Below are 72,089 nucleotides of genomic sequence, written 5' to 3'. Positions count from 1 at the left end.
CGCAATTTTCGTCGATATGGCATGATGAAGTGGGAAGCCCATGGACGTCAATCCCATAGTAAAGTACCGAGTACTCTACATTGTTAACCACTTTTTCTGAACAACAAACACCTGCCTCGTGCGTCTCAGATGTGTTGGCTCCACTGAGACAATGCCTTGTAGGTTTTGAGTGCCGGTTGACATTGGTTTTAGTCAGTTGTCAACCCCAGGGATTTATCCCCTGAGCAATTTTTGTCGACATGTTTTCATGAAATGTGAGGCCCACCAGACGACTTTTTGCTCTCCCATAATGGAGTACCAAGTGCTCTAAATCATAAAAAAAAATTTATAAACACACAGTATTCGTTGACTGATGTCAGGGCCTCAATCTGCGTGGAGTCTCCATAGGGTTATCAATCCATGCCGACGAGTATTCATAAGCCCGGCCCGAGCGTAATTTTCGTCGTTGTGGCCACATCTACCACATAATGTAGACCTGCCCGTGCAACCCCGCTGTAACCCCTATCCCCAACCCTACCCGAGAGAAGAGGTAGGTGGCCCTGCTTGGCTGCTCTAACTTTCGGGTCCAAGAGTCCTTGGTTGAACGAGCCCAGGCAGCAGCCGAAGCCAATGGGGTCCCCTACTATGGATCCCCACCTACTCGTTGTGGGTGCCGTCCTCTTATCACGTGGTCACTGCATACCTGTCTAGTTTTTGTTTTTGTTAAATAAATGTTTTTTCCACCACCACCTCCAGCTGCGCCACCTGCGCGGTAAATGAACATACGTCTGGCGCGGCGTAGCCAACCTGGCGTGACGTACCGCAACCACCGCACGCACGCGCGACGGATCACGTCAAAGTGTATTGGTTGGATGTAAATTTTAAGGAATGTAGGTCGACGAACATATAGAGCGACAATGTTGTTACTGTTTTTTCTCAGATAAGAGCTGCGAGCGTAAACTTTAAGGTAAATCTCAGTCGGTAAGGTTTGATTCACTGCCACAGAGGCGCTACTAAGCCGCTAGCTTCACGCGCACATTTTAAAGCAACAACGTCAAAAAGCTCGTTTTGCAGAATTTCCGGCGTCGGTGTCGTTAGTTGCGAGCGGAAAATCATCACCTTGTGCTTGACTGAAAAGTCGAGGAACATGCAAATAATAATAAACAATGCTTGGCGCAAGTGGAGATTGAACTCCGATCGTTTGCATAGTAAGCGGGTGTTTTACCTCACAGCCGCGCGTCTGCTTATGAAACAGTGAAAAAAACTAACTTCCTCTGCTTGAAAATTCAGGGAAAGGCTCTTCCATGCTTGATAAAAATACGCGTCCGCTATACATGCTTTACAATACAACATGAAATATTGCAGTAAGAAGAATAAAAAGGTGTTTAATGAGAAGGAGGAGGAGAGGTCGGCCTGGAAAGCGGGTTCCTAGCCTGCTACACCTCACGGGGGTAAGAGGAAACGGGAAAGAAAGAGGAGAGTATGCTGAGGGGTGATTGTGGTATATGACAATGAGTCGCTGCACACAATGTCTCGGTCGGTGTAGGACACGCACATGAGTCTCTACATTATTTGATGCTCTAAAGACGGGAATATAAACCTGTCTTCCTTAAAAATGGGAGAAGGCCCTTTAAGCTGCGTTGTGGGTGGTCCGCACGTTCACAAGCACCCAAAAACTTCTCTTCCGAAAAGGGTCGGCCGTCTAGGTCATCTGTGAGGCGCTTAAGAGATTGTCTTTCAACTGCGTATGAAGGGCACACACACAGGATGTGTACAATAGTCTCTGGCGTGTTACACAAGTGGCAGTTAGGATTTTGCTCTTGTCCAATTTTGCATTAGTATCGTCGCGTGTATGCAACACCCAGCCGCAGTCTATGTAGTAGCGTTTCCTGGTGTATTCTCAGTCAGAATGGAAGGCAAAAATCACGACAAGAGTCAAGCCTATAAATGCGCTCGTGGCGATAACTCGGATCATTTCATAGTCGTTGCATAAATGTCTTCATACCTTTGAACTGGCTAACCTCCCTGTCTTGCTGGCTTGCTTGCTTGCTTGCTTGCTTGCTTGTTCGCTTGCTTGCTTGCGTGTTTGCTTGCTTGTTCCTTTCTTTTGTGGCTCTCACCGACTAAGGGGGATCGGGCAAGAAGCCGGTGGTTAATGCAAGTAAATACCTTTAGGTTTTCTAGACTAGGGGAATATGATTACTGTGTTTTGACTGTGAAATTAATTTGGCGCGATGTAAAAAAAGAAAAAAGGGGGGAGAGAAATGATAGAACTTGTTTAATATCTGAGGTGGAACCGTTATATGAAATTCTCCTGAAAGTTGAATCATTGCAGTGTATCACTTAAATATTAAGTGGTAGTATGGCTAGTAAAATTCGAGAGCTGATCGCTGACTCAGCAAGGTATAATACAAGAAGATTAACCTTCCTTTCCTTCCTCTTTTAATCCTCCTTCTCCTCCTCTTCATACATTTAGACAGCAAGGCGTTGATGTCATAACGGTAAAAGTGAATTGATATCAATTCCCCACTATAGTGTTCGCCATTTTCGCTTCTGCATGAGCTTGTTCGTTCCCAGCTATTGCAGTAATATTGCGTGGTACAAGCATACCTTTCCATCGGGCGTCAAAACAGGTGATTATGAGTGACATCATGGTTTAAAGCCGGTCACCCACTACAAATTCCACATGCGTTACTGTACCTATTTCCTTAAGGGCACAAACTGGGTGCATAGCAAGTTCTAAAAAATGTTATGCACTAAGTGTTTGGAGTGCTCACTATGAACAGGACGTCGCTATCACGTTCAACTCTTAATGGTGAAGCTTAAGAATCCCTCAATTTCAGCAGTGTGCAGAATACCACCTTGTATAGGAAGCTGTTATATAAGCTGAAAAGTAAGAACGAAATAATCTCATAAAAAACATATAGCGTGGCAAACACAAGAAAGGCGAGAAAGCTCAGCCTATGTGCAAGTAGGAGGGCTGAATCAACATGAGCTGCAGCCCGGCGCCCTTTGCCGTTTCACTCTATCACAGCACTCCTATCAACCCGGTTCAGACTACGCACTTGGACAAATAAGCGAAGTAGATGCTTTGGAGTGAGTCGATTCGATCACTTGGCCCTCTGATTCCTAGGGAGCGAACAGCTTGGCGGTTGTATATGTAGGCGACCGGAAGAAGGCCACGAATAGAGCGTCGTATCCTCTCGAACGAGAATACAAAACGAGACGCTTTGAGTAAGAATAAGTAATGGAGGGGTACTCTCTCAATACGCAGTATCATCATCTTCTCTCCTTTTTCCCGTCCTAGTGAGTGTCAGCATTCGCAATACATTTCATGTATCAACAAGCAAGAAGCGCAAAGAAAGGTCTATGGTTGAAATGATGAGAAATTTTTCAACCGGGTATGTCGCAATGTATCGACGAGGGGACTTGTTTACGGCAATGCCACCTGGTTGTTTATGCAGTTTGTAGGTCCTAAGTCGCAGATTTCGTTCTCTTTTTCTTGCTTGCAGCTTTTATTGCCTCATGTCAGAGATGACATTTATACTTATAGCACATAAGGTGAACGTAGAGACTCAATCAAAAGGTCCGAATACAAAAAAATAAAAGGAATGCAAATGCCAAAAAATAGCAGCTGCTTTTTACGCGCTCTGCGTTAGAGCTAGCGACATTCACCGAGCATCACGACAAAATAAACCTTGTAATGTTGAGTGAGTGTGCCTCTGGGCCGAATGCGGCAAACGATTCCTTTACCCTTCGCGTTTCATATTCGCGCTACGTTTATGCTGAACTTCACAGTCATTCCTATTAAATTTTAATATAATAGGAATGTACGAAAAAAAAGTACGAAAAAACATTTCGGAAATGCCATGCGTATTGTGTATGGGGAAATCTCTTAAGGAAGATTATGGAACGAACAACAAGAAATACTTCGCATTTCTACACGCGGTTGATGTCCTATTATACATAATAAATGTATATTAGGACATCAGCCGCGTTTTCTAGTTTAAAAGCGTCCTGAATGAACTATATGAGTTCCGGTATTAAATGAAATTCAGCCTTCAAGCACGAGTGATGTGCCTATAATTTCACATAACTTGCATATATTAAGTTATCGGCGGAAACTATGGCACTAATCTAATCAAACGCTTTAGCAGAACAGGACTTTGGGACGTATGATCTTCTCACGTTTTTTTATTTTTTCATATTTTGGAGAAATCAAAAGGAATTTAAAGTTCTGGAAACTGAATAAGGATAGGACAAAAGTAACATCACCGAGAATCCATAATTGATGAGGCTGATGCTCTCGCCCTTCGTATGTAGGTCATTCGTGGTTCCTAGATTTCTTCGCGGTAATGGTACACTTTCCAAGTTCTTATGTATACGTTATTTCAATTTAAAGACTCTTTGTTCTTTTGAATTGAGCTGTTTTTTTTTTGCTTTAGTTAAACTGAAATATATTTCAAACGTTCATTCGTCATTAACAGGAAGCGCCTAGTCTTTCTCGTTCCCCCTCCCTTCCCCCCCCACCCTCTTAAAAAAATAATGCACTTTTGATTAAAACTCACGTGTTCGTCTATTCGCTTTTCATATGCGTTCCGTAAATGCATCGAATAAGTGAGAGATGTAAGCAGTAAAGTGCAGTTCACTTTTCTCACGTCACGCGTACATTTTCGTTAGTTTTCTTTTGTCGCCAAAAAGATTTTGGCTCATACCCACAAGGAGGAAAGCCACACTGTACCTTGTAAGGGAAATTTAAATACAATGCTTGTTAGAAGAGAGAAAAATCTGATAAGTACGAGATGATTATTAACGTATACTAAAAATAAAACAAGAAACTGAAAAGGGCCATAGGTGTTGACAAACCAGATTTTAAAACTAGCAAAAAAGAGCGAGGACAAATAATATGGATTCATCTGGCGGTACCACTAGCAACGTATTCTTCCGGTTGCCTGAATGGATTTATGTAGCGCGCACAGAATAGCACAGCGGCCTGCACCCAACTGACTGCCTCCGAACGATAAAAGGGTGGTTGTATGAAATTTTAATCGCAGCATAGCAATCGACCCCCCGAGAATTATTCGGCGGAGCGAGGCAAAGCGGCGGCATGTGAGAAAGAAATGATCTATTATTCCCAATTGATTGCAAACTGCACCTAGGTTAGTTAACAAAAATCTTCATTTGTGAAGATGGTAACGTAACCGAGGAACTCTACAGCGGAAGCTTGTGGGGGTCTCCTCACATTTACGGGAAAGGCATTTTGTGGTGTTCCATGTGAACTGCAAGTGGCAAAGCTTTTCAGATTGTAGGAGTGATGTTTTGTTGTTTTTTCTAAGACTAACATGCGTTTGAATCGTTCTGCAGTAATAAAAGAAAAGTGTGGAGCTAGTAGTGAAATTTAAAGTGAAATTTACAGCAAAATTTAAAGACGCTGAAATGAGTGAGTCAGCTGTTTGATTTAGTACAATCCCAGCATGCTCAGATACCCAAAGAAACCGAACTTTTGACAAGTTACGCGGTACGAGAGACCAAAATATCCTGATAAGACGAGACTGCTTGGCGAACGTTAAGTGCGTACAAACATAAAAGACATCCAAAATATTAATAAATTTTCATTGCTCAGAACTTAGTTTTCTAAGATTCAATGTAATTGTTTGGAATTCTGCGAGAAAAGTTGGCGTGAAAGGGGGAGGGGGGGGTCGGGCAATTGGAGCGCAATAGACCAATTTAGCTGACCAGAAAAAATGCCTAATCTAGCCTTCTAAAGATTTTGTGCTGCATCCGTAAAAAATACCACGCGAGTAGAGAAATGACCGAGTTGGTATTGAAGGAGGCCCTTAAGAACATGCTTTGGAAGTAACTTGGCATTTTTTGAAAAAAATAATGACAGTGAAAACCAAGTCAGTTTGCAACGAGCACGGGGTTTGGGGAGTGAAACTGTGAAGAGAAATGGGAAGGTTCGATAACAGAGACTAGGCGAAAATGACTTAGAGTCTTTAATAACGACGCCATGGCTCCTAAAAGAAAGCATCAGGAGATTCGAGGAACACTTTCTGAGAACAGGAGAGGGGTGCATCGTAGAGCTTTTTGAATGGTCGCATGATAAGCAGTCTAAATCTTGCATCAAGTGTAATGATTCGAGCTTCAATATAAAGCACGCTATTAGCAACACACCTAGGCAGCCGGAGACACAGCTTCAGAGGTTGTCTCTCTAGCAATATTAAAGGTCCTAATTTGTATTCAGCACTTCCAAAAAAACTAACGAAAACCAATTCTAGATTAGGACGTCGGTAAACTTTCTATATCATAGGTAACGTACCCTACACATCCCTGAATTCTTATTGCAAAACTGGCGTAACAATCCTAAAGTGCTGTTTGCTTTATGAGTGTTCGATTCTATTTGTTGCTGTCAATATAAATTGTCCACGTCTACTACGCCTTCATATTTTAGGGCCGTTACTTGTGGGATGAGATCGTTTTGATAATGCAGCGAAGTAAATATGGTAACGGATGCAGGGAATACACGTAAAGAACAATTGCTAACATTAAGCGAAAAAGATAGTTCATGAAGCCATACCTCAAGCTCACTGAAGTAAGACTGTGAGTTTTGATACAATGTATCGATATCTCGGGGTGAAAATAAGCTATATCATCAGCGTAGACTGAAAGAGGAACATTTTCGAGAACTGGGATAGATTATAATAAAATAATGAATAAAAGAGCCGACAAAACTGATCCTTGTGGAACGCCTCTTATTTGCTATTTGCCTCTTATTTGCCTCTTATTTGCGGGTTCCAATCCCGGCTGCGGCGGCTGCATTTCCGATGGAGGCGGAAATGTTGTAGGCCCGTGTGCTCAGATTTGGGTGCACGTTAAAGAACCCCAGGTGGTCGAAATTTCCGGAGCCCTCCACTACCGAGTCTCTCATAATCATATGGTGGTTTTGGGACGTTAAACTCTACATATCATTATTTGCTAATATGAGGCAGAAGTAATTCTCTCGTGGCAACAAAAAATTCTCTCGTAGAGAAACTCTTGAGCCCAAGATATATTGTAATTGGGCACATCACAGCTCTCCAATCTAGAAATGAATAAACTGTGTTTAACGCTATCATAAGCTTTTGTAATATGTAATGTGACTAACGCAGAAAGCTCACCACATTCTTTTGCAAGTCAAATTCGACTTTCCAAATCATCATGAGCCGATCATATAGAGCAACCCTGTCTATATCCTATTTGCCTTGACGAAAGGATGCCCTGAGGAGAAATAAATTCACTAAGCCCGCTATCGAGAGTTTTTTTCAAAACTTTTAACTAAGCTTAAAGTAAGCGAGATCGGCCGAATGTTATCCAGGGCATAACTGAGGGTTTGATTTTTTTGCAGCAACACAATTTTAGCGGTTTTCTACGCGCTTAGGATCCATTCGTGCTGTAAGGAGCAATTAGGAATATTGAAGAGATTATCAGGATAGGAATTAAACATGAATTTATTCATAGAGTTGTAATCCGATCTGGACCGGAAGCCGCTTGATTTACAGTTAGTATGACATCTGCCAGTTCTGCCAAGCGACTTTCCAAAAGTCCGATGCTGAGCTTTTGAATGTCATTGGTCATTTTCATACAGAACTTGATTTTTCATAAGCACAAGGTGACGCAATGTTGCTCGATCCTTCGTTTCCTCTGCAAGTACTCTCCTTAAACACATCCTGCAGCTTTTTCTATGCCGAGTCATAACATGAAACTGCATATACAGCAGTTTCTTAACTCGACATTCTCCTCAAATAGAGGGTCGCACCACGATTCAAAACTGTTTTTGATGTTGACGTCTTCTTGAGCAACGTGAGCGCTACATCTTCAACAAATAAAATTTAAGCCATCAAGTATGCAGAATTGAAGCTGGTGACACTTCACTATCTTTTATTATATTATTTATATAAGCAACTTCTTCGCATTCATCTACATATCTTACTAAGGTAACTCAGGCAATGGACAAAAACATGTTCTCAATGCGTTCGCAATAAACATTGAGGTGGCTGCACACGGGCACCTTCACTAACCCCTACCAGCTGCAGCGCCTGTGGCCCGCGCTGTATCCGTCGCCCCGTGGTGCGATCACGAACGGGCTGGAATGGCTATGTGCAATGTGTTTTGCGATTGAGCAAGGAACAACGAGAGGCCACGAGAAGGGACGCCGCCAACTGAAGCACTCTCCGAAGCGGCGTGCCTTGCTGAGTGATGGGAAGCCGTCTTGCTCAGCGGTGATCCTAAAGACCAGAAGTGGGCCGTCAGAGAGCCAGGGATATCTCCGAGGACCTCGAGAGATGTTTCTTCAGCGTTGGATCTGTAGCAGCCTATCCCTGGGCACAACCATCTGGCCAATAAAGTTTATTCAACTCCACTCGTTCGTATGTATTTGTTTCTTTTTTCCTTGAAGATACTAAGAACCAGTTTTGTTTAAAATGAACCACTTCCAGAAGCCCTGAAAGTATTATGAGGCCTAATCTATATACTACATTTTCATGTATGCGTAATACACTATGAAAATTCATTTGATCGAGTGATTAGTTGGTTGATCACTTCATTCCGATGGAGGTGGAAATGTTGTAGGCCCGTGTATTCAGATTTGGGTGCACGATAAAGAACCCCAGGTGGTCGAAATTTCCGGAGCCCTCCCCTACGGCGTCTGTCATAATCATATGGTGGTTTTGGGACCTTAAACCCCACAAATCAATCGAGTGATCACTTCATTCATTCATTCACTCATTCATTCTTTCATTCGATAATGAAATGATAGCTGCGCATATTGTTTATGTAGAAGTGCCAGTGTACAAAACTGATACATTGCTAATAATACCGCTTGAGCACTACCGTCAAGACACGCCATCGGCGAGCTGTCGACACTAATGCGATATTAATAAAACGTAGAAGCATGAACAACCTAAGTATATAGTCAATGGTCTTCCGTAATACGCAGGGCCGTTGCTTTATTGGCTTGCGCTCTATTCCGCCCAATACTTAATCCATACGAAGACAGCCTAACAATGGAATCAATAAGATTCCCGCGCTTCCACTAAAGTGAGCTGTGAAGATTACTGTCTAAAGCAAATCACAATTCATCGAGAGAAAAAAAAAAGACTGCGGGAAACTATCTCATGGTGGACTTGAACGTGGAAGAAAATGTCGCGAACCGAGGTACACCGAAGGCAACTTATGAGGACGTGTGAACGCAAGAAGGGGGCTTCAGATCGATATTAGTCTTACCGAGAGCACCTGTGCCAATCAATTAAATAACCTCGATTCAAGAGAACATGGCCACCACTGTTTTTACACAGTTAGGTATACTTGGGCATTCTGAAAAGACAGAGCCTGCAAATAGAGACCTAGGAAGGAGGTCAGGTCATCAGTTGTGTCATTGTATGCACGTTTCGTCCTTTAGAGAGAATGCGTATCAAATAGCGCAGCTCTCTCTCTCTCTCTCTTTCAGATACGCTTAGACTCCTACAGAGCAAATAAATATTTCAAAACAAGGAGTTATGCCGCACTGCTTTCACATACAAGCATTTGCTTCGTTTGACGCACGCCTACTAACTATCAAGTTGAAGAACAAGCAGCAACAATACCACTTCTTTTTCATTTTTTTTGTGCATAGAGCGATGTTCATATGATGGAGTATATACATATCGCGATGGTGAATGTGAACGAATGTAGCCCTCTCACATAAAAGTAATTGACTAATAGCTTTGTGCAACGCTTCGGTTGTGTCTACGTAACACGCTGTAGTTAGCTGCTGTGTTTGCATGTAACTCATCTGCTTTGTTCCACAAGCACAACGTGTGCGTCAGGCAGAACAGATGAGCGCGTCATGCCACTTCATCTGCCAGACCCATTTACACAAGAAATAGCGCGCAGCATGGTAGAAAAAACAATATGCGCTTAATCAGTTTTGTTTAGTCCGAACTTCCGTTTACAAAATTTATTTGTCTATGTCACGTGCGCTAAATAAACGCTCTTGTCTAGACAGTGAATGGGGCAGAAAGTTGAAGCTTGTACCTACAGTATTGCGAATGCTCTTTTTGAAGGCTGTTACACCATATTGTCACGGGTAATGACGTCGACAAAGAAGAAGAGAGTACGTTGGAGAATAAACTGTTTATTTGGGCGAATCTGTGCCCAGTAAAATGAAAGTCGGATCACAGTAGCAGACATGCCCTGATGGCGGCGAACGGAGCGTCGGCCATCAATCAACTGACTAGTGGCGAAGCATGTCGGCATTGATACACTTGCCATCGAATATTCTAGCGTTATCGCTGGCGGCGACGTAGGTTCCAGAATAATCTGTAATCTTCACGGAGTTGGTGTGATCTTATCGAAATGATCCACTACAGTCCTGAAGCTTCTCGAACGGTGCACTGTAGGCATACTTTGCCCTGAGGATTACTGACAGTGAAACGGCGCGATAACAAAACTTGAGGACGGAGCGTGGCATTATGGCAGTTCAACGCCTCCTAGATATCCCTTGCCTGCCGGATTATCGGTGGTCACTTGGGAAGCGGCGGTCGTCGGAACCACGGTGGTGGCGCCACTCAAGTAGGAGCTGCCTTCGAATAGGCTTTTACGTTTTTGGAACTTATAGGCAACAAAAATAACGTAAAAAGTTTTAGAAAGGCGTAAACGTAATCACAATTAACACTACGTAAGTGACGCCGTCATTCAGCAAGCAACTTTTTCAATACAAGGCATCCTCTGAAATTATTAGCAAACGCCGAAATCGCCGATCTCAAAGGCCAAGTACAAAAACCCTTACCCCTACGTAGGCAGAGTTGCCATAGATGACCAGCGTTTTGCGCTCATCCGGCAGGCAAGGAAAATCCAGGAGGCTATGGTCAGTTTCATCCCGCTGAGCCTGGTACAAACAGGAACCGCAGGTAACGTGACACATTAGCGTCCACTCGTAAATTGAAGGCCGAAAAATTGGCAGATCCCACGTACAGTGGGAATCGATGACATGCGAAGCACGGGAGAGAAATGTTGATATGTAACTTTAAAATCAGCACAATGTTACGAGGTGGAGGTAAATGATGCCGTACGTGACATATGTGTCATGATCATGTTTGGATGTGTCGTTTACCTTCGACATCTCATCACGTCACGTGATACCAAATTATAAAATATGTGGAGCTAGCGAAACAATCGCGAGCATGCTATGACTGTGATATGTTGTCATTTTCTTGAATGGCACGCTTATGAGCATTATCATGTTTGCACCAGTCATATACTTTCATCATCCATTGACGTCACGTGACAGTGAATTCGGTATATGTGGAATTAGCAAAACCGCCATGAGCGCATCATGAAGGGCCCAATATACTCCAACGTAACGTTGAAGCGCGCGCGCGCTGGGCACAGCGACGCTACGTTAGCAAAACGCGAGCACTCTGACGGAAGGCGCGACCAGTGCGACCAGCGTCCGTTGGCGCGGCCCGACGGCAACCGGTGCGAAATGCGACGTGCTGCATTTCGCACCAATGCTTTACCCAGACAGCACTGCGTCTCACTCTTTACGTGACGGAGCGACGCTGGACGTGCTGAAACGCGCATGCGTCAAAGCAACGCTGCGCGGCGTGCGCCTGCGAGTATATTGCAAGACCGGCGCCTGGCGTAGCAACGCCGGCGTGACGCGACGAAATGAACGCCGGTGAGCACGCGCACCGCGTCACGTCTAAATGTATTGGCGCCTTGCATGTGGTATGTAGTCATGTTCTCACATGACACGCATCTCATGATTATCATGTTTGCACCAGTCACATACCTTCGTCATCCATTGACCTCACATAGTACAAAATTTGGCATATGTGCAGCTAGCGAAACGGCCGCCAGCGCATCATGAGCATGGCATGTAATCATGTTGTTACATGACACGCATCTCATGATTATCATGTTTGTATCAGTCACATACCTTCGTCATTCATTCACGTACCGTAATACCAAATTTGGTATATGTGATGCTAGCGAAACGGCCGCGAGTGCATCATGAGCATGGCATGTAGTCATGTTGTTACATGACACGCATGTCATGATTTTCATGTTAGAGTGGGTCGCTTGGGTTCAGCATACAATGATTTCGTACCACAGCAGTTTTGCAACAAGCCATGTGAACGAAACCACTGCATGAGCTGCAGGACTATGAAATGTAAATCATGACATTCATGATATACATGTCATGATTTTCATATTATTAGTCACACATGTCCCCCATACAGTCATGTTATGCCATACCAAGTTTGGAATTGATACCATTATCTAAACGGCCAGGAGAGCTAAAAGTCGTAGGCGGATAGATAGATAGATAGATAGATAGATAGATAGATAGATAGATAGATAGATAGATAGATAGATAGATAGATAGACAGACAGACAGACAGACAGACAGACAGACAGACAGACAGACAGACAGACAGACAGACAGACAGACAGACAGACAGACAGACAGACAGACAGACAGACAGACAGATAGATAGATAGATAGACAGATAGATAGATAGATAGATAGATAGATAGATAGATAGATAGATAGACAGATAGATAGATAGATAGATAGATAGATAGATAGATAGATAGATAGATAGATAGATAGATAGATAGATAGATAGATAGATAGATAGATAGATAGATAGATACGCTCAAAGTCACCACCGAAGTTCGCTAAGAAATACTTCGCATTTAATATATGAAGCACGTGCGTTTTTGAGCCAGCGACACATTGAAAAAAAATAGGCTTTTCTCATAACACCAGCGCGTTATAAAGTGCACAAAACTGTTGTACTTTATTGTATGGGCACGCGATGAAACTGGAGGCTCGCCATGAATAAAAAACTTTTGTTTGAAGACAGCAGTCTGAAGAGTGTCCTAGAGCGAAACATGAAATGCGTTTGACAATAAAACACGTGACATCCGTCACTTATGACACCATGATGTGACGGCACCATGAGACGTCATAGTGGCACAGAAGATTTAGAAACTTCTGACATCGGGATGACTTCGCGGGGTGACGTCATCACATGACATCGTCGCTTAGTCAAAGGGGGCCCTATGCTGGAGATCGTGCAAAGCCACGTCAGGTGCAGAAACCTTCAGCGAGGGAAGGGGGGGAAACAACGCCATCAACTGAGATCGTCGACGTATTCTATTGCTTGTCGCTCGCACTAAAGTTCGTTACAACTCGCAAGCAGTGGGGTCTTATATTTCACAACTTAATTCGAACGAACGAGGTTCGTGTAGATTGTTACACGCAATTCGTAGAGAGCGATGATAGCAACCATTTTTGCTCTCTCGAAGTATTGCCATTAGCTTCAACCTGTCAACTAAAATTTGATATGTTGTTTTTCAGAAGTAGAAGCAGTGGACATTTTAACTGACATACTTCACCCAACACACCTTTACAATCTTAATAACGCACTGTATTCTGCGATGTCCACCACACTAACACACACACACACACACACACACACATATATATATATATATATATATATATATATATATATATTTATATATATACATATTTATATATATACATATATATATATATTCTCCTGCTCACGGCTGGTTATTTTTTCATCCACTTTTCTTTCTTCCTATTTACATTCCATTGGTTCTAATAACTTCCCCTGTACAATCCTTGGCATTACTGTCTGTTAGATCTCATTATTATTGTGCTAAAACACGGAAAAGCGAGCTCTTAGGTATACACTTCTTTCCCTCATTATATATATATATATATATATATATATATATATATATATATATATATATATATATATATATATATAGTAGAAAAGAAGAGAAAGAAGGATATATATATAACGTGTGTGTGTGTGTGTGTCGCGTTGAGTTCAGTTTATTTACTTCGTACAGTTGTACAGTAAGTGGCTGGGACAGGGGGTAAAAGTATAAAAACATTTTGACAATGCCCCATATCCTCACGGTCACTGTGACAACGAAACAGCAAAAGCAAAGTAAGCCACAGAACAGCTTAAACCAGTAATGCACATGCTTTGCATCAGAACAAAAAAGTTCAACAAACCTATACATGCCAGCAATGCACATGCTATACATAGGAAAAAAGAAGTATACAAACAGAAAATAATACTACACATATAAACCAATAGATCATATTTCAAAACGAAGTATTAGAAAGCATACGAATATTTTCACAATTATTACTTAATTCATTTAGTGTATTTGGCAAGCAATAACGCAATGTCTCAATACCAGAATTTGTGCGTGGTATCGGCACATGCAAATGTTCTGAGTGCTGGTTTAGGCTCGATAAAGCATTTAATTGTAAGTTAGCTAAACTACGTATATAGCCGCAACCATACGTGGTATCAGATTTAAAAGAGATTACTAAGGAATTTTCGTAGAGAAGATTTAATTTGATTAGTTTATATTTACAAATAGTTGTGAAGTATGGGCATGAAAAGGGAGGTTATCAACAGAACAAGGCGCTTTTTTTCTGTAAGATAATAAGATTACCAATAGATTTCTTTGTTCCATTACCCCAAATTAATTTGGGTCGTTTCAAGCCAAACGTCCCAGCCATTCTGGCGACTATCTCAAATATATTTTAAAAAATCGTGCTGATTTACTGCATTAGGGAGAGCAAATTGCTAGAATATTTTGGACAGAGGAAAATTTTTGGTCACGCCAACACTTTCTGAACTTCCTATGATGTCGTCAGGGTATTGATTGGGAAAACATCTGTTTTGACGACACCACTCTGTTTCTCTGTGCAAACTTTAGTGTGCATGTTAAGTAAAGGTAATTGTGTAAGGTGTTTGAAGCTCAGTAATAGAAATGCAATATTTCTGCCTCATTAGCCTCTAAGAATTCAGCCAAAATGTGTTATGTTTGAATTTTCTCCGTTGCAATAATGCACTTTGTTTGAGTATCTAAACAATGAATACTTTCTTAACAGAAGGTATACTTCATGTAAAAAATATATTTAAGCCGCTCAACTTGTCACAAATTACGGAGAAAAATTGCAAGTTTCCAAAATGGACATTTTCGTCCATATTGAGAGGCGATTGGCACCATGTGATGGTCCAGTAAAAATCATCTTTTGACCTAACTCGAAAGCAAATGAACAGTTGTTTTCATGCGGCAAATTTTATCATTACAGTTTTGGTTCAAGGAAGAAAATATTTTTTGAACTCTCCCACTGATGGCAATAGGGAACTTCAGGGCAAAAGTTTTGGTGTGACCAAATGGAAAGATAGTCGTGAATGGGAAACTTCAAAAATTATGTTCTTCCTCAAAACAAAAATGTAATAATGAAACTTGCCACATAAAAATAACTGCTCATTTGCTTTCGAGTTAGGCCTAAAGATGATTTTTAACTGGACCACCACATGGTGCCAATCGCGTCTCATTATGGACAAAAATGTCAATTTTGTGAAATTTGTGATTTTTTCCTGTAAATTATGGCAACTATGGTGGTAAAAATGTATTTTTTTACAATGCATACTTTTTTGTTGAGTAAGTACTCATTGTTCAGATATCCACACAAAATGCAGTATTGCAACAAAAACATGGAAACATAAAACCTCTTCACTGAATTCTTGGAGGAGCATGAGGCAGAAAATTTGCATTAATATTACTGAGCTTCAAACACAATGCACAATCACCTTTACTTAACATGCACACTAAATTGGGTACAGAAAAAAATGTTTACCTTTAAAATAAATGTTTTCCAAATCAACACCCGATGACATTCTATGGAGTTCAAAAAGCACCATCGTGACCAAATATTTTTTTTCTGTCCAAAATAGTCTAGCAATTCACTCTCCTCAATACAATAAATCAGCCCATTTTTTTCTAATACATTTGAGATGGTCGCTAAAATAGCTGGAATGTTTAGCGTGGAATTACCCATTTGCAATAACTCAGGTGAGATGCAAAGAATGCCCTGAATACGAGAAGTTTTTGAGGAACTGGCAATAGACCCTGACATTTTCTCGGGACATCTAAGTTTTTTCAAAGCTCGTTGTCTGAAACTTCTTTAGATAATCCCTTTCATGTGCTCATGGAAAAACAACGCCCAATGACTTCGTGGTGGAAAAGAATTCGATTATACTGTTATCTTACAAGAGATTGTAGGATTCAGTATCAGTAATTTCATTAAGGTGTGTGTGTGTGTGTGTGTGTGTGTGTGTGTGTGTGTGTGTGTGTGTGTGTGTGTGTGTGTGTGTGTGTGTGTGTGTGTGTGTGTGCAGGGAAGTAAGTCTTCAGTGAGAACAGTAACGATAAAGGCGTTTATTTCGACAGCTCTGGCCACAGTCGGGCCACCACTGTCGAAATAAACTCTACCATTGGTACTCTTCTGAAGGAGGATCGACTTCGCAACGCTACCGCCACTTTAGCCACCATGCATGCGTGTGTATTTATATATATATATAGTGTGTGTGTGTGTGGATGTTTGATTCGCTATAGTCCTGTTTTATTACTGGTGTGCTTTTACCTGTTTTTGTGTTTTAAAACTACAAATTAATCATTATTACTATCGTTACGTTACTTATTTATTCGCTTAAATCTTATTCCTGACTTGCCACACTTCGTTCTATATTGCCACAGTTCTACCATCGCAGAAGACGCGTGCCACAATTCGCGTTCCTAAAAGCCGCCAAGCAAGTAGCAAGAAAGCCGCGCCATGGAACGCCGTCCAGCACGCGCCACGATGCTACGCCACGGGACCGGCATGAGACTCGGGGGGGCAGAGGAAGAGACCGACGAAGTTCGAGTCAGCGAGCAAGAGACATTTTTGGCTGACCATTTTTAGTTTTGAGTTTACGGGCACAGGTTCACCCTAAATAAAAAGTTTATATAGTACCGGGTGCTATATTTATTCGTAACAATCTGGTGGAGGTGCTGCGTATGATTCCAAGCCCACCACAGGCAAGGGAGAGAAGCCCAGATCCCAGAAGATTGGAGCCAACAAAATTACCACCTGTGCACCAACGCACGAGTCGCCGACTACGTGGTGAGCAGCCCGAGTTTGGCCCCTAATTGACCCATCAAGACCCGTCGAGACCTCAAGCACAAGCGTCTTGTGCGATGGTCGAACTGTGGCAATATTGTTACACGTGTTCCAACTGGTGGTTCGCCTCGACAGTTCGTACTTTGTAACCTCCTTCTGGATCATATTTATATTGTACTTATATTAATTCTTCCAATTATTCTATTTACTTCAGAGGGGCAAGTGGGCACTCTGGCTATTTTCACATCCTATATGAAATGCGTTACTAAGTGTGCTAATTTTACGATGAAGAAAGTTCTTAGAATACTGTTTTTGAGCCTTCGTTGTCATGAAGTGCCTGCTGTGAAATACAGAAAGTATTATTGCGCATGAATACATTGGCAGGGAAACTTCCTCTTTCTTGCGATGAAACAATGAGTTTTCGCTGATAGCTTCTGAACAAGAAAACCCCTTGTTGCGTAAATGCGTAAATGAATGTATTGCTGGATTCCACACCGCAGCTCCTACAGAGAAGCAAAAAATAAGACTTAGCGTATCTGGTTTCTTCTGTGGCGGTGCGTCCTTTCTGACAATAATACAAACGATCGGGAGCGCACTTTCGCGCTGCTATATAGTCCTGAACGGCATATTTTGTTTCAATCCAGACTACTTCACAAACTCACTTTCAATGCCGCTGCATGTATGTCATTGTGCGTTAAAGTGGAGCCGTAAGGCGCCTCTCGGCTAATAGAGCTGGGCGTGAATCTGTAGCGGCCATCGCTTTTGAAGTAAAAAGTATCTTCTACTTTCTAATAAACAAGATGTAAGGAGGAGTTATAGAGGACGAACGATGGCAGAGTGCACCGTTTCTAGAAATATGAGTTTGGCTGACGAGTGTGAGTAAGAAGAGATTGTCAATAGAAGGAGAACGCAGTCCTTCGAAAACGGCCAGGAGAGTGCTCTTGAAAAATTACTTGCAGTTGAGCCAGTTAAAACAACAATATTAAACAAGTAGCCAAGCTCGTGCTGAATGCAGTAGTAGTAGTAGTAGTAGTAGTAGTAGTAGTAGTAGCAGCAGTAATAGTAGTAGGTAGCCACCTCTTGTTTAGTCCTTGGAATGTCCGCTGGAGGGCGGTACTTGTATATAGGGAATATATGATGAAAATATGCGATATGACGGTACTTTCAGTGTTCACTAGATGGACGGACGGATGGACGGACGAACAGACGGACGGACAGACGGACGGGCGGACGGACGGACGGACGGGCGGACAGACGCTCGGACGGATGGACATAAGCACGAACTCCCGAATGGACGCACGAAATAACAGATGGACGCAGGGACGGACTCCCGAATGGACCCACGAAATAACAGATGGACGCAGGGACGGACGCAAGAATGGGTGCACGGGCGCCCATTCTTGCAAAGCCTCACGGACGGACGCTTCGCCCCACTCATCATGAATCACTCCATGTATATGCTGTAATTTTTTGTTTTGTTTTCGCGTCCTTTAGTTTTCTTTTTCTCTCTTTCTTTGTACATTTCTAAAACTGCTGCTTAGGCGAGTTGGTTAATGGTTAGGATAGATTTACCAGCGCAAAGCAAGACGAGACATTCAGGAAGGACACACACAAAGCGCTGAACGCACCACTGATTTATTAATTCGAATGCAGGGCCTTTTTGTAGGCACGCGTCGAAGCAACAGGGAGATAACGTGGACACAAGAAGCCTAGTATGTTTCATTGAAATATGTTGTGATGTCATTTCAGCCGAATTTAAATGCATGTAGACACGTACGGTAAAGCACTTCTTTAAATGGTTTTCAGGTCTGTCAACTCCACCTAAACTCAGAATAATTCGCAACCACTACCAAACATACCAATCTAGAACTTGCAGAACCGTAGAAGCTCCCATGTCAGCACTTTAGAAGCAGTGCCTACATTTTTTCCCAATGCTCCACGTTAACTGAGCGACTACATACGTACGCAGCAGAGTGAGAGGGGCTTGAGCAACATAGAAAATGCCGCTCTTTGTGGCCGTCACAAGACATTTTTTTTGTGAAACAGAAGATTTCGATATCTGTTGCAATAGCCATCAATCACCCTGACATTCTGTTGAATAATACATTTTTGTCAGCTGCGTACACTCTCATCAGTAACTAAATTTTATGTAGACATGTGCTAAAGTGCACAATAGTGCTAACTCCAATAAATGCAGAAACATCGCAAATCACTCGGAACAGTTTCTGCACATCTTCAAGATTGTGTATATGTATGCACTCGTGCATGTGTGTTTGTGCGTGTGTGTGTAAATTAGGAATATGAATCAATAAAATGTACCCAAATTATTCGGTCACTTTGTTGGGCCATGAAATTTTGCTCCTATAAATAGACCAAATGTTCGATAGCACACAACATTTTCTTTTTCATGGAATATTAAAAGGCTTGCAGATAAATCCCCAAAACCTGTAACCCTTTCGGCTCGGCCGGTGTCAATTGACACTATCACACAACATTTCACCTAACATCTCGGAAATGTAACCAATACTGCAATCTGCCTTCTTAATTTTCCTGTGCTGCCCTCCGTCATTTTGGTAGGGTTTAGTAGGGGTCGGGAGAACTGGCATTGCTAGACCGAAGGCCTCTGAGATCGGGCTCGTTCGCGACTTTGCCGCTAGAGAAGGACGGATGCGACGCGGTACCGCAGAAAAGGCGGATACTGCTCATTCCTGAGAAAATAATTCTTCAATGATTTCCATTGCAATTGTCATAAAAATCGGGACACCTTTATGGAGCTAGGAGCCACAAAGAATCAGCATGACCGAAGTCTTGGGGGATGCTGAGGCGTGTAAGCTGAGACCGGCTAGGGCCATTTTCGGGAGGTCGTATTAGGCCGACAAGTGAGGCGCTGGTTCCCGCTTTGTGTACACTAATGGTTACCACGAATAAAGAATCCAATTTTCTTATTTTGCAATCATCACTCAGCCCTGATGATCCAATTGGATACTTCGTTTATTGATCAAAAACTGTTTACACCACTGGCGCGATTTTAGATACGAAGCAGGTATTGGGACTAGCCTGTGTAACGCTATACGTCCGTGTCTCCGGGCAAACGAGACGCACCGCGTTCATCCTGCTGCAGTTGTTGGAACGATGCCAAGTAGGTCAAGTCGCAGCTGTGCCGTGACGTCACTCTCTCTCTCTGTCATCCGCAGCAGCTGCCGGCTGTTCTCAACCCACCTAGGTGGTGTTGCTTCTTCGCCCACTCACAACACTCTTCTCTCACTTCACCCTCTCCAACGCCTGTAACGCTCGAACACAGGTCGAGTGGAAACACTCTTTCGGCTCGTTTATCTGTGATGATACTTTCACGAAACCTAACCCGCCTCCCATGTCTCTGTGTTTCAAAGTAAAGTTCACTTGGGTGAAGGCTACACCAAATTTTAGTATGTTTTAGTATGTTAATGATTTCTCCATCACTCTGGATGGATTTTTTTCAGCGTTGGTCGCAATTTCTTCCAATGCGCTTTCTTCTCTATATATCACTCCTTCAAGTGGTACTAGTAATTTGCACCCCGTCCACGCAAACTATCAATGTTTGCTATTAATTTGCACCCCGTACACGCAAACTATCAATGTTATGTCATCTTGGCAAAATAAGCGCGAATACGAGCGTTTATCGAACAGAGACAAAGAAAAGGAAGGGTGCCGTTTTCTTGATTATCATGAGCATTTTTGACAAAGAGGACGCTCGGTAACGTAATAGAGCTACAATGTCGTGAGCGCACCTCCACGACTGTGTTGAAATGCACCAGGGCACATGAGGTATACCTGAGGCACCTAGATAGTCTTTTTTATTGTACTTCTTAGAAGACCAATGTCTCAATTGAGCGTAAAAAACTTCGCGTATCTCTGTGGCCTTAAATGGGTCGTTAATCTTGGCCGGAAGAGCGCAGCTGATTTACGAGCCTCGCGGTCTCTCTATTGAGTGAACGACAGTATAACGGCCCCATGCATCACCAGGAAACTGCTGTCTTGCGGCTTCTTTGCGGGTGTTTCTTGCACCGAGCTTCGAAGATATTGAAGAAGGTGGAGTTGCGGTGGTTGCTAAACCAGTTGTGCCGCTATCCTCTTTTTTTGGGCGAAGCTCCTTAAGTCGTGGGTCATGCGTCCCCGATGTGTATAGTAGTAGTAGTAGGTAGCCACCTCTCGTTTAGTCCTTGAAATGTCCGCTGGATGGCCGTACTTGTATGTGATGAATATATGCTAAAAATATGCGAGATGGCGGTTCCTGGAGTTGTTCACTAGATGGACGTACGGATGGATGGACCGACGGAAATACAGACACACAGACAGATGGACGGACACAGGGACGGACGAATAGTTTAACAATTTAACGAGCAGGTGTAACGATTTCGATTACTTCATACTCAACTATGGAATAGCAGTGAGCCAGCCCGATAACCAAGTAATTAGGAATGCGTTTTCTGAGCAACAAGCGTTTAGAAAAAGTGGGTGACGACATACAGCACTAGGTACTCTGCTATGGAAGAGCTGAGAGCCGTCCCACGGGCCTCACACTTCATAGGGCCGTATATACTGAAATTAGGGTTTCAAAAGAGCACTAGAGCAACAGCGTTACTCTAGCATACCATAAAGATGCTGCATCCACTGACAATCGACTATGGCATTGTAAATTATTAGATGAACCAAGCTATCCTTCTAGTAAATATGAGTACTGCCTTTCAATTTAGACCAAGTTAGCTTGCAGTATTCTTAAATAAATAAAGAAAATAAAGAAGCACTTAACCCGAAGGGCGGTGAGGTGTAAAGATGCTATAATGCATTGGTACTATAAATAAATAATGGAGTAATTAGTAAACGTCAAAATATTTATTTGGGAATCAGAACGAAGTGAGGACGCACGCACAACCAACCCTAAAACTTGCGTCCGCGTTTCTTTCATTGTTTTTAGTGTAATCAATCTTAATAACGCGATGTATATGACGAAAAAATTCAAGATAATACAATTCGAGGGTGCCCGGGCGTCATTGCATTCCCGGCAATCAATATTATCCTCAAATCGAGCAATGTTTTCTCATGGTATCCTACTTAAAACATTTCTTCAATATTGACCGATCGTCACCGTTCCCACAGTCTGTCGGAGCTGCCGAATTTCTTTCGATCATTAAACATTTTGTTCGTTCTATTGCTGAATATAGTTTCACAAGAAATTAGGTACGAAAGTCTCTTGTTTGTGGTTGTTCCATAGATAACTCTATCACTTCCACCACCGGTTTTTACGGAGTACGAGGAGCTACAGTATGCATCTCTCACCCATTCGCTTTATTCTACATGATGATAAAAAAAAAGCCACCCGCATCTTCCCACGGGACGAACGATCTTCCCACGGGACGAACAAACGATACGTTTGTATTCGTCTGTCGGATCACCTGGGAGGCGTTCGTAAATAAAATCTTGAGTCGTCTAGTTGGCGGTATGCTTCTTGTAAGTAGTTGGTTGTATTAAGGACTACAATTGCTCCTCCTTTGTCAGCGGGTTTAATTGTTATGTCTGTCCTAGATGCTAGATTTCTCATACTCATTTTTTCAGATTTTGTCAAGTTTTCTTGGTTTCCTTTCTGTCTGTGGTATTTGTGTACTATATCTTTCTGTACTGCGGTGATATAAACGTCCAGGCACTTGTCTCGATTACTGTTCGGTGTCCAATCATTTGTTTTACGACGGTGAATTGTTTCGTGGTTAGCAGGCCTGTCCAAGAAATAAATAATTATATATATATATATATATATATATATATATATATATATATATATATATATATATATATATATTTGTGTGTGTGTGTGTGTGTGTGTGTGGAAAGAGAGAGGGAGAGAAAACTTCATAAAAGAAACATTGAGCTCGAGGAGCGCTCACTGGTGACTGGTGCAAGTTTCTGTGCATGACGAAGCGAGAAGTAATAGCGAAGAAAACACTTGCCAAATGAAATAAATGTAAACGTGGCGTTACGGCGATTTGTATAATGCAATGGAAATTACATGGACACTCTCGACTGGTTCTTGGCATCGCCGTCACCATGATGTGCCGAATAGAGAGAAAGCAGATAAAATCACCCGCGCATCATACGGTCTACTCGTGGGTAATTGCGCACGAACGGGGCGATCAATGCGACTTAAGCGGAGATCGAATGAGCTGGCCCCTTTTCGTCGCTCGGAGGGTGCATGTAATAACCTCATTCCGCTCAGGAGACCTATCGTCGAATTAGAGAGGAAACGGTGCTCCCGTCTTTACGGAGAATCAAAAGACGTGAGGGGGAAGGGAACAAGGAAGTTTGCTCCAGCAGCAACTGCGATGTTTGAATTGAAAGGGGCGGTCGGCATCGCTAGTGCGCGCCTTTCACACAATACTGGCGCCAGCCGCGGCCCGCTTGTATACCCTTGTATGCGCTGGGCTCCCAACACAAAGAGACTGTGCGAAACGCGTCTTGGTAGCGGGCATTCCTTTTTACAGCAGCGTTTTTTTTTTGGAGTTACGTGGGATAGCATTTTATCGTTTCGATCTGCTTGTCATTCTTCGCGTGACCTTCCAATAGTTGCTATCGCGATCATTGCTTCGCCTTTGCGGCAAAGTTGTAACTTTACTTTAAAAAACCCACTGCTCATGCTGCACAAACGTCCACTGGTCACCACGTATATATGGCACTAAATCTTTACCTCCAATGTATTCCCAGTGGGAGATTTCTCCCGTGCATTGTTGAGCAATAAAAATTCGAAGCATGCGCGTTTTCTTGAAGCGGACTGTAGCTTTATGTTTTCAATCGAAATCGTCTGTCTCTCATTGCTCATTAGTAGTAATCGGCATGTTCTAGTGGGAAACGCCGATGTATCACGGGCTTTTCAATTCCCAAGTTTTTTCCTGCGGAACGCTGCGATTGGCGCCAGCGTCAACGTCGCCGCCACAGTAAGCGTTAGCGCCCGCTGCTTCGCATGCAAGCATGGCTCCCTATAGCAGGAGATGGTGTATTAGTAGCGAAGATCCTTAAGCCGTGGATTGTGCGTCCGCGATGTATGTATGTAGTAGTAGTAGTAGTAGTAGTAGTAGTAGTAGTAGTAGTAGTAGTAGTAGTAGTAGTAGTAGTAGTAGTAGGTAGCCACCTCCACACCCGGACTAGAGGAACGGCACGCGTGCACTTTTTTGAATTGAGGAGCAAACCTGCCCACGTTTATCATAAATAAGAATATAGTAGTTTCTGATGAAATAACCTACGTGTATAGGTGAATCTTCTTGAAGGTAAACTTGCCTTGAATTTGGTGCTTACTAAAGAAAACTAGTAACAGAAGCACCCACTTTGAGCACTATCTGACCAGGAAAGGTTGCCATGTTAAACTCGCTGGGCGTAACCTTCTTGGCTCTTTTCCAACGGACGACGGGATGGCTTTGAGCTTTCCCATAGTAGAGTACCAAGTACTCTGAATCGGTAGCCACTTTTTCTAGTCACAGCTTTAGCGAGGGCTGGGCCTCAGTGCCATGAAGTAATCGTGGTGCAAGGTAAGAACTAGACACGAAGCACAGGCTGTAAGAAATTGCGCGCGTGCTACTCTTCTAGTCCGGCCATGCCACCTCTCCTTAGTCCTTGGAATGTCCACTGGACGGCGGTACTTTTATATGATGAATGTGTGATCAAAAGGTGCGAGATGGCGGTACTAGAAGTGTTCACTAGAAGGGCGGACGGATTGATGGACAGAAAGACAGGTGCACGGACAAATGAACGGGCGCATGGACGAACGGATGGACGCGCGGAAGGACGTATGGACGCACAGCGGATGTACGCACGAACGGACGCGCGGATAAACTGATCGTCGCACAGATGGACGCATAGATGGATGGAAGCAAGAACGAATGAACGGACAGAAAGTGGACGGCATGACGGAGGCTACACCCAACTCATCGTCATGCACTCCATGGATACGCTGGGATTTTTTTCGTTTACTCGGCACTAAACGTTTTCCCAGGAAGGTGTCATATATCTCGAGAAAAGTTTTTTTTTGTCAGTGTATCTCATTCTGCAGTGAAATAGTACGCCATGTCTTCCACACAGTTGCTCTGAAGGCGACGTCACAGATTGTCGTGTCATCTAACGCCGAAGCAATTTCGGACTGCACGAGGAACGCACCTTAGTAGTACAAGAGTTATGAAATGTAAGACCATAAAACGTTGCCACACAGATATATGAGAAGCTGTCCCCTATCAGCCACTCGGTTATAGACAAAAAAATAGAATGAGTTAAAAACAGAGAAACTGCGAGTATATTCCTCCCGGAAACAAACTGCTAAACGTACAGAAAGCATGAGTGGCAGTTAAATAGAAAAATAGGGGCCAACATTGGACTGATCTTGGGAAAAATACAGTAAGTGAAACGGCGAAACATGGAAAAGTTCGCATCAAATTCTGCGCTAAAAGAAGAAAGTAGGTGTGACGCGCGGAAAACCCATTTCCGGAAGTTCCCGGAATCTCTTCTTAACGCGATAACATTTTGGATTCACTCTGTGAAGAATTCAAGGGGATGTTCTTGAAGGATGGGGAGAATGGGGGAAAAATAAGGGAAGAGAAGAGGGAGGGGGGTGCGCGAATGAGTGCGTGAATTTGAAAGCAAGTTATTATTATCGCAAGGGCTCTCTAATAAAAGTCCAAGGGAAACAAAAATGGAAGATGGAAGCTTGTGAGGAGAAATTTGTAAACATGGAATGCGTGCTGAAGCCGATGCTTCTGGACATAAGTTTTTCAACGCTGCAAGTGATTTCCTTTACACTACTGTGCGTATGCTTCGGATCTTCTACTCCAATCTATACAAAGCAGGTGGGGAGGGCAACTGCAAGAGGGTAGGAGGACGACGATGGGAGGCTGCCGCAGCGAATTGTACGAGTCAGAAGGAAGAATGTAATCCGTAAAAAGAAGAAAAAAAAGAAGTGAAGGTGGCAGGGGGGAAGGGGGGGGCTAATGTTCATGTGTCGCTGAGTAACGATTGTAGTAAGAATGCACCACTTAAAAATGGTAAGTTACAAATTCTTCGAAGACAGACTTAACACTTATCAGTTTTTGTTGTGTGTGTACCGCAACGCAAGGACTCGAAAGTTCCTTTTGAAACATTTATACCTGCTGGCTGCGGTGTGTTAAACTCGTAAATGACATATGACTATATTTTCTGTCTCTCAGGTACCGGAAGTGTGATGATTCAGAGCCGAAATTTCCAACGAGAGTGAAATGCAGTGAGAGGGAATGTCCAGTGGGTTACGTGACCGGTGAGACGGAATGTCCAACGAGACAGAATGTGCAACGAGAATGAATGTTCAACGAGTGTGCATGTCTAAGCGAGACAAAACGTTCAACGAGACTGAATTCCCAGCGGGTCTGAATGCAAACCGAGACAGAATGTCCAACAAGATGGAATGTCTAACCAAGACTGTATGACCAACGAGATGGAATGTTCCATTCACAAGAAATATCCAATTCAGAAGAAGAGAATAACCTTAATTTGAAATTTGCCAGACAACTGAGGCATTAGGGGAAGATAACCTAACGCAGGAACACATTTCTTCTGCACCTTAGAAATATTGGCTGCCTGTGGAGTCGGGTGTCATATTCTTGTTTCCGAATTCATTTTGTTACTACATTCATCAATATTTCAAGTTTTTGATTTTTACATTTAGTTTCCTATGAGTGTTGAAGCTCCTCTTACTTTATTCACTTATCTTAGCATTTCTTTGCGTACTGCAGGTAATTTTAGTGTCTGCCTACGTATCTATCAATCTTGCTACCTATCTGGGCGCCTACGTTTGTGTGCTCACGTGATCACCCCATTAAGTAGAGTTAAACCAAAATAAGTAAGAGAGGGCAAGATGATTTGTAAGAAAAGTTCGGTAGATCCCACCTACCTTGGCAATAGACGGTTATGCGATGCATCGGAAGGGAAGGTCCCACGTTGTAATTCTTTGATGAGTGACACGTTATGCAGTGACGCTAAATATATGATCCAATGTTGCACGCACAGACCTACGTTGAACAGTTGCAGATGTTTATTTAACCAGTTGTTTGCACTTGCAGAATGGTGCCGAAAGGAACATGAGTATTAGCAGCACCAGAAGCGATAAACCAATATGAAACTCTGGTGTTCGCGAGAATGGCAGCCTTGGACACTGCTACACAAGTCATCTTCCGTGGATGGCACCTAACCACAACTGACATCGACCTGACGTGCCAGCCGTATCAGAGGAGTGCATATGTAGTTTGTAAAATTCAATATTCAGCACTGCAAGCGGAACTGACGTTTCCCGAACCATAGGGTTCATTTGAAAAAAAAAACTGCCAGGCCTGCACCAACCGCGCAGCACAGTAACAGTGAAAGCTAAAAGAACGGCTTTTCAGAGCCTTTTCTAAACACCCATTGGGTAACTGCTGCAAGAACACTTGCTTTTAACCCACTATGGCATTATTAATATAACTTTTTGGGTAGAAGGCCAGCATTCGCTATGCTATTTGTCGTCATTCTTCTGAGAAGCGTGGTATCCGCGGAACACCTGCAAGTAATTTCGTGCCCATTGTTCATGCAGTGGCCGACAACGATGAGAAATTATGCCTGAAGTGGGCATGTGCCACAGTTTATAGGTGAACAAGAACAAGCTTTTGTAATGGGTTGGAGCATGGGACGACCCACTCGTTACGCTATTCGCATTGCGCGATAACTGGTTGTTATTTTGCTGTTTTAAAACGCTTTATAAATCACCTTAACGTGATTGCTTTGCCAACATCAAGCTTGCCTAAGGCAACTTCGCAAACAGGCCCCATGCACCGGCTTGGCTTTGTGGTCTTGCGAAGATAATCTAATTGCCAAGATTACCTTGCCAAGATAATCTAATGGGCGCCGAAGAGGCCTAGAAGTTGGGCCCTGGCAGCAATACTATGGGACCCAACGCCACGGTTCAGGCAGCTGGAGAAGAGACAGCCGACGCGACAACGCAAGACGGCAAAGACTCAACGAAGGAATCAGATGAGTTGGCCGCAACAGACGGCCAGCGGGACCTTCCAGAATCGATGGAGGAAGACATGGGAACCAGTGGCGAGATCGCTACGCCAGAAGCCGGCACAAAGTCTCCGGAAGCGACCACGGGACGCGGCAAGCGTAACCGAGTGGAAAGCACGGAACGCATCCTGAAACGCCCGGAGCGTCTGTGGCATCGCGTCCCGGGCGCTAAGAGTAAAAAATATGCCCTCGAAACCCGGTCGGCGTCATCGTCGCCGGTTCGGGGACAGGATCGAGACGCGCAAGACCCCGGTTTTCCCACTGCACAGTATACGTGACACGGTAAGCGCAGCATTGTAGTTTCATCTTTGTCATCAACATGGCTAGCATGACTGCGCCTTTACGCATTGGTACGCTGAATGTACGTGGTCTAGGAGCGCGTCGCAAACAGTACCAGTTGAAACGCTTGATGCAAGAAAAAGACCTTGACTTGCTCGCGGTCCAGGAGACTAAAGTTAGTACTGAGGACGCGACTGATAGCTTGGTATAAGAATTTTCATTGCGGTACAATGCGTGTGTGAGCCATGCAGTGGGAGCATCAGCCGGATGTATTATTTTTGTCAAGAACTCTCTTGGTATTGTTGTGGAAGAGGTAACCATTTGCCTACATGGGCGTTTTGTTTTGTGTGACTTTTGTTACGGGAACACTAAATTTAGAGTTATCTGTGTATACGCACCTACAAATTCGAGAGACAGATATTTGTTTTTTCGGGAAATGCAAGCGTACTTTGAATGTCAGAAATTTGTGATTCTGTTGGTTGACTTCAATTGTGTTTTGGCCCTAAAAGATTGCGCGTATACTGCTAAATTAAGTGGTGAAAGCGTTGGTTTGCTTAGAGATAACCTTAATAAGTACTTTTTTCATGACATAGCTCTGTTTGCAAAGAGTGGCAGTCGCCAACACTTCACACATTTTCAAGGTTCGAGTCACGCACGACTAGATCGAGCATATGTTTGTTCTGAAATAGTACCTTTATGTCAGAGCTATGGTGTTTATGCTCTTTCCTTCAGTGATAATTGCTTAGTCTCGTTTGAGATAGGTAGAAAGTGCAAAAAAAAAGGTTGTATGGGAAAGATGGAAACTGAATACTAAGATAATTACTCACGAAGGGTTTGTAGATAAGACAAAGAAGGAAATCGAGATTTTTTTGAAAAACGCAGAAAGGAGTGCCACGGAAAGATGGGAATTATTTAAGCAAAAGATAAAAATGAAGGCAATAGAGTGTGGTTGCTACATGCAGTATCAAGCTCGAAAACAGGAACGTGAGCTACGGGCAGAGCTAAATGATTTCGTGAAAATTAAAGCAGAAAACCCTGGCTTATTTACACATCAACTGCAAGTTGTCAAAAACAAAATTGAATGTCTTGAAGAAGATAAATATAAAGGCGCAATTACACGAGCAAGAGCTGAGAGATACCTCGTGGGTGAAGCCCCGACAAAGCGAGCCTTGTCAGATGAAAAGGCATATGCGCGAGCTCACGACATACTAGAGATAGAATGGAATGGTAAAATATTGAGAGAACATAAAGATATCATGAAAGCTTTTTAAAGCTATTATCAGGACTTGTTTGCTTATCGCGAACCAAAGGAGCCGGATTTTGTAGATGAGTTCTTGATAGAAATGCCAACACTTAATGCTGAGGACACAAATTTATTAGAAATGTCGATTAGTCTAGGGGAAATTGAGAAGACTATCGATGATCTTGGCATGGGCAAATCACCTGGTCCAGATGGCATTAATGCCGCCTTTTACAAGGCGTTCAAAGAGGATATGGCCGCCGCATTGCATGAGGTTTTTTCAGAGTATTTAGATCGTGGAACTCTGCCTCCATCGTTTAATCTGGCCCACACTGTGCTGATTCCTAAAGGGAAAGAGCAACATGTTTTACGCAAAGTGACAGGATACAGCCCAATCACGCTAACAAACATAGATTATAAGGTGTTTCTGAAAGTTCTGGCTATTAGGTTGCAAGGAGTTATATACAAGTTGGACGGGCCACATCAGACTTGCGGCATCAAGCGTAGGAGCATATTCACGAATATTCATGTTGCCAGGAGCATTTCGGAGTATTGTGACGCTGCGCTTCTAAAAGTAGCTATGTTGCAAATTGATCTAGCCAAGGCTTGGCTTTCGACATGGTTCCACACAATATACTCTTCACGCTAGCTGAGTATGTTGTTCTTGGTGCGATCATATGTAAAGGTATTAGATTGGCATAGAAAAGTTCAACCACAAATTTAATTGTAAACGGAGAACTCTCACAGCGCATACAAGTACTTTGCTACGTGCGCCAGGGGTGTCCTTTAAGTCCTTTGCTTTTCGCTCTATTTTTGGAACCATTGTGTCAGAAAGTGATTCACCGCCCAGGGATTAATGGTTTCAGGTTGCAGTCATGTGAAGGGCGTGTTTTGGCATATGCCGACAATATTGCCTTTTTTGCTGTTGATAGAGAGAGTGTCACTTCATTATTAGGAATCACTCAAAGGTTTTGTGACACGAGTGGAAGTTTAATGAACGAAGAGAAAAGCATTGGTTTATGGCATGGCAATTGGGACCTCACGCCCAGTTCCTTTGGAAATATTCAGTGGCTCACGACACCTAGTCATTACCTAGGGGTACTATTGGACAGGTATCAAGACAGTGAAGCATTTTGGCTTGAAAAGGCTGAAGAACTGCGCGCGACCGCCGAAGGATGGGGTGGTCGTCGCTTATCAATTTTCTCTCGGTCAGCTGTATGCAACGTGTTTCTGGCTGCTAAAACTATGTACCTTTTGCAAGTACCTAGTTGTACGCGTAAAAGCATTCATAAAATCCACTGAATATTTCCCACGTTCATCTGAAGCTCTACATGGAAGCGAACATCTAGAACAAACTTGTTTCGGCGAGTTAAGCAACGAGGGCTGTCTTTGTGCCATCTATTTCTTAACCAAGTGATATCACGTTTCCTGTTAATAAGAGAGCAGAGAGACTCTTTTTTATGTTCTTTATTTCAAACAACGCTCTTACACCACATGCCTGACTTCTTTGTATCTTCAGACAGGGGAGAACGACACACCTTGTCACTGTTCTTGCGCGAAGTTGTGTTCGCATACCGTTTCTTAAGGGCAAGGTTTTCGATAGATTACCTAATTAATGTGAAAAGAAAGCGCCTTATGAAAGACCTAATACAGAATGTTTTCCTGTACCCCTGTATCGTTCAAAGTATGAAAAGTCATAAGGTCATGACGTACTAAAGCGAGTGAAAAACATGTGTATACCACCCAATGTGAAAACCTTCTTTTTTAAACTTCATACAGGAACCTTGCCAGTAAAAACGTGGCTTGAAGAGAGAGAGAGAGATGTATGTACCATGGGGAAGCAGCTGTCTCCTGTGTAACAAACCTGAGGCCATTGAATATGTGTTTATTGATTGTAAGAACGCTATTTTCTTTTGGGACATTTTACAGAGGACTTTAAAAAAAGGTTTACCTCTTACTCCATATGGAATTCGTTTTTTGCCTTGTGATAGCTGTGTGCAAAATTTGGATGTTATGTTTTTACTTGGTCTTCATTCGGTTTGGCGTAGTATGCTATTGTACAGACACTGTGATGTGAGAGTTCTATTCGTTAATGAGTGTTTTGTGGAAGCTGTTATAAAAGTGCGAGATGTGTATAAGACTACCGACTGTGTTGAAGATGTAATATCTTTGCTCGATGTGTTATCACGCATGAAGCACGTGTGCTAGTGATTGTCAGATTAGCTTGACCTGTAGTCAAGAAGGCAATAAAGAAAAAAAACCGGCTTGGCTCTGTGGTGGAATACTGGGTGTCATTCACACTAATAAATTTTTTTTCTGATTTTATGTGATGTGTTTACGGACTCCGGTGGTGGTGGACAACTGCCGAGCCACACGTGACCCGAGTTGTTATCTCATAACAGCTTTCGCTGTATAATAATTCCTAGACCTAGTGTGGCTCCACGGTGGAGCCCTTGATTTCCGCACAGAATGCTGGGGTTGGATTGCTGCATGGACCTTGACATTTTTCTTTGCATTTGTCGGGTCAATGCTGCTGCTGTCAGCGTTTTCTTAACGCTCAAGCGTTAAAATTTCTCATGTGAGGTCTCACCGTTTCTGGTAGATATAAGAGTGTATCACATGTGCCACATACTCACATACCATCGGCACATACCCATCATCAGGCGGCCATAATGAAAGGAAAACACCCCCACATCTCAGCAGCACACGCGCATTGTGAGTTATAAACAGTTTTGGTTATACTCTGCGCATAAGTTGTCACGCCTTTCGATGATCGTGTGGGCGATGTACGTGGATTAATTATCTCCCGGAGCTTCGCCCACTTGCCATTTTTCCTTTCGTAGAGATGCTGTGATTTTTTTTTACCAGCTCTCCTGTTCTTGCTTCTGTGCTGTTCCATCACGCTCCCTCAAAAATTGCGAAAGACGGGCTCCCTCACCCACTTTTGTGCGATATTTATGTGCGTTCTCAACCCGAGAGCGCCAAGTTTGGTTCTCGTGTTGGCACCAATTCATTTCCATGAAGCTGACGTCTATGATATACGTGAAAAATTTAGTAGTGATTGATTGATACGTGGGGTTTAACGTCCCAAAACCACCATATGATTATGAGAGGCGCGGTAGTGGAGGGCTCCGGAAATTTCAACCACCTGGGGTTCTTTACCGTGCACCCAAATCTGAGCACCAGGGCCTACAACATTTACGCCTCCATCGGAGATGCAGCCGCCGCAGCCGGGATTCGAACCCGCGTCCTGCGGGTCAGCAGCCGAGTACCTTAGCCACTAGACCACCGCAGCAGGGCAAATTTAGTAGTGAGATATCAATGAGAGCGTCAAATACGACAAGTGACTCAAGGACACTACACTATCATTCAATGTCGCACTTGCTTCTGTCTCAATCAGTGAACCTAAACACCTTGTTTGTGTGGAGATATTTGAAGTTCCTGTTTAGCGGCACCAATATGTTTATGTATATATTAATATATATTGTTGATATTAAGAAATAAGTATTCTCTTTCATTGAGCACAAGCCTCCAACAGGATTAAGTGACGGAGCTCATCTGCTGATTCTTCCTCAGGATACTGTTACTTAGATTATCTGAGCCCCTAATTTAGATCCGAAGGGTCAATTCTTACGTTTTGCAGGGCATACACTGCTTCATCATTCAAAAGGATCCTCATATAAATAAATATTAAATTCAGCTCTCGCACTTTGACGTAAGTGCAGTCAACATTGCATTCAGACACTGCACTAACAGTTTTTTATCTGTGCTTACTAACCATTAGATGAATTAATGAGAAGCGATCAGCTCAATTAACAATCTGCAGCCCTTGTTACATCTGACCACTCTTCACAAAAAAGTAGTACACACAATGACAAAATGAAACAATCAAGTTGTCTTTGTCCTTCGTATTTTTTCCTTTCGTCTTGCTTAGTCAGTTGGAACTGTTTTCTGTATCTGCATTCACATTCTTTCCCACAGAGGTTTGTGCTTTATAGCTGGTGTGAGTCCAGTCAAGTTGAAGCACGTGCTTCCCGTATTCCGCTTTCACGGAGCAGCAGTGAAAAATGTTTTATGGGGTTTATCTTTAGACCTTGTTACATTGGTACATTTCTTATGCTTGCAGGGAGAAGCGCGGTGAAGTAAACACTCATTTTAAAGGGGCCCTGCATCATTTTCCCAGTATAGTTAGAAAACGCTGCCGACCGGTAGTCGAGATTCTTGAGAATGCGCGAGCCAAGGACGGTGCAGAACGTGACCTGGAATTTAGAATCAATTGTCAAAATTCACTCTACATTTATTTTATTCCTTTCCTCTCTAAGAAGTGATGCCATATACGCATTTCACTGCGTTATATCCAAGTGCACATTCATTGGCTTAGTTCAGCTTCTTCACGTCCATAGTTACCGTGGCCACTGAGTAATACCGCTTGGCCTGCGCGCTCACTCACGGTCACACTGAAAGTAAACCAGGAGTTAAGAAAAAAAAGAAAAGAAAACGCCGAGTTCCAATGGTCTCGTCAATTAAAATTTGGCCAACTGGTTGGTCTTAGCGCATCAAGAAGAAAGTAATGGTAGAACGTTGACAAACACTCATGCTTGCGTAGGTTATTAAATAATGGGAGGAAATGTGAACTTGTGAAAAGCCAGAACGCCCTCTTGCGTGTCAATGTACACGTTCTCCTCGTACACGAAGTATGAGACGGGAGCAATATTCTGATGACCGAATGAACGCAGCGGGGTCCTGAGTGAGCTGCTGTTGGCCTGTGTTCAACTCAGAGCAACATAAGTGGCGCAATTTTGGCCCGAAGGCGGTCGCTTGCCGACCAAACCAGGAAAACTGCTTTTAGAGTAACAGCGTTGACGAAGGGCAAAAGCGTATAGGCAACACGAGTCCCTAAGTGTTAACCAATGTCTCCTTAAGGTGACAACTAAAACGGCTATGCATGCATCTTCTTCTACAGATGCAGGGTGCGCTAAGTAATATATAGGGGAAGCCGTGTAGCCATAGGGGAGTCTGTGAGCTTGGCTGTATTCTGAGCATATTGCCTGCTGTTCCTAAAAAGGCCACTCACCACCCCACGTTTATAGACGAGGGGGTGATTTTCTACTCTCCTTCATAGACAAGATGCACCCTCCTAGACCCTTAGTTCTTGAATGCACGTGAGCAATCGCAGCACTAAGCGCTAGAGCCTATCAGGATTTCGCGCATCTCGGCTGCACGCTGCTATCACCGCTTGCGCAGTTGTGAACACAAAAACTGAAGTTTCATCGGCTGATTGTGCACGATATTCATGCGAGACAAAAAATAACGGATGGGCGGCTGCATGGCAAAGCTGTGCAGGAGACAAAGTACAAGTGATAATTCGCGTATACCATCGAATCGAGAGCATGAACGCTGTAGACGTCGCGGGAACTATACTGGCTACGTCACAGTAGTGCGCCAAGAAGGACGAGCAATATAAGGAAAGAATGTTGGGCTCTTTTTTTTTTATTTTGGGAGCCTGGTGGGTGACCCATTTGGGAGCTTTTGTAGGAGAAGAAACACTGTACAGTGTCAAAAAGTTATTAATGCGTGCGCACTTATACGGGAAGCCGCTTTCTTAAATCGGTGAGTGAAACGATGATGAGACGGAAATAAATCGTCTTTTGCGTGTTTCCTGCCTTCCGCGTTTTTCCAGCGTTTTATCTTGCCATAACATGAAGAATGTGCTATGAGTGCGTCTTAGTTGTTCAGCTAGATAGATAGTGCATACTTTGTGCATGCTCCCTACGGTTGAGGCTGTATGCATATGCTTATCTTCGTTTATTTTTTTATTTTTCTTGTCTTTTTGTGTCTGTGTCTGTGCAATCTTTTGTTTCATTCTGTAACTTTTTCCTATTTTAGGTGGCGCTAGCCCCGCTACACAGTAGTCGGACTTGCTGAGTTTCATTGGCGCATATTCACATGAAGAGTTCTGCACGACGGAACATCGTTTACCGTATAGCCCAAATATATTCAATGTGACCAGAATGAAGAAAGCTCATTCCATTTGAGAATGGTTGTAGTTTCCTTACGACGGGGCACAAGTTACCAACAGCTTAAACAGGTTCGCCTTCGTAGGGCAGCGTTATAATGCTCAGGTTCTGGCAGCAACCCTTTTGTGTTTACATCGTCTCTGCACCGTTCTTGAGTGTGGTTGTTAACCTCGAGCAAAGAAACAAACAAAAAAGCTGCCACACCTAATTTGTGTCTCGCCTCCAGACCTCCAAATGCCGTCGTTGGTAGCACGCTAAAAGTTCATGCACCCTCAATTTCATTACCTTCAAATTCTTCTCTATGTGTTTCGGCGGGAAGCGAAAACACTGCCTGTGTGCACGCTAACGGCCTTCTTTGTCATTGCATCCCATTTGCAGATGCTACGGCAACGCCTGGCTCGCTAAGTGACGAGCTCAGGAAAAACTTAGTGGAGAATGTATCTGGGGCGATTCGGGTGGGAGTGTTTCCTGGCCAAACCTGCTATGCATAATCGGCGGCCCATTTTGTTGTTAGGTGGCGTGTTAATGTTCTCACTGGTGATTTCCGTCACCCGTGCCCGTAAAACCGACCGTGTTCATAGCGCTTTACTTCTGCAACTTATGAAACAAGTTACAGAATGAATTTGCAGTCTAGCTTCTTACACGCAATACATAACAAGCTTTATAGCATACGTAACAAACATAAAATACGTAATGCACACCATACTTTGCATCACATACGTATAGCATACATAAAATAGACGACATAACGTTAAAGTGACACACGATTTTAGTGAGTGTCGATAATTGTTGTAAAATAGAAGAGAATAGAAAAATTGGAAGGCTGCGCGAATAAGAAAATAGGAGCATTAAAGAAGTAGCTGAAGCCATTAGAAACAGAGATATGACCATGCGAGGCGTTATTTTAAAAATTGGACTGGAACCTTCTGACAAACATTGACCAGAACATTCAAATAAGATATATATCCGCTATGCCTATCAAAATGCTAATGATTGCCTGCTTACTATAATAGCACCACTGACAGTTTTTGAGGTGGACGGGCCTCGTGCACATTATTTTCTCAATAGCCACCCTTGTTTCGGTTCTCGGTGCATGCCCAAACCTCGCTGTAAGGAAACAAATGACTGTGGACATAACACTGGCCCTCTATTGTATCCTCAAATGCCAACTGCAAGCATGGTTTTTAAGTGCCCACTACACCATATTGCTTCCTTTTTTGAATCAGTGAATCTCCCATTATGCGTTGGTAAGGCAACAAGCGAACCTACGCAGCTGATGACGATTAAGTGTAGTTAAGCGTCTTGTAAACGCGCTGGGCCTTCAGAAGCAAAACAACTGCGCTTTTCACATGTTTTGACGCAATTAGGTGCAATTATACATGCGTTGAGGAGACTACTTTCTGTATATAGCTTTTATATTGTTTTTCATTTTCTTTCCTTTTTTACCGACGCAGTTTCAAGTAATAACGAGGCTTTGTAGTAGAACAACAGCTTGCCACTCAGACAGCCTCTGTTTGGTTCTGCCTCGAGCATATAAGTTTTATCATTTCTTTAATTTATTGTTGTTCATTTGAACCAGCAACCCAGATGCTGCAACTTCTGAGGAACGAGACTTCTGGGGCGGTATTCATGTATCCGCTCCTGATTGTGTTAACAATTATAACTTAGATTTTGAAGTGTATTGCTCTTAGGTACCTCTGCGTTAAGAATATCGGGCTGTAACTCTAATGTTACGATTAAATATCTTATTAAACAACCACCTCTAGGGCAGTAATGTTTCGTACTACGCCGAAGAATTTCTATCCAGAGACAAGACAAATCCCTATTTTGGGTATTTTTCTCCTCAAACAATGACGAAATTCCCCGCATATTTCCCGGTACAACAGTACTAATTTACGCCCCTATCCACGCACATACATACTATAATTACACGTGTCTGACGTACTGGCGACTTTTTAAATTATGTCTACCCCCTCCACAGCCACACAATAAAAGCATGACTTTATCCATTCATATACTGTTAGTAAACTGCGAATTGTAGGCTTCAAGCCTAACACTAATAGTGAAATAGAAATCACTCCGCGTGAATATTAGAAACAAACTCGAAGAGCTATCTATGCTTGCGTGGTGCATGCGCCATAACCAATTACAGCAGATGAAGGCGCTTTGTGACCGCTAATTATCGGTTATGATAGGATAATTTATTCATTCCTCAATTCCCTGTAATATCACCAAGATTCCGCTTTTCTCTTTGACTCAAATTTACAGGTGAAAAATCTCCTAAAAAAGGGAAAATTTCCTCCACGAGACATCACTGGGCTAGGCTGTGTGTGCTTGGTCTTACGTGAAGCCCTCAGTTAATAAACTGTCTAAGTTAACAGCTCCCTCGAATTTTCACCTGCGAACAGCACATAGTGTCACCTCCGTCATAAAAGAAGCAAGCAATAGAGATGGCAAGAAGGCTTTAAAATGAAACAAAAAGGATTCCTCTGCAGTCTCGCCAACAAAACACGTGGCTGTATTGGTGGGCCCATATTTAAAATAGTATTGTAGCGAACCAAATGACACAAGGCGACTGATGTTAGAGTCACCACGCTAAGAATATTTATCACAAAAGTACTGTTAATATCAATAAAAGACACAAAAATACATATTGAATAAAACACCGGTGTAATCTTAATGTTCCAATAATGCATCTAAGGAGTTTTGCTGCAGCAACATGTCCAAATAAAGGAACTTGTGATGAACTGAAGCTTGCTAGAAGATACCGATAAGTGTGCGCTCGGTTTGCACGCATAACAAGCTTTGCTCTTAAAAAAAATGAAGTCGCCTTGTTCTCCGGCTCCCTTGGCCGATAATGCTGTCTTTGCTATTTGCGCTGTAAACTGCAAGATGTAAATGTCAAGGTATATTTACTTGAACGCTGAACTAGACATTTTGTTCGGGATATTATGATCGGGACTGTATAGTAGATATAAAAGTGATTTTCTAGAGTTGGGACTCGTTTTTCAGAAGCTTAGTAAAATTCGCATGCTTTCAAATTTCATTGCGTTGCTGTTTTTGCTGCCTCTTTTTTTTTCTGAGGCCAGAATGTCTGTATCCGAAGCTTATTATCAGAAGCTAGCCTTTAATCCGTAGTCTTTGTTCAACTTCTCGATTCGCTCACTCTTTGTTCTTCATTCGCAATGGAATAACACCATATACAATTGGTTGATTGGAGTCAATTTCCGCCTGAGATAAATTGGTCCTCCAATGCAACGAAGGTATAACATTTTGTATTACAGAAAATAAACAGACTTTTTTCTCGTAGCACGATGTGTCAGTAAATACAACGACTCCGCCTCATATAAATTTTGTTTGATCGTCCTTGACAGATATAACTCTCATTCTATAAAACTTGTAGCTGGGCGAGTTGGTTCATAATACTGATACAGACAAACGACAGCAGAGAAGAGACAGGGACAAGCGCAGACTTTCAACTAAATTTAATTCTTCGTCAACCTTCAATTTACAGTCGCACAGAACATAGTCAAGTGGTCACGAGGACAGAACCTAATAGTTTACAACAGGCCACGCAAAAAATGACGCTCACTATCAAAAAGCGAAATGGATGTATCACTAACACAGGTATTGCCTCTAGCAGAAATATAAAACGCTTCCATCAGTTCCCGGGCTGTGGTATCAGCACTTCGACCCAAAATCCTAATCTCCGAGAAAATCGGTGAGCACGTGCAAGCTTTGCAATGCGCGGGCAAATGCGTGATCCCGTTATTTTTAAGTGACAGCTCATGTTCCCTTGCACGGTCGTTCACGCAACGCCCCGTATGACCCACGTAAAATTTCCCACAAGACAGCGGTATTTCGTAGACAACGCCCGTCGCACATTTCACATACACAAACGCGTGCTTCTTTCCGCAACCACCGGATCTCTTCTCGCCAGGGAAGATTCTGGGACAAAGTCCAGCCAACTTACGTGGGGCGGAGAACACGATCGGCACACCGTGTCTACTCGCTATCTTTTTGAGGTTGTGGGAAATGCGATGCATATAAGGCATCACCTCCGGACGCCACCTGCGACGCAGGCCAGGGTTCCCGCTGGAACGGACTGCTTTGGCATCACGCAGAAGCACTTCAGCGACTGCCGAGCACTTCAGCGACTGCCGACAGCAGAGAAGATCTCTTCTCTGCTGTCGTTTGTCTGTTTTTTTGTGCGCACACCAGTTTACCCAGTAACTCTCATTCTATTGGACAAACAAACAAATTAAGAAAGAAGTACAGCTATTCTGCAGCACCCACAATTTTCTATTTCTTTTTCTTATTTTTACACACATAACGCAGCGTCCCACTTGGCAGGGACAAATTCATTGCGACAAAATCGCATCATAATCACCACAACCACATTCTATATAATATTTTGTGGTAGGCTCGCGCATTTCGGAATAAATTTCCATTACCAGTGGTGTATATTTTCGGGAACGCATCCATGCCGAGCAATACACAACACCAAAACTTTGACGATGACAACGACCTTCATGGAAGGTGCTGCTCAAGTACCTATCACTCCTTGTATAGCTCTAGAAAATACGTGCCCTTACAATCAGCTTGTTACTTTTCAGCAGCGTTCTAAAAAAACAGAAAAACCAAATTGTACTGAGGCACTTGAATTGTTTGCTCTGCACAAAATGTCGACCTTTAAAGTGCTTTTGTCGTATCACGGTGTTCTTGGCCTTTTCACCGGTTCAATTACTGGCGTTACTTTTTATATATATTTTTCATGTTTATATTGAGAAAATAATGCATTTTCCACTTAGTGGGCCATGGATTTGTGGATGATTGCAGCGCATGAATTTTCTTGAAAAAATGACATGGCGCCAACAACTTACGACAGGGAGTGCGGGCTTGCAAGAAGATGTTGTTGGATACTCACGGAATCGCAGATAAAGGACAAAAAGACATTCAAGTGAAGGGAATAAATAATTATTGAATAAATAAATAAATAAATAAATAAATAAATAAATAAAAGCACATAAGGTGCTCTGTTGCTGTGCAGTATATCTTCTTTGTCGTTTCTAAACGTTGTAATTGTACTCTCGTCCTGTGTGCGTTGTTTCCGTGCGTCTTTGTCCGTGAGTAGCGTGCTAAAGTTTCGATCTGCTTGCCGTTCTCAGTGTTACATTCCATGCTGTTGCTATCGCACTAATTTGTTCACCCTTGCGGTAAAACTGTTACTTTTTTTAACTCAGAGAGATCGGCAGAAGAAAGTTTGCTTTAGCTTCCTACTCACTTATGCCGGAGTGCATATATGTTGTCATGACACAAAGAATAAAGAAACTCCACATACACTTCAACATATCTTTGTTGGTCACGTAACTAACTACCCGTTGTTTAGGGCATGTATTTCTTGATGAACTTCACACCCTGCCCTCATATCTCGGGTCAACGTAGTATACCTGAGCTAATTATGCGTGTTTGTATTTTACGGCAGCTTCTAAAGGTGTAACGTGAATACATAAATACTACCGGTAGTTGTACTTGTTTAGTTCGCATGGGGTTCCTATTCATTGTTTCGCTTTCCATCGAGCACTGACTTATCATAGTTGAAGAACAAACGGAAAAAGATTTCTCCTTCGTGCAAGTGAACGATCAATATGCATGCTAATATATTCACGGTTTTCGTGTGCATTACGCCGAGCTTAACTGCCGCGTAGAGTGCTCTGGTTTGTTTGTTTTCTGGGACCCTGATATTTATTCTTTGCGTTCGTCGGGTTAACGCTGCTCATGTAAGCTTTGCTTGATGCTCTCACATTTAAATTACAAAAATCTGTTCTGGCCTTGCTTGCGTAGGTTGAAACTGTGACTCATTTATGGCGCCTACCAGTATGCCATGATTCTTGTATGCACTTATATGCCACACGTGTCTGTTGTAAAAGGTTGACGACGTACGCGACATGATTTTCACGTTGTTGATGACAATATCAGGCAGGCATACTTCTCTAACTCTTACCCTTCTATATTATTTTGGTCTAACCCATGTTTAGAGGTGATCACAAGAGCACCCAAACTTATGTTGCTCGATGGATCGATATGTAGCTAGAAACACTCAATGTGCTTGCAGTTCACTAATAAATGCTTTGCATTTACTTTTAATGATAGATATGAACGAAGAGGACTTCTAAAGGCTCATATGCACAACAATAATATCAACTAACAAGCAGCAAGGCCAAGCACGGTACAGTGAAAGTAAACTGTCGTAAATCTAATGTAAATGTCCAGAAAATATTAGCTGGAAACAACATACCTTTCTTAACTGTACAGTCTGTTAGTTCTATATACTTCAAAATTGTAGAAGATTTACGATCTAAAATCATGGTCTGATTGCGAGAGATGCCGCAGCTGAGGGCAACAGAAATTTTGACCACCGGGGGTCTTTTACGTGCGACCAAGTCTAAGCGCATGAACCTCTATCATTTTCCGTGGATCTCAATTCAGCAGCTGTGGCCGGGAGTAGACGCAGACATTGTTACCGGAGACAACCATGGCGGGTGCTGTTTCCTCAAGAATCATCGCAACATATATTTGCTTCAACATTTTCTTTCAATCAGTGAGTTACAATGTACAACTGTACTGTATATCGACCACACATCTAAGAAAGGGGTCTGATTTTATTAGGCAGCCATGCAAAACAGAGGCAATGAAGCAATTATTTGTTATATTTATTGAGTTATTCACTGTATTTAATCGTGTTTTTTTATGGGCGGTGGAGTGGTGAGCTCCTCGCAGTGAAAGATAATGCTAAAAAAAATGACTAAAATTGTTGCGTTGACTGTATATGTGCACGGTATTCACCGTGCATCATACAGAATACAAGTATAGTAAGCGTGGCGTTTCATCCGCATGTAATAGAAGTGTTTGGCTGGCACAAGTTTGCAAGTTCTTTATTATTTGTCCCAAGTTTCTGTATTTTATTGCAGTGCAACGTGATCGACGAACAGCTACCATACGCTGGTCTCAAGCTGTCGAGCGCCCGGCTTTCGAGGCAATCTGTCACGGAAACTCATTGATGAATGAATGCCGTCCGCCTCGCCTAACTACTACACCAGCCGAAGACGTCTCATGAAGCATTAAATGCGTTTCTACGAGCTTTCGGAACCGTAATCAGAGTCGAGAGTGCTGCTAAAGTTGGGTCATTCATAACGTAGCTCAGAAAGTGTAAAGCAACCATGGTAAAGTCGCAGCGCCCACTAATAAAGAGAGAAGTGAGAGCGCTGAACAGGGCTGTCGTTCGTCGAGTTCTCGATCGTTTGGTGTATGCAGTTCTGCGACAGGAAAAGAAAAATCTGAGCAGCAAGTGAGTTACTGCAATGTTCGCGTGTAGTTTGTCGACCATACGGTACCAAGTCGAAAGATTGGGGTCGTTCCTTACTGGGGATGACGGCCTCATCAATCAAGCGGCGCCAATCACGTGCCGGAAACGCTTTGGCATACAAGGTCTCCACATTATGTCCCGTCGGTTGAGCAATGTATGTATGAGACGGTTCATATAGGCTAACTATCTGCGCACTCCTCTCCGATGTGGTTCAAGGGATCGCATTCTATAAATGTGCGCTTAGAGTAAAGGAACGAAAGAGGAGCAACGTACTTATTGGTGCCTCACGTTCATCAACTTTTTTTTTTGAAGAGGAGGGGGGATTCAAAAAGAAAATTGCCTCTCGAATGCATCATAAACTTAACACCTTGAACCGTACTTCAAAAGAAAGTATCGCCATTGAGTCAGAAATGCGATGACATGTCTTAAGGTTAGTTGACCAGCAATTATTAGAAACAAGGGAGCAATAAAAGCTTGAGCAAATTGATGAAGCTTATACAGGAACAGAAGAGGCAACAAAAAATTGTTGGCTTATTAGGCATACCAGCTTAATAAATTATTTCACTGATATTATATATTTGGTCCTTCGTCTTACGAACCGTATAGTCAGGTTTCCTGCAGAAGTGGTTACTGTATGCGCTGCTCGTCTGTTAATGTTAGGAGGTCAAGCAGAGTGCAAGAACAAAACTCTTAAAGAAATTTGGAGTTTCTTTGGTTGTGTACAGTTTAAAACAATGAAGTATGGGAAAGTTATAGGTCCTGCACAAGCTAGTGCAAATTTAGGTAGTGTGAATACCTTCACACTAGTGAGCATTTCTTTTTAAAAATCAGGTACATTTGCATCGGCTCCGTGAATTTGATTGATATGTGGGGTTTAACGTCCCAAAACCACCATTTGATTATGAGAGACGCCGTAGTGGAGGGCTCCGGAAATTTTGACCACCTGGGGTTCTTTAACGTGCACCCAAATCTGAGTACACGGGCCTACAACATTTCCGCCTCCATCGGAAATGCAGCCGCCACAGCCGGGATTCGAACCCGCGACCTGCGGGTTAGCAGCCGAGTACCTTAGCCACTAGACCACCGTGGCGGGGCTGGCTCCGTGAATTTGGAATTAGCGCAAAAATAACGCAATTGATATACGCGTATATATTTTGAAGGTTTACCACATCAAGCTAGTCCTAGAATTTCAAAATTGAGAAGTTCTTCCTTGAAACACGAGCACACCAGCATCGCAACTTGAACAGGAACAGTCTCGCCATGGTGGTCTAATGACTAAGGTACTCTGCTGCTGACCCGCAGGTTGCGGGATTGAATCCCGGCTGTGGCTGCTGCATTTTCAATGGAGGCTAAAATGCTGGAGGCCCGTGTGCTCAGATTTGGGTGCACGTTAAAGAGCCCCAGGTGGCCTGAATTTCCGGAGCCCCCCACTACGGCGTCATAATTATATTGTGGATTTCGGACGTTAAACCCCACATATCGATCAATCAGCAGTGAGACCATAAGTTTTCAATAAGCATTGTTATACCTGCATAAGCACCAACAGAGGATGGCACCAGTCATGCGTGAAATGAGCTAGGAACGCGAAATTTTCATTTAGAAGTTGTCACGTGAGCAGCCGAGGTGTGTGCCGTTCAAGCTTCTCAAATAACAAGAAGAGTAGTAAACGAGTGCCAGTGTTAATGGTATCCATCGGGGGCAAATATTCCAAAATGCAATGCTGTCCTTTTTATCAGTTGCAAACAAGTTGCACGGGGCTGACATTAGAGTGAGGTTATACGGTAACCTTCAAATAACCTTGATAAGTGCCCCACACTTCGAGGCAAAAAAAAAGCAAACATGCAGTCGAATGTCTAAAGTTTATCAGGTCTAAGCAAGGCGGGCGAAGAATGACAGCGATAGCGTGTCCACTCAGACCAAAAAAAAAAGCTTGAATTGCGTAGAGCTTTTGATGTCGTCAGACGTATTCTTGCTTGAACAGCTTGAACAGTAGCTTGAACATGTCACAACAAGTTGCAGTTCATTGGAAGCACCTCTTTTCTAACCACATGAAAGAACGTTCCTGAGAGCTTTTTTTTTACTTGTCTATGGGATTGGAAAACAAACCTGTTTGCTGATCTTTTTAAATGCGGAGAATCGCTTAGTCGTACGATGTCGCGCTTCGGCGTAGGCGTCGTCGTCGTCCACTCTTCCATTGCGCATGATCGCGTGTCTTGCCAGCCCAGGAAGACACCTGCAAAACTTTCGCTCCCCTCCCCCTCTCTTGTCTCGCAATCAAATGCAGGCAACGTCTACTAGTAAAAAAAACGACTGCTCGTGCTGCCCCACAGTTCACCGGTCATCCTTTATGTTGAAGCACTGGATCCCGCGTTCAGAAATCAGTCAAGGGCGTCTTCACTTGGATTTCGCTTGACGTTGAAGGCAATGCTTCCCCGTTCCTAAATAAATAAGAATAAGAAAGACACACAGAAATTAAGCATTCCCAAAATATACCCAATTACGCAGAATTTCCGCGATATCCCCTCCACTCTGCGACGCATTTACTCGAGTTCTTCCCGTGGGAAGATGCGGACGGCATTTTTACATGCGGAGCATGTTATGCTAGAGGCTAGTCATGCGCCGTCACCGTCCGCAGCCTCCCCTCCTCCTTCGCCAGCCATCTGTGCATCCCTTCCTCCTCTCAACACAGCGTGCGCTGCACTCGCTTCTCCCCTCCGCGCGTCGCGAGACCTTTAGTTTCACGTGCGCCAGCTGTATGCTAACGCGCGCATGCGCAGGCCGCGGCCGGCGCTCGCTATAAATAACCGATTGTCGGGGCGCGCCGCCCTTCGTTGTTTGGTTTGTGTGGTCGCTCCACGTCCGATGTCGCTGGTGAAAATGTATGCTAACGAATCCACAAACACACTTACTGACGTCCCTTCCAATAGCGTGACCCAATGTGTTGGCGGAACCGCATGCAATTCCGAAGACACTTCGTCCGTGGACAAGGCCGCGCTGAGAAGAGCTCGCGATGCGGAACGCAAACGTCGGCGTGGAGCGGAAGATCCCCAGCTCCGAGAACGTGAAGCAGCTGCGGGACGTCCGCATCGAGCGGAGGATCCCCAACGCGAAGCAGCTGCGATACGTCAACGTCGAGCGGAAGATTCCCACCTTCGAGAACGCGAAGCCACTGCGAGGCGTAAGCATCGGCAAGAAAATCCGGACGGTGGCCCCGCCGCAGTGATCTAGTGGCTAAGGTACTCGGCTGCTGACGCGCAGGTCGCGGGTTCAAATCCCGGCTGCGGCGGCTGCATTTCCGACGGAGGCGGAAATGTCGTAGACCCGTGTGCTCAGATTTGGGTGCACGTTAAAGAACCCCTGGTGGTCGAAATTTCCGGAGTCCTCCACTACGGCGTCTCTGATAATTATATGGTGGTTTTGGGACGTTAAACCCCACAAATCAATCAATCAATCAAAATCCGGACGGTGAAGCCGCGTGCAAGCGTCGGCGCCGCGAGACCGATCTCGATGCCGCCCGCGAGCACGAGCGCGCCGCGATAGTGGTGTGGTGAGCTAAGCAGTACGCCACGCCCAACGCTCGCTTCAAGCGCTCATGAATAGGCATCGTCAGTCGCAGCATACGTGAGTGCGTGTTCACTCATAACACACACGCGTAGCGCAAATTACAAACCACATTTATCGCAGTTCAACGAATATGCTCCGCATGCTAACCAGTGTTCCCACGCCCCGCCACGGTGGTCTAGTGGCTAAGGTACTCGGCTGCTGACCCGGAGGTCGCGGGATCAAATCCCGACTGTGGTGGCTGCATTTCCGGTGGAGGCGGAAATGTTGTAGGCCCGTGTACTCAGATTTGGGTGCACGTTTAAGAACTCCAGGTGGTCGAAATTTCCGGAGCCTTCCACTACAGCGTCTCTCATAATCGTGTAGTGGTTTTGGGAGGTTAAACCCCACAAATCAGTCAATCAAATCAATCAACCAGTGTTCCCACTCAGGAAACTGCGGTCATTTTTTTTATTGTGCTTTTGTTGTACGCGCAAAGATGAATCGAGCAACAATAGGTTTAGTGCCCCGATTCCTTGTTATAATTGTGAGATATGTCATATAGTGGAGTGTTTCGGAAATTGATTTACCGGGGTTTCTTTAACGTCCAGCTTAATGTAAGTGCCTCGATTATTTCCACCTCTTTAGAAAATTCAACCAGCACCACTGGGTTTCAATATCATCTCCTGTAAGAATGAAGTTGTATAGTTTCTTTCTTTTGTTTTTACAAAGTACTCGACATAGTGTTTCTTTTAAGTGTTCAGTGCTTTAGTGGCCGGGCTGTCGTTTTCTGTGACCGTATGCTGTCGTCGTCGCTTGACTTACTGTAAGTGTGAGGAGGTTTATTAACCGTTAAAGACAACGACGAGACAGCATGAAGAACCGTCCAGCGATTGGCACAGCAACGAACCGAAGCATGAGCCGAGGGAGCCGGGCGTTGTCGATGCTGCTTGCTGCAGGCACATCTTCTTCTTCACAATCACCCCCGCTGAAAAAGGAGCCATCCTGGTGACCTAAGAAGTTTCAGGGAGAGGCTCATGATACGGTTTTAGGCGAGAAACATGGAAGATGTCACGTGCACGCTGGCGCACGTCATCCGATCGGGAAACTGGCTCAATTAGGTAATTAACCGGAGAGGTTTTCTCTAAAACGGTGTAAGGCCCCTCGTACCGGGGGACAAGTTTTGATGAGAGTCCCGGAGTTTGGTATGGGATGGCAAGCCACACGAGAGACCCTGGGGCATAGTTGGGATCAGGAAGAGACGTGCAACGCTTTTCTTTCTGGCGTTGCTGCTCGCCCGAGGTGAACGCACGGGCGAGCTGGCGGCACTCATCGGCTTCTCGAGCAGCATCGGAGACAGGTAGACATTCGGAAGCATCAGGACGGTAGGGAAGTAGAGAATCAATTGTATGGAAAGGGTCACGTCCATAAAGAAGGAAGGAAGGTGAAAATCCCGTGGTTGTTTGTATTGCATTATTGTATGCGAATGTGACGTATGGGAGAACACGGTCCCAGTTGCTATGATTAGATGCCACGTACATTGAGAGCATATCACCCACCGTGCGGTTAAACCGTTCCGTTAGCCCATTAGTCTGCGGGTGGTATGCTGTCGTTTTCCGATGAATGATGTGGCATTCCGACACCAGAGCTTCGATGACCTCGGAGAGGAAAGCACGGCCTCTGTCACTGAGGAGCTCTCGAGGTGCGTTATGTCGAAGGATAAATTGACGTAAAATGAAAGAGGCGACATCCTGAGCGGTAGCGCTCGGTAAAGCGGCTGTTTCGGCGTAGCGTGTTAGATGGTCGACCGCCACTATAATCCACCGATTGCCATCTGGTGTCAATGGAAGGGGGCCGTAGAGGTCAACGCCAACGTGATCAAATGGCTTGGCAGGGCACGGAAGTGGCTGCAATTCGCCAGTCGTACGTAGCGGTGTTGATTTGCGCCGCTGGCAGTCAGGAGAGCACTGCACAAATTTGCGTACAAAATTGTACATGCCGCGCCAGTAATAGCGATGGCGAAGGCGTTCATATGTTTTGAACACGCCGGCGTGGCCACATTGTGGATCGTCGTGAAGAGAGGCGCATACCTGCGATCGTAAAGTGCGTGGGATGGCCAGTAGCCACCAGCGGCCATCAGGAGAGTAGTTGCGTCGATGTAGAAGTTGATCGCGGATGGCAAAATGGAAGGCTTGACGTCGGAGGGATCGAGATACCGGAAGGTTGGGCGTACCGGATAGATACTCGAGAAGAGATGCGATCCACGGGTCACGACGTTGTTCGGTGGCAATTGAGTCAAGATTTAACGATGACAAGGTCTGGAGGCATGTGTTTCCGCACGTCGAATCTGGTGGCGAAGGTGAGCGGGACAGGGCGTCAGCGTCGGAGTGTTTGCGTCCGCAGCGGTATACGACGCGAATGTCGTACTCCTGGATGCGGAGTGCCCATCACGCAAGGCGGCCAGAAGGGTCTTTCAGCGTGGAGAGCCAGCAAAGCGCGTGGCGATCAGTTACTAGATCGAACGGGCGGCCGTATAAGTACGGCCGGAACTTTCCAAGCACCCACACCAGAGCCAAACACTTTTCTTCTGTCACGCTGTAATTAGTTTCGGCTTTCGTTAGAGTGCGGCTAGCGTAGGCTACAACGTATTCTGAATAGCCGGGTTTTCGTTGAGCGAGGACAGCACCTAACCCGACTCCGCTGGCGTCGGTGTGCACTTCGGTAGGAGCCATCGGGTCGAAGTGACGAAGAATAGGTGGGGAGGTGAGCAGACGGCGCAGAGTGGTGAAGGCAACGTCACACGCAGGGGACCAGGAGGAGAGGTTCACGTCACCGCGAAGAAGCTGGGTTAATGGAGACATGATGGATGCCAAATTGCGATTAAAGCGCCGGAAATATGAGCATAGGCCTACAAAACTGCGAAGTTCCTTCGGGGCCGTCGGCTTGGGAAATTCTGTGATTGCTCGAAGTTTTTCTGGGTCAGGTAATACGCCGTGCTTCGACATGATGTGGCCTAGGATGACGAGCTCGCGTGCAGCAAAGCGGCATTTTTTCAGTTTAAGCTGCAGGCCAGCGTTGGTCAGACAAGTCAAAACGTGCCTGAGGCGATGGAGGTGCGTAGAAAAGTCGTGCGAGAAAACCACGACATCGTCGAGGTAGCAGAGGCACATATTCCACTTGAGGCCACGTAGCGTATTATCCATAAGTCGCTCAAACGGGGCGGGCGCGTTACAAAGCCCAAAGGGCACGACGTTAAACTCGTATATTCCGTCAGGTGTAATAAATGCAGTTTTTTGGCGATCGGCTTCAGCCATTGAAACTTGCCAGTAGCCAGTCCACAAATCTAGCGACGAGAAGAATTCCGCTCCGTGAACGGTGTCAATGGCGTCATCAATGCGCGGCAAACGATATGCGTCCTTGCAGGTTATCTTATTGAAACGACGATAGTCCACGCAAAATTGGATAGATCCGTCTTTCTTACGCACCAGGACGACAGGAGACGCCCAGGGACTGTGAGATGGTCGAATGACGTCTCAACGAAGCATATCTTCGACTTGATCGTTGATGACGCGGCGCTCTTCAGTGGGGACACGGTATGGTCTTTGACGCAGTGGCTGGTGTAGGCCGGTGTCAACATGATGCTTGACTTGCGACGTGCGGCCTCGTTGAGGTTGGGACACATCGAAAGAATTCCGGAACTCATGCAGAAGATCAAGCAGGTCGGCATGTTCGGTGGGAGTGAGGGTGTCGGCGATGGCGCTGAAAAACGTATCTTTGGACGACTCCTTGAGGGCCGACAGTGATTTTGGGTGGTCGCAGTAGTCATCCGGGACATCAACCAAAGACGAATGGTCTACATCCTGCACGCGGCCGAGACATTCCCCCGCAAGCAAAGTGACAGGTGTGGAAAGTGGCTTGAATATGAACATATTGCTTCTTCCGGCGGCAAGGTCAATTGTTGCGAAAGGCAGCGGCAGAGCTCGACGACTCGTGAATATATCGGAAGGCAGAAAGAAGGCTGTAGCGTCTGTGTAGGCGTTACATGAAACTGGAACAAGTGCGAAATTTTCAGGTGGAATATCGGTATCTTCATGCACGAACAACTTCGGTGGCTGATGAAGAGCGTAAAGTAATGGGACATCACAAAAGGGTGAAAACTCAACTTCAGCGCGTGCGCAGTCGATGGCGGCATTATGGCGGGATAGGAAATCCCATCCGAGGATGACATCATGCGAACAGACAGCGAGGACAATAAACTCCACAATGTAAACAATGCCTTCGATGGACACTCTTGCAGTGCAGGCTGCGAGAGTCGTTACTTGCTGTGCACTTGCGGTGTGGAGCGACAGTCCCGAAAGCGGCGTCATGAGTTTACGTAATACATGGCAGACATTAGCGGCAATAACAGAAACAGCGGCGCCGGTGTCTACAAGGGCGAAATTAGAATAACCTTCAACAGTTACTGCGACTACGTTAGCAGGAGAGGGGCGAGGGCTTAGACAGTTCGAAAATGGCGCAGTTCTTGCCTCTTGAACTGCGGTGCTTAGTTTTCCTGGTCAGAAGGTCTGGGCCGGCGACGCATGGGGGAGGGCGATCGCCGACGAGGAGAGGGTGCGCGCGGCGTCACGAAGTCGGGGTCGTTGGGAGGGGCATAGCGAGGTGACGAGGCCGGCCCGTATGGTGCGAAGGGTTGGCTGCCGGGTTGCGACGATCGGACATAGTCGCCGAACGTCTGAGCTCGACGGCGGCAGTAGCTGGCAACGTGTCCGGGAGTAAAGCAGGCGTAGCATATCGGTCGGTTATCGGGCGTCCTCCAAGAATTGGCGACTGGTGGTGCCACCCAAGATGCAGTATAAGCAGCCCGGTGTGAGGGCTGTGAGCGCGAGGTGTAAAGTGGTTGCGGAAGCCTACGCACAGCGTCTGCATATGTGAACGGCGCTGCTACAGGCTGCATCACTTGCGAACAGGCGACAGGAGGAGCCACAGGCTGCGCTGCATACGTTAGGGGCGCGGCCACAGGCTGCACGGCTGGCGGATAAGTGACAGGAGGGCCTACCGACTGCGCGACACGCTGGCAGTGAACACGGCTGGATAGAGGCGGCTCGTGGTGCGCAACAGGAACAGCTTGGGCAACCTCTTCCGAAATAGCAGTGCGAAGCGAGGCAGGTAGACGGGTGGTGGTCTCGTGAGTGAAGGGCACTAGGGAAAGCTGGCGGGCGACTTCCTCATGGACAAAGGCTCAAACTTGCTGAAGCAACAGTGAATTGTCAGGCAGAGTGTCGAAACTGGACAGTGACTCACCACCATGCTGAGGCTGCCGAGTCAGAGAGCGTTGCTTCTTCAACTCGTCGTAGCTCTGACACAAGCTGACGACTTCGGAAACTGTGCTCGGATTTCTTGCCAAGAGCATTTGAACTGCGCCGTCGTCGATGCCCTTCAGGATGTGTTTGACCTTTTCAGATTCAGGCATGGTGTCATTCGCACGTCGACAAAGGTCGACGACGTCCTCAATATAGCTGGTAAAGGTCTCGCCAGTCTGCTGAGAGCGGACGCGCAAGCGCTGTTCTGCCCACTGCTTGCGGACAGCCGGCCGACCGAACACTTCAGCACATGACGTCTTGAAGACGCTCCATGTGGGGATGTTGTGTTTGTGGTTATTAAACCACAATTTGGTGACGCCAGTGAGATAAAATATCACGTGGCCCAGCTTGTCGGCTTCATCCCACTTATTGTTGGCGCTCACCAGTTCGTAGTGCTCGAGCCAATCTTCGACGTCGGTCCCATCCGCACCGCTGAAGACCTTCGGGTTCCGTAGCCTGAGATGGCCAGGGCAGTTGAACTGGGGCGAAGGCGTCGATGTAGTGGCGTTGTTAGTCATGGCAGGCGGTAGCGTGCGGCTTCGCAGCTCCAGGGTGTAGCAACAAGGATTAACAGCACCTTCCACCAAATGTGAGGAGTTTTATTAGCCGTTAAAGACAGCAACGAGACAGCGTGAAGAACCGTCCAGTGATCGGCACAGCAACGCACCGAAGCATGAGCCGAGGGAGCCGGGCGTTGTCGATGCTGCTTGCTGCAGGCACATCTTCTTCTTCACATAAGGAAAACGACCTGTACAGTCTAAAAAGTTCCAGGAGAAAATGCGTAGTTCTGAAAAAGTACACTTTGCTCCTCCAAAAGACGAAATGTGCGCAAAAGATTGCAGACGTCACGGCAAAAAGGAGCACTTTCCTTCCTGTGGAGCAAAGCGCCCTTTTTTTTCTTTTGGAGTAACTGCAGGAGTGTTGGCGCCGTGAGAAAATTGATCAATCGGTACCTACACAAGCCTTTCAGACGGTGCCGTAACCTGGTGTGGTGCATTCTTTAGTGTGCGTGCATGCTGACTGTTTGGTTGTGAGTTCTAATCCCGTGTTCTTGCCGCAAATTTTCCCAAATTTATTTCTGAATGTGATGCTTGCACATCGATTGTACATCTAATCAAATGCCTACACGCACTTCAAAAGGCTGGTTAATTGAGTCATCCGAAACCTGATTTTTCTTTTGCACAAAATAACTGTTGCCTTTTTTAGGAGTAACCGCGAGAGCATGATTACTTCTTCGCAGTTACTTACAAAATGGTGCAAGAGGTGTGACAAGTTAGTTACTCCTCTAAAGGAGCAACCTCGTTACATATATCTTCCTCCTTAACTTTTTTGAGTCTAGTATAGCCATATGAATGCGTGCGCTCCAAAGCGAATTCTTTTCTATTTGTTCCTCGAACATCTTAATGATTATGTTAACGCAGGCAAAACATGCATACAGCACCGCCAACTGTAGTATATCAAGTGCGCTCTGGCGCCAGAGAGGTCATCTTTCTCTTTTTCTTCAAGCGCCTTGCGTCTCTGATAATCAAATTGTGGCTTTGGGGCGGTAAACCTCAATTAGTAAATGATATCTTCTGCCGTTTTAATGGTGATATTAAGTGCGGGACACTTTGTAGGCACAACCTCGTATAAACAATTGAAAAAAATTAAGTAGGCGAGAATCAGAAAGAAATATAAAGAAGAAAATGGACCGGAAAATAGAAGTATGTAGAAATAACGAGATCAAAAACAAAACTGCAGAAGAGAACAAGGAAGAAAGAGAGAAGTGAGCAAAGTGAAAACCAAAGATAAACAAAGTCTGCCTTGTTCTCAACTTTCCTCAGGCTTCGCTTCATTAGTGCGTATCATCCCTAATCTTTATCGTTTTGTTTTTGTTTTTAGGCGTTCTGAGTCTTTATGAAAAGTGCTGTGTTATTCTGGCGAAAAAGTACTTGCGTTTCACTCTCTGTAAGCGTCATTAAAAACAGTTGTAGAAAATTCTCGAAAATAAAGTTTTGCTAAAGTAACACTCCGATTTGTTGTAACTGTCACTTCGCTCATTAAGGCTGATTGTATATACTACTACTACGCATCAAATAGTAGCGCTTCTTTTTTTTACACACATTTCATTCCTTGTGTCATCATTTCAACTAAAGGTAAGGACCTATCTAATGCCGAGTCAAAATTTTTGAAACTTAATAGCATTGTCCACATGCCATCTGTTGGTTGCTTTCGTTTTTACGAAAAGAGTTCCCTGCTTATCGCAGATATTTCGAACCGGTGGGCTCATTACAAGTTAAGCAGGTGCATGGATGTCATTAGAAACTTCAGAACAACGGCTAGCCTCGAAGCGATGCTCATGCACCCGTCCTGCTGCTCGGCAATGCGTAGAGATTCGGTCCATTGACATCGTAGCTAAGCTCGGAACGGGTGAGCGTTTAATCGACGCCAAACACACTCTGACGCGGACCAGCCATGGAAAGCCACTGGAGAACGTTTGTTCACCGCGTTTCAAAAACTCGGAACAGATAACGCACGGAGAGAGCTCTGGTTCACTTTAACTGTATGTACTCCCTTTAAGGCTGAATGAATTCTCGCGGACGGCGGCCATAAATCTTCGAATGTTATAAACCTTCCGGTGTAAATTGTAAACGTTTGAAGGGAGAAAAGGGGCTTTGGAGGTTTTTGGTGCGAAAAGGTGTACCAGCACTACAGGGTGGTGCCCCATTACGTTCTTGCTTTAACAAATGTGTCTCTCATAGGCCTTCCACCTATATTTAGGAACGAATGCGCTGTGATTAATTTTTGAAGCTGCAGAAGCTAACAGTTTTTTTTCCATGCACTTGGAGTTATTAGTGAGTATTGACCTCTACTGTGGCGGCTCTTCAACTACCAACTTAAGCACAACACTTTGACGGGTGGATTATGCAGCCGTCTATACTGTGGCATGTGATGGCTTGACTTTATGGTGAAGGCAATTGCGGAAACTACGAGCACTTTCGCTGCGCTTTTAGAACAAACTGAACCATCCATATAAACGGGTAGGCACGCAGACATCATGCAGGAACAGTGCAGTAACTTTTTGCAGGGCTAAATGAGCAACTGGCATGAGGCAACTATACAATCAATAAAAAAACACAGCATAACGTATCAGTAGACCCTAGACTATTACGCTATGTGCAGTAACGTCCACGTAGATCACGTTTCGCGATCAGGACATGATGGTATTGACGCCACAGCTACACTTGCACAGTGACACTAAAGTTTTCATTATTGCTCATATCCACAAATTGCATCTGAATCTTGAATTATCTTCTCCTACGTGTTGTGCAATTTTTTTTTACACGAAGAACAAAGACAACAAGGACATGTGTGCCTGTTCATGTCTGTTTATTCTTATTCTAAAAATGCTTGCGCAAGAAGACGCAGAGCGTAGTGTATCAACTAATTTGAACTCCCACTTTCCGTTCTGTATTCCACCAGAAATATCTTGAGAAGAAGAGACCCAGTATAGGGCATAGCTATTGTTACCACACCTACAATATTGCCGCATGTGACGCTTCCCGTATAGTTCGCGAACCCAGGAATACGCTGAATACCTGAAGCAACGCCTTAAAAGCTTACTGCCGAGAAAATATTACACAAGACAAAATTTCCTGACGAATTATTTACGAACAGACGTTTTACCTAGCCTCAACAATGCTTTCAGCTGATTCCTCGTAAGACGTCATTTTTTTTTTTCAAAAGCCACTTAGGAATAGAGATGCCCGTGATACAATATCCAAGCCTTGGGTAGCATCTGGTTCAGAACGAATGCGCTACCACATAAATTTGGAACCTACCAGGCTTTGAAGCAAGTTAAAAGCAGCTGCTATAGGCTTGGTTTATAGAATAGATTTTCTTTGCGAGCCAGCACGGTACCTTGGTCATGTAAAAACGCTACGTGAAGTTTAAGACCTGGCGTGTCACGAGAAAGGGCCCCAACGAATCGTTGTGGAATCGGCGAAGTGTCCTTCTCGTGAAAGCAATGCGGAAGTGAGATTTGCTGAAACGTCACAAACGTTCCATGGTTTCCTTTGGACGCGTCTTCAAAGAAACAAACGGGAAAGAAACAAGAAGACCATGTAACTCAATAATGTTGTTGTAGGCTGGTTGTGCATGCATAAGGTTATCAGCGAGAAGGTTTCACGCTGTTATTTGTAAGCAAAAAATTGTTTAGCCATAAAAAACATTAAGCACCCCTTGAGTTATTTAAAAGACGGGTGCAAGCGAGACATGGCGAGTGCATGCTTGACATACTAATTTTGTTTTAGGGGCGAAGCTCCTTAAAGCGACACCCGTTCGTCCCTCGTCGTAGTGCGTAACCAGTCTTACGTTCTGACCTGCAAGGTGGTGCCGGTCGGAGATTTCTCCTGTACGTTGTTGAACAATAAAAAATTTGCAGCGTGTTCGTTAACTGAAAGCCGAATTCTTTTGTCTCTCATTCCCCATTAGCAGCCATTGGCATGTACATTGAGCACTATCTGACAAGAAAGGGTTGCTACGTTATACTCGCTGGGCGTAACCTCCTTGGTTTTATAAAGGTTTAGCGAGCGTTGGGCCACAGTGCCGTGAATACAGTGAACTAGTATATACCATGAAGTCGAGGTGGTTAAAGGTGGGAACTAGACACAAAGCGCAAGCCGTGAGAAAGTGTGCGTGTGCCACTTCTCGTTTAGTCCTTGGAATCTCTGCTGAGTGGCTGTGCTTCTATATGTGGAATATATGATAGAAAGATGCGAGATTGTGGTACTAGTGTTGACTAGATGGACGAACGGACACACAGACAGATGCATGGACGGACGCACGGATGGCTGCACGAACGGATGGACGCAGGGGCGGATGCATGGACGAACGCAGGGATGGACGCATGAATGGATGTGCGGACGCACGAACAGACACACGCACGGACGGGCGGATGGCCACATGGATGGTCACACAGACGGACGCATGGACGGACAGAAGCAAGAACGAATGAACGGACGGATGCTTCGCCCCACTCTCCATCATTCACCCTGTCGATATGCTGCCTTTTTTTTCTACATAACGGCAATAAACCTTCACATACGTTCTTTGAACAGCGCTTATGTCTCTCCAGGCAAGAACGACGGACAATCAAATATGGCAACGTGAGAAAAAAAGTGACAACAATAAAAAATGTCTTTGACAAAGCAGAAGCGGCTGATCTCCGACAAGCCCACGTTTGAGAGAGCACCTAACAATTTCAAATGACGCATCCGAATATCTATGGGATTAACGCGCCTTCTAAGGCCACATTTACTTAGACTAGCATTTTTGTACACTTGCCGACGCCGGTTTTTTACGAACTAAGCTACCGCGACCAAAAATATATGTCGCTCGTAAAGGCTTCGTCTAATAGAACGGAGACCTGAGCGGGTAAGTAGGATAACGATTTGAAGTACCACCACAAAAACCGCACGACTTATTCGTTTATAAGTTAGCGGTTGGTATTTCAGAATGTTCGAGTTTAGTAGTTAAAGCAGTTAAGGGGTAGTAGTTGAGGCAGTCTGTCATCTAGGCAGCTCTCCTAGATGACCGACTGCCTAACTCATGAAAAAGATAATTCAACTGATCTGCACCCCGTACCTCTATCTGTTGACATTGGCCCAAGTTTGCTGCCGGCGCAAAAGCAAAGTATCCTGCAGCTTATTAACTAGTTAGAAGATTGTTTCTGTTCGACGTCCAGGGTCCATCAAACGCCACTGACGAAACATCGAACTATAACGGACGACATCACCAGACCCATCAGGCAAAACCCGTACCGGGTAGCTCCGCGGGAACGTGAAGCCATCGAAAACCAGGTGCGACAGATGCTTGAAGATGACGTTATTCAGCCATCGATAAGCCCTTGGGCTTCGCCGGTTGTATTAGTGAAGAAAAAAGACGGCACCTTACGTTTCTGCGTGCATTACCGCAAGCTGAATCAGGTGACAAAAAAAGACGTCTACCCACTTCCGCTTATCGACGATTCACTCGATCGACTACAGCATGCGCATTATTTCTCGTCGATGCATCTAAGGAGTGGGTATTGGCAGATAGAAGCCGATGAAAGAGACCGGGAGAAAACAGCTTTCGTGACACCTGATGGCCTTTTTGAATTTAAGGTACTCCCATTTGGCTTGTGCTCAGCACCAGCAACGTTTCAGCGGCCAATGGATACCGTACTATCAGGCCTCAAGTGGCAGACGTGCCTAGTGTATTTAGATGACGTCATCGTATTTTCTGCCACACTCGACAAACACGTCAGGCGGCTGCACACTGTATTTCAAGCTATCCGTTCCGCCGGACTAACACTTAAGCCAGAAAAATACCACTTCGGCTTCGAAGAGCTTCTGTTCCTGGGGCATCTTGTCAGCGGTGAAGTTGTGTGGCCTGACCCTGAAAAAATAGCTGCCGTTACAAATTTTCCCGCGCCAACTGACAAAAAGGCGGTCAGACGATTTTTAGGACTTTGTGCGTACTACCGATGCTTCATTGAGAACTTCTCGCGCATTGCCTCGCCGTTGACCCGCCTTACCAGAAAAGGCGTCGCATTTGTATGGAATGAAGAGCAGCAAAAATCATTCGACGAGCTGAGGCAACACCTTCAGAAGCCACCTGTCCTCGCACACTTTGATGATGACGCCCCGACAACAGTGCACACCGACGCTAGCAATGTCGGCTTAGGAGCTGTACTCGTGTAGTGTCAGGATGGCGCTGAACGAGTATTTCTTACGCGAGCAGAACTCTTTCACGTGCGGAAGAAAATTATTCCTCCACGAAAAAAGAGTGCCTTGCCGTAGTGTAGGCCGTTATGAAATTCCGCCCATATCTGTATGGTCGTTTTTTTAATGTTGTCAGCGACCATCACTCCCTCTGTTGGCTGACAAATTTAAACGACCCTTTAGGACGGTTGGCGTGCTGGAGCCTGAAGCTTCAAGAATTTGATATGGCGGTGGTCTACAGATCGGGGAAGCGACATTCAGACGCCGACTGCCTTTCTCGTGCGCCATACGAACCTGCAACGGCAGAAGATGACGATACAGCTTTTGTCGGAGTTGTAAACACGGCTACTGTCGCACAGCTGCAACGAAATGACCCGGCACTAGAACCCATAATTCGTTTTTTGGAGGGTCACACTTTAGCTGTACCCAGACTGTTTGCGAGAGGACTTTCGTCATTTTGCTTGCGCAATGACGTCCTGTATAAGGTGAACTTCACATCACAAACGAAACGACTACTACACTTGTCATGCTAACATCTCCAAGGAGTGAAGCATTACAGGCATGCCACGATGAACCAACATCCGGTCAATTGGGTTACACGCGTACGCTGTGCAGAGTGAGGCGGAAATACTGCTGGCCAAGACTGATGGCAACCGTTCAACACTAGGTTCGGACGTGCCTTGATTGTCAGCGCAGAAAAGTCCCACCCGTCAAACTAGCAGGCCTCCTCCATTCTATGGACGTGCCTGCTACTCTATTCGCTCAAGTCTGAATGGATTTTTGGGCCCATTTCCCACCTCATCGGCAGGTCGCAGATGGATTATAGTAGCCACCGACTACCTCACTTGTTACGCCGAAACCAAGGCTCTGAAGAGAGGCACGGCAAGTGAAGCAGCCCTATTTTTTGTGGAGAACAGGGTGCTGAGGCATGGCGCTCCGTCAATGCTAATAACTGACAGGGGAACTGCATTCGCAGCCGAAATATTACAGGCGGTTTTAAAACTTATTGGCACATCCCTCCGGCGAACAACGGCGTATCATCCGCAAGCGAATGGTTTTACGGAGCGTCTCAACAAGGCACTTGCGGATATGCTCTGCATGTACGTCGATGTGGAGCACAAAATCTGTGATGAGATCTTGCCGTATGTCACGTTCGCCGATAACACGGCTCATCAAGAGACAACAAGAACAACGCCATTCCGCCTTCTTCATGGTCGTGAAGTCACCATTATGCTGGATGATATGCTTCCACATGAGTGCGAAAACGTCGAGACGGATGCTGATTATATCACTCAGCTTGCCGAAGAAGGCCGACAACTTGCACGACTACGTATTAGTCGCCAGCAGGACTACGATTCAAGACGGCACAATCTTTGTCAGCGACTAGTCTCATACGAGCCAGGAAAGAAAGTTTGGATATGGACTCCTATTCGGCGCCGTGGGCTCTCAGAAAAACTCTTAAGACGGTACTTCGGGCCCTATAAAGTTCTACGACGTCTCAGTGACATTAATTATAAGGTTGTTTCTAATACTGCGCACTCAGTAAGGCGTCGACGTTGTGCTCCAGAAGTTGTGCACGTTGTCCGGATGAAACCTTGTTTCTCCGAATGAACGCATGCGTTTCCAGTGAGTACGAACCACTTTGGTTATAAAGCATCGGGACGATGCTTTTTTGAATGGAAGGCTAATGTCACGACTAAAGTCCGGGTAAGAGGACGACGAAGTGATGAGCGTGGACAGTACCCACGGTTGCTCCGAGGAAGACGGCGTCGAAGCGGCTGCTCTTTCGTTTCTTTAATACAGACCTTGTTTTTCCTGGTCGCACCGTCGTCCTGTATCCTGTTATTTTCACGTCGCGACAATATATCTTAGTCAACACACGGCATCTGAAGTAGCCTGCCAGGGGAAAAACCAGGTAAACCTCTCCAGATCTCCATTAAATTGATTCTTTCTCTCTCTCTTAATTGTTGCCCACTTTTTATATATACAACAGAACGTGGACTCTTCGCAAGACTGGTCTTAACAATGGCCTTGTAGGTACTGCGGCTGCGATGCTGTTTAGTGGAGGTACAGCACCAGCCACACGGAGGCGCCTATGGCGCACTCCAGAAAATACGCCTCATTGTGTAGAAGTAGCTCGACGAGCTTATGGAAACACATGGCGAAGAAACTTTCCCTAGACGATGCCCCACACATTTCTTCAGAGTAAGCAATGGACAGCTGGAGCTTCTAGTTGTTTTGTACAGGCCAATAGCATACTCCCGTACGCCTGCATGCATGGCATTTCCTGAACCATGAATAACTCGATCCATGTCCCTTTATTTTGAATTGTAACATTCGGATATGCAGATATATATTGGTGCTTTAGTGCTCATTCGTAGTATATATACACTGTCTTACTTGTTTTCATTATTTTGTTTGTGTATGTACAAGTTAGGTGTATAATAAAACTTCCCCTTTTCAAGAGGCGTAATAATAGTGCTCCAAAGCGTTGACGATTTATTTCACACGCAGCCAGAAGCTCAAACGGTGAAACAAGTGCAAGAATTTGTGGCACTTGGGAACATTTTCAGTGAAAGTGATTTCAGGTGCTAAGCAGCTTATGGCCGAGTTCAATCGAGCCCCTATACCATGACCCCTATGGCGCATCACGCACATTTAGCGACGACACAATACGGAATGGTTCGGGGACAAACTCTATGTCACCATGTCTAGGTTCACCGTTTTCGCCATCACCGTGCAATAAGCCTCATGTGTGGCTGATCACCTGACCTTTATTTTTGCCCCTATGGGCCCTTTTATTGTTCACGTATACATTTTTGTACGAATCACTTTTATTTTAGGTTCTTTGACAACTCGTTTTGGCCCCGCCACTGTGGTCTAGTGGCTAAGGTACTCGGCTGCTGACCCGCAGGGAGCGGGTTCGAATCCCGGCTGCGGTGGCTGCATTTCCGATGGAAGCGGAAATGTTGTAGGCCCGTGTCCTCAATTTGGGTGCACGCTAAAGAACCCCAGGTGGTCTAAATTTCCGGAGCCCTCCACTACGGCGTCTCTCATAATCATATAGTGGTTTTAGGACGTTAAACCACACATATCAATCAATCATTTTGTTACGCCTCGGGCGAGCTGTTCAAACAGAAAAATGGCCGTGTATCTGCATGTTTTGCAAATGTCGTCGAACGATGATAGTCTTGCGTGTGGAGAGAGTGAACAAGACATTTATTTGATGTTCTGCGCAAGAAAATCGGTGAGTGGTATTCTGGAGGTGCTGCGTTAGAGCACCCCGAGCGTTCAGGGGAGGCGAACGTGCGCATCATGTCACGCCACACGTGAGACATGAGCGCCATCTGGCAGTTTTCTTAGAAAACAAAGCGCGTGGGTCTGAGACGGCTGTGCGCGCCCATCTCAGAGGTGATAAGATGTAGAGCGCAAGGCGACGGATAGGTGCCACCACCATCTTGTCTTAGCCAAGGAGGATTCAAGAAAAATTGCTGGAGTGGAAGCTCCTGCGATGGCTTGCCAGCAGAAGGGAAGCCGCCTATTGCCACTGCCAAGATGGTGGAAACATGCTGTTTTCTGATAGTGCCCACTTAAAAATCACGTGGCTTTGATACGTTATGTAAATGCTACGTTAGTTCTATATTAAAGGATAGTTGTTCCCAACGAAATAACACACAGAAACAAGTATGGATGGCTGAATCTTCAAAGAAGTTCGCCTCCAATTAGAGGCTCACTACGGAAAACTAGTAACTTTAAGACACACTTGGAGCACTATGTGGCCCGAAAAAGTTCCCACATTAAACTCGTTGGGCGTGCGAGGAAAACGCTTCGTTTTTAATCGCTGCGTGAACGGCGATATTTTATCATGCCCCTAGTAAGATGGCCGTTACAGCCGCCATCTTGCCAGAGGAACGGCTTCACTTCTGCGGAATCATTTCCACTCCAGCAATTTTTTAAATCCTCCTTGGTCTTAGCAAAGCGATAGAAACACTCCCCTTTCCGTGCAATCGCTGCATGGTCAGCGAAGCGTGATAGGCGCTACGGTCCGTACAATTACTTATGTATGCCTTTTCTACTAAAACACGCACATGCAGGATATATACGTGTTATGGTGCCCCAGACATGCGCAATAGTTGCTTTTTAATTGACAATTGCACAAGCATGAACGCTCAACCTTGAGCAACATTGGTTGGCGCTGCGGATAGGGTCGGCCGTTTCAAGTACCAGATGCCGTTAAGAGTGAATAAACAGACAAACGTACAGACAGACAGGCCGACAGACAGACCAAACTTTTTGCGTTTGAGGTCCCCAAGAAAGACTGTCGTCTTTAACAATCGAAGCATATTCACGGAGTGAATGATGATGAGTAGGGCGAAGCGTCCGTCAGCCCGTCCATGCTTCCGTCTATCCGTTTGTTCTTCCTTCCATCCGTCCGCGCGGCCAATCGCGCGTCCATCCATGCGTCCGTCCGTGAGTCTATTCATCCATCTGCCTGTCTGATCGTGAGTCCATCCGTCCGTACGTCCGCGCGTCTATCCATCCGTCCGTCCTTCGGCTAGCCCGTCTGTCCGTCCGTCCGAGCGTCCATCTAGCGAACACTCCAAGTACCGCCATCTCCCATCTCACGTATCCTCAGGCACATACCCCTCCCATCTCACATCCCCTCTGGCACATAGCCGCTCTAGAGTGGGTATGTGCCACTGGTGGCTACGTACTACTATATACATACAAGGAATGGACAGACCTACGCATTAAGGAGCTTCGCCCCTAAAATGGCATCATAGCAAACCTAATCAAATAAGACGAGAGGTAAAAAAAATTTGGCAGAACCCGCATACCTGGGAATCGACGTTATGCGGAGCATGTGGAGGGAAAGTGGCCATGTTGCTATTTTTCATTGAGCGACACGTTATGAAATGATGCTAAATACATGTAAAAATGTTTCACGCACAGATATATGTTGACGAGTTGCAGATGTTTATATAACCAGTTGTTACGACGCCAACTAGAACATGGTATTAGCAACACCAGAAGCTGATATGAAGCGCTGATACTTGCGAGGCTGCTGGCCCTGGACACTGCCACATGAATAAACATAAGCTCATGGCAACTAACCACAACTGATGTTAACCCGACGTGACGGCTGTATCAAAAAAGTACATATTTAATGTTTATAAGATTGGGTAGGCAGCACTGCAATCACTATTGACATTTCATGAAGATTAGCGTCTATTTGAAAAGTAGTTCAGAGACCTGGTGTAGCTCTGTGGTAAAATGCTTCTTTTGCCACGCAAAGTTCTTGGGTTCGATTGCAGCTGGGACTACGACAATTATTCGTTGCATTCGTCGATACTACCTATGTCAGGTATTGCTTAACGCTTGCACGGTGAAATGGCACATGTGTGTTCTTGTCGTTCCAGGGTGGATACTTAGTGTCAATCACCTGTGGCACATATCCGCATACCAGCGGCACATACCCGCCCGTGGGTATGTGCCGATAGATAGATAGATAGATAGATAGATAGATAGATAGATAGATAGATAGATAGATAGATAGATAGATAGATAGATAGATAGATAGATAGATAGATAGATAGATAGATAGATAGATAGATAGATAGATACGCTCAAAGTCGCCGAAGTTCGCCAAGAAATATTTAAAAAGCAAAAGAACTGCCCCTTAAATATCTTTACCTTATCGTCAACATGATTGTCACACAAGTATGCTTTACTGATGTTGCCAATCAACTACTTATGTTTACATTTCACAGGAGGTCCTATTTCAATTTATACTACGTCTCGTACATTGTGTTATAAAATAAACTTCATTTGATCTTTGTTTTATTTATTCAAACGTATCATATCTAAACGAAATGTGAAGTACCAAACCTCGATACCTCGTGGGCAAGCAAAAAGTAGCGTATTCTTTTGTAACCGACCGTTTCTTAAGAGACACACGATAGCGGAGGGAACCATGAAAGGATTAAATTTTAAAAAATCACAGCATATCCATGGAGGGAATGATGATGAGTGGGGCAAAGCGTCGATCAGCCTGTCCGTGCTTCTGTCCATCCGTTCGTTCTTGCTTCCGGCCGTCCACGCGACCATCCGTGCGTCCATGCATGCGTCCGTACGCCTGTCCGTGCGTCCGTCCGTGAGTCCGCCCATCCATCTGTCTCTGTCTGTTCGTGCGTTCATCTATCCGTACGTCCGCGCGTCTATCCTTCTGTCTGCTAGCCTGTCTATCCGTCCGTCCGTGCGTCTATCTAGTGAACACTCCAAGTACCGCCATCTCCCATTTCACATCCCTTCTGGCGCATACCCGCTCTAAAGCGGGTATGTGCCACTGGTGACTACATACATACATACATACATACATACATACATACATACATACATACATACATACATACATACATACATACATACATACATACATACATACATACATACATACATACATACAAGGGATGGATAGACCCACACCTCAAGGAGCATCGCCCATAAAAAGGATTTATTTTAATGCTCCACGTAATAAAGTTAGCTGTTCTTTGAATTGAATTGCAAGGTAGACGTTCAAGAATAAAATGAAAGACAGGTAGATAGACCAGCAATATGCAGACATTTCAGACCACGTACACTGTACTGAGCTTATTTCAAATGAAACCCAACTAAACTTTTTAATTGAAAAATGAAGTTCCGAGGTTGATATTACCAACATTACATTGTTCAATGTTTAAGTAAAAGTGTGATCTCGACATTAATGACACGAATAGTAAAAAAGGCTTTTGTCGACAAAGATGGCTAGAGAATTCAAACCGAGGTAATTTTACACTCTGTTGAAAAGTTACATTGAAGAACTGTGCCGACTAAGCGCACACTAAGGAATATATTCTACGAGACTTCAGTTTATGACAATTTTATTTATTTCCCTAAGTCATGTCGTTTCAACATGCATGTCTCTCTATTATCAACATCACCAGTACATTAGTGGTTCAAAAACTAAGCTTTGAGAGAAAAACTTCTGTCGTATTTTGTGATTTTCATCGCAGCAATACTAATAGATCATCATGCACCAGCTACTCTTTTTGCAGCGGACATCATAAATCATTTCAGATCCTTTTAGGAAGCTTATGGTGATCTTGATAGGTTTCTACTTCTAGCATGTGGGTGAAGCGATATCATTATCACAAAGAAACAAGATATGCCTCGTGTTTATGCAAAGCACCTACGCAAAAATTCTTCGAAGGAGAAAATTCGAGCGATCTCTTAACGTAGGCTTCTAAACCGAGGCGCACCAGCATTTGGCAAAACTGGCTGGCAAGTGAGAGGATCGTGGTTGGTTCGGGTATCGGCGAGAGTTTTGAACCCACGTCACATTTTCAACGAAGTCTCAGGATGATGCATATTGTGGCATTTGCACCGCTTTTATGCTGAGCCAGTACAGGGTTCACTTGTTATTTAAGAAAATGAAAGTGTATTGGTATAATACACACTTTTTTTCCAAATGCTTTGGATATTTCCGCATTCTGTTTATGTCAACATCCTCTCTCGCGAAATCTAATATTACGAACCTTTTACTGTATTTGGAGATGTTCCGCCGGATGACAATTAAATATAGGCAATAAATCACTCGTACTAATAACACTTCAACAAGAGAAGCTGTTCCCGAATACGCACCTTTAGTTCGAACTACAGATTTTGGGCTTCTCTGCAAGGGCGGGGAAATTTTTGCCATAGTAATTAACACTTGTAGAGAAAAACAAGAGAGCAGCGTTAAGCTTCCACAGAAAAGCCGAAGCCTACCTCATATAGTTTCGAAATACGTTGCTGGGGGTAAAGAAACACACACAAACTTGTTTGCGTGGTCTAATCAAAAGAAACAAAAAAGACAAGTGCGCAAGTAGAAAAAAGGGAGCATTCAAACCTCTGACCGTTGGGGTTGCCCCATCAAGTTTCGAAGCGGAGTGCTGATAAAGTTAGAGTAAAACGCGAGAAGTTTTCCGGCGAATTGAGCTATATGGACAGTAATGAAACAAAGAAAAAAAAAGCAAAATGATAGAAGGCACCTGCGAAGTGAAGCGAACAATTGGGTTCGGTAAATTGAAGAAAATGAGGTCTTTCCGCCACGAGTTCCGCCTTTCTACCACTGTGCCCCCCATTCTAATGGCGTTTCGAACAAGCCATGGCAATTCGGACGAGAAGAGCAAACAGCAAAGCATAGCCCAGTGCTGTTTTTTCAATATAAAACTTTGCTTTCAATACAATTACATTGTTAATATTCTTCGTTCAGTGCCAACACAGCGCAGTTGCTCCTATTTTTTTTTTCACAACAAAGCAGATAAGCATGCTAGATGCTATATATAAGTTTGGTCAGTGCAGCGTGTTCTTTTTATGCCTTGAGCTGATTTTATTACCCCTTATAATATAGTACATGGGTGCATTAGTACTATGCAGGAACAGATCCATTTGTTACAACTGTCCGTGGTGCTATTACCATAAGTAGCAAATCTAATAGCGAGTCAGTGAGTACTGCGGATGTCTTATCTCAAATCTAAATGTTCTCCCTTTTATTCGGCAGCTATTTTATTTGGATTTTTTTTCTAAGTAGTGTGTTCTACGGTGCTCACACTCTTTGCAATGATATTGGCCTCTTCGTTTACGTTTCCATTTGTTTTATTCTCTCATTGACAACTTTTTCTATCGCTTCACAACAGTATTCAATACTCACTAAAAGCCTATCTACTTTTATTTTATGTGTTATGTATGTTACGTATGCTAAACATGTTTTGTATAATACGTAATTGTGTGGAGTTCATGTTGTACTCTGTGTTAGGAGAAGCTCACTTGTCTATTCGTTCTGGCCTTTGTCTCCTAAGGTACTGAAATAAAGCCCGAAGAAGATGGTCGCTTTCTCGTACGCGGGTGGTGAAAATTGTCGGGGGCAACCTAAATACAGCGCCTCCTAAAAACCAAATGGGCCGGTGAATATGCATAGCAGGCTTGGTCAGAGAGCACTTTCTGCCGCATCATTCAGGACGCGTTCTCCACTGAACTTCTTCCGGGCTCGCCGCTTAGCGATCGAGACATTGCGTTAACATCTGCAAATGGGATGCTATGACAAATAAGAGCATTAGCACGTACATGGACGACCCTGCGTTTGTGTTTCCCCCAGAAACGAATGGGGAGGCATTTGAATGTAATGGGCCCACTGCTCGCTGAGCTTGTAACGTTCAGTGAAAGATGGCATTCAAAAGGTCTGCAGACGAAAGGAAAAATACAGAAAGAGACATTTTGTGTTTCTTTGCTTGAGAATAACTACAACACACGAGAACGGCGTGGGGACGATGCAAACACAAAAAGTGATTACCGGGGCCTGAGGTTTATATTTTTAAATGTTTTTTTTGGGGAGCAGGTCCATCACTTTTTTCCCCTAATGGAAGCAAGGTCGCATTTTTTTTTTCAGCTCGCGTAACCACTTGTGACATTTCTCATGTTTCCCACTTTGTGAACATTAGTGAATACAAAGAAGATGCACCGAACTTAATCCGAATTTCGTCACTTCATTGTACCGAAATGTTTCGATCTGACGTCACAGTGCTGTTGCCTCTGCTGGGTGCACGGCGCGTGTGACTTCGATATGTTCTGCGAGGTGCCCTTCCACTTCGTTTATGAATGTCAAATGACCTGCGATTGCGTAGACATAAAAAAAAAATCGGCGTGCCATATCACTTGACCACCGTTAGACCTTTCCAAGCAAACAAGCGCCGTTAAGCTAATAATTAAAGCCTAAGTTAGGAAGTCTGTTAATTAGCCATTTCAATTCAAATGAGTACGGGCAGAGTATTCCCGCTTCGTCGTCCATTTGCTCTATTGAAGCAGTGGGTGCCAAACTGTCCTGATGTTTTAACTGAAAAGGTTCATATTGCCTGAAAGGGACAACTTATATAATATTTCAGCATTTTATACAAATTGAAAAGCTTTATTTGCGGTAGCATGTCAGTGAATATAAATGAATATCACGGTAATTTGCTAGCCCCATCATCATCATCATCATCATCAGCCTGGCTACGTCCACTGCAGAACAAAGGCCTCTCCCATGTTCCGCCAGTTAACCCGGTCCTGTGCTTGCTGCTGCCAATTTATACCCGCAAACCTCTTAATTTCATCTGCCCACCTCACCTTCTGTCTCCCCATAACCCGCTTTCCTTCTCTGGGAATCCAGTTAATTACTCTTAATGACCAGCGGTTATCCTGTCTACGCGCTACATGCCCGGCCCATGTCCATTTCCTCTTCTTTATTTCAACTATGATATCCTTAACCCCCGTTTGTCCCCTAATCCACTCCGCTCTCTTTTTGTCTCTCAAGGTTACACCTACCTTTTTTTTCCATTGCTCTCTGCGTCGTCCTCAATTTAAGCTGAACCCTCTTTGTGAGTCGCCAGGTTTCTGCTCCGTAGCTAAGTACCGGCAAGATACAGTTGTTATATACCTTCCTCTTAAGGGATAATGGCAATCTACCTGTCATAATTTGAGAGTGCTTGCCGAATGTGCTCCACCCCATTCTTATTCTTCTAGTTACTTCAATCTCGTGGTTAGGCTCTGCGGTTATTACCTTCCCTAAGTAGACATAGTCTTTTACAACTTCAAGTGCACTATTACCTATCTCAAAGCGCTGCTCCTTTCCGAGGTTGTTGTACATTACTTTCGTTTTTTGCAGATTAATTTTAAGACCCACCTTTATGCTCTCCCTGTGTAACTCCGTAATCATGAGTTGCAATTCGTCCCCTGAGTTACTCAGCAATGCAATGTCATCGGCGAAGCACAGGTTACTAAGGTATTCTTATCCTAACTGTTCCCATTCCAGGCTTCTGAAAACCTACTGTAAGCACGCGGTAAATAGCATTGGGGAGATTGTGTCTCCCTGCCTTACATCCTTCTTAATTGGTATTCTGTTGCTTTCTTTATGAAGCACTATAGTAGCAGTTGATCCCCTGTAGATTTCTTCCAGAATGTTTATATATACTTCATCTACGCCCTGATTCCGCAGTGTCTGCATGACGGCTGATATTTCTACTGAATCAAACGTCTTCTCGTAATCTATGAAGGCTATGTATAGTGGTTGGTTATACTCTGAGCATTTCCCTAATACCTGATTGATAGTATGAATGTGGTCAATTGTTGAGTAGCCTGTTCGAAATCCTGCTTGTTCTTTTGGTTGATTGAATTCTAATGTTTTCTTTACTCTGTTAGCAATTACCTTTGTAAATAGCTTGTACACTACAGAGAGCAAGCTGATCGGCCTGTAATTCTTCAAGTCCTTGTCATCTCCTTTCTTATGTATTAAGATGATGTTAGCGTTCTTCCAAGACTCTGGTACTCTTCCCGTCAGGAGACACCTCGTAAACAGGGTGGCTAGTTTTTCTAACACAATCTGTCCTCCATCTTTCAGCAGATCTGATTTTACCTGATCCTCGCCAGCAGCTTTGCCTCTTTGCATGCTCTCCAAAGCTTTTCTGACTTCTTCTATCATTACTGGTGGGGTGTCGTCTGGGTTACTGCTATTTCTTATAGTATTAAGGTCATGGTTGTCTCGGCTACTGTACAGATCTCTGTAAAACTCCTCCGCTATTTTAACTATCCTATCCATATCTTTGTCCCTTAGTGCATACATCCTACTTTTGCCTATCCCAAGTTTCCTCTTCACTGCTTTGAAGCTTCCTCCGTTTTTCAGAGCGTGTTCAATTCTCTCCATGTTATACCTTCTTACATGGCATACTTTACGTCTATTAATCAACTTCGAAAGCTCTACCAGTTCTATTTCGTCTGTTGTACTTGACACTTTCATAGTTTGACGCTTCTTAATTAGGTTCTTCGTTTCCTGGGAAAGCTTGCCGGTGTCCTGTCTAACTACCCTGCCTCCAACTTCCACTGCACACTCCGTAATGATACTCGTCAGATTATCATTCATTGTATCTACACTAAGGTTGGTTTCCTCACTAAGAGCCGAGTACCTGTTCTGCAGCAACACTCTGAATTCCTGTACTTTCCCTCTCAGCGCTAGCCATTGATTGGCTTCTTGCGTATCAGTTTCTGTCGTTCCTTCTTCAAGTCTAGGCGAATTCGAGACCGTACCATTCTATGGTCACTGCATCGTACCTTGCCAACCACTTCCACATCCTGCACGATTCCTGGGTGTGCGTTCATTATAAAGTCTATTTCGTTCGTATTTTCGCCATTAGGGCTCCTCCATGTCCACTTGCGGTTTTCACGTTTTCGGTAAAAGGTATTCAAAATCCGCAAATTATTGCGTTCTGCGAATTCTACTAGTAGCTCTCCTCTGGCGTTTCTAGTGCCGATGCCATAATCTCCTACTGCCTGGTCTCCAGCCTGCTTCTTCCCTACCTTTGCATTAAAGTCGCCCATCACTATAGTATACTGTGTATTTACCTTACTCATTGCCGATTCCACGTCTTCATAGAAGCTTTCAACTGAAGCGTCATCAAGGCTGGATGTAGGCGCGTAAGCATGTACTACCTTCATCTTGTATATTTTATTCAGTTTAATTACAATACCTACCACCCTTTCATTAATGCTATAATATTCCTCTATGTTGCCAGCTATGTTTCTGTGAATTAGGAACCCCACTCCCAGTTCTCTTCTGTCTGCCAAGCCCCGGTAGCAAAGGACGTGCCCATTCTGTAGCACCGTATAGGCCTCATCTGTCCTCCTAACTTCACTGAGCCCTATTATATCCCATTTAACACCCTCTAGCTCTTCGAATAGTAAAGCTAGACTTCCCTCACTAGATAAGGTTCTAGCGTTAAACGTTGCCAAGTTCAGGTTCCAATGGCGGCCTGTAGTCCAGAGATTCTTAGCACCCTCTGCTGCGTTGCAGATCTTACTGCCGCCGTAGTCAGTTGCTTCGCAGCTGCTGAGGACTGAGGGCCGTGAGTTATTTGGCGTGTCCATGTGGGAGGTAGTGGCCAGATACTGCACCAGGGTGGCCAATCCTTCTCTGGTGAGGGAGTGCGTTCCCGGCGGTGGTTACCGGTGAGGCCGCACCTCAGGCCTCTTGTTGTAGTTCCATCAACACGCGATTTTTTTTCCCGGTCGGGAACTGCGCGGCACCGGGCACGTGGTCCGACTGTTGTTGTTTTCACAGATTCACACTGTTTTCCGTTCTCAAAAATTAAAATTTTCGTTTGTAATAGCAGTATTTGTAGCAGTTGCACTCCTTGTATTTTCACGAACAGATAGACACCACTCTGACCCTCTTAGGACCAAAATTGCTAAAGTTATAGGTAGTTATGTTATAGGTAGATATGTGCAGAGCTCACTTACCCGTGCTGCTGACACGGCCGCTCCCGCTTCCACAGTTGGAATAATCTGTGCTTATTGGCTAAGAGGTGGAGGAGCAGTTCCGGTGGGCTTAATTCGCTGTGGAAGCT

This window comes from Rhipicephalus microplus, chromosome 2, assembly GCF_043290135.1.
Source record: "Rhipicephalus microplus isolate Deutch F79 chromosome 2, USDA_Rmic, whole genome shotgun sequence".
Taxonomy (NCBI): domain Eukaryota; kingdom Metazoa; phylum Arthropoda; class Arachnida; order Ixodida; family Ixodidae; genus Rhipicephalus; species Rhipicephalus microplus.
The sequence above is the reverse complement of the archived record's forward strand: the minus strand, read 5'-3'. Positions refer to the sequence as shown.